Here is a 62,787-nt window from a genome sequence, read left to right on the forward strand (position 1 = left end):
GCTTAAAAAAATGTATGAAAAAGTAAGCACTGCTCAACTTGATAACCGATACGCCTCTTTGTGGCAAAGTCCTGCTTTGTCCCACTAGACAGCTCAATCTTAGATGCTGTTTTAGAAATATTTCATAAAATTAAAGTTTTGTCTGATTAGTCCAAAATCTATTGCCTTTTTTGTCCAGTCTCTTTCCTATTGTTGAATCATGACCACTGACCCTGACAGGGGCTAGTCTACCTTAAATGCAGTTCTTTAGATGTTGTTCTGGCCTTCTGGGTTCTTTTGTGGGATCTGGCTATGTCTTCGATGTGCTTTTGGAGTAATTTTGGGAGCTCCAGCACCGTTCTGTGTTTTCTGTGGATAGCTACTTTCAACATGGTTCAGTGAGAGTGACTTTCTAAACTTTTGCAGTCTGATTGATTACAATAACTTGGTTTCTCATCTGTTCTTGAATTTCTTTATATTCAGGTGTGATGTGCCACCTTTGCTGATCTTTTACCTGCCTGTGCCTTGTCAGATATGTCATATTTAAGTGATTTCTTTCATTATAAAACCCCACAAGTCAAATGTTGGGCCCACAAATGTTTGTAATGTCAGGAGAAAAACAAAGAAAGAACCTAGAAACTATTGTCATAAAATACTGGGATTTTGAAAATGGATATACGGTACAAACCCTGTGTTGTGATTACGGACAGAGGAGGAAAGCCTTTGGAAGTGGGCAGGTGTGTCCCGGAAACATAAGCACTGGCTGTTGCTGATATCTCTGATGCTGGGTATTATGTTATGACTCCTGGCAGGAGCACTCCATGAAGCATTACGCCTCGGTACAAACGGGCCCGAGCCAGGACTGAAATAAGAGACCAGGCAATCTCGCTCGTATTTTCTCACAGGGACTCGCCAGGGATGAGATCTTTGAGGTGTGGCTAAACAGTTTACTGTAAAGTGGCGTCCTCGTCGCTTCTAATGTTTCCTTCTCTGCTTTGTTTGCTCCCAGATGAGAACGTGAAGGCTGGCGTCCACCAAGGCCACCGCTGCACCGTGGGCAGCACACACACATGATCACATGACTCTGGACATGGACGCGGTCCTGTCAGACTTTGTTCGGTCCACGGGGGCAGAACCGGGTCTGGCAAGAGACCTGCTGGAAGGTAAGATTTTCTGTTCGAAGGGGCGTGGAGGTGGGGGCAAATGAGACGGGAATGAGAAGGAAGGAAGATGACAAAATCAAAGGAACCTGAAACAGGAGGCATGTTTGCTGATTTAGAGGCAGGACTGACGGGGCTTACGAGTGCAACTCCCCAAGAGAAGCTTTGTGTCCATTCGCTGGCACTCACTGAGCAGCAGAGGGCTGCAGGCGCATGTGTGGTTCTGATAAAAGAAACAACAGAGAGGTGGATGAATGTCAGCCGGGTTAGGTTCAATATTAAACTTTTACATTTAAATTCACATTGAGAAAAATGTACATACATCCGGGATAATACATCTTCATCTGTGTTCACAAAATGTGTCCCTGTTTTTCCAGCCTCTTGCATCTCTCTCTCTCTGTCTCTCTCTTTCTCTTTCTCTGTCTCTCTCTCTCTCTGTCTCTCTCTCTCTCTGTCTCTCTCTCTCTCTCTCTCTCTCTCTCTCTGTCTCTCTCTGTCTCTCTCTTTCTCTGTCTCTCTCTCTCTCTCTCTCTCTGTCTCTCTCTTTCTCTTTCTCTGTCTCTCTCTCTCTCTCTCTCTCTCTCTCTCTTTCTCTTTCTCTGTCTCTCTCTCTCCTTGCTTTGCCCCAAAACCTGCTCTGGTGCGAAGCCTCAACGGGATATGTGTGACACGAGCAGACATCAAACAAGACAGTGCACTCAGACGACGCGGACTCAAGCCCCGATTGTCTCGCCTTGGTTTATTTTTTGCCCCCTGACATTAGCTTAGCCTTTAGGATGTGCATTGACACAGACCTGCGTTGATAGACCAGCTGCTCTGTTGCACTCCGGTCCCAGCCAGGAGGAAGACGAGGCAGTTGTGCTACATGTGCTGCTCTCTACAGGCTGTTTTGGGTATTGAACTGCCTTTTAATTGGCTCTGACTTTCATTTTTCTTGTCGCATTTTAGAGACTGTTGTACGAGGAATACTTTTTTTGTTTTACCTCAGTTTGCTAACTATTTACAAGTAAAGCACTAAAAGGAGCTCTATTGTTTCAGACCATAATCATATATTTTATAGCTTACCATACGTATTTTATTTTTTCTGTATTGTTTTTTCCAATATTTGTAGTAGTAAAAGAAACAATTAAATGAAATGCATAGCATTATTCTAGCCACATTAATCAATATATGTTAGTATTACATTACGTGATTATCATGTTAGACATTTTTTTTTAAATGTATAGACAACATTTAACTAAGTAGTTTTTAAGTGCTTATTTTCTAGAATGGTGAAGTTTTTTTTTTTTTTTTGTTTGTTTTTCTTTACCAGTTTGCTTTTTCTAGAGAACAAGGAGTCAAACAGATTGCTATTATTTGCTCCGGTTGCCAGTCTGCAATCTGCTTCCTAACAGACTTGCTGCTTGTCAGCTGCAGATTTAATGCTGTTGTTTCCTTTAATTAGAACAATAGGAGGTGCATTGGAGTCTCCCCACCGTTTCCGCTTGTGCTTTTTTGGAAATTCTTTCCAAATATCTGAACTTGTCTTGGTCTGGGAAAATTGTGAAGGTTTTTCTTTCAGCTACCTGACGGCAGTGTGTAGCAACAGACGGGGAAGGAGCACACCTGTGCTTTATACCGGCATTCTGTAAGACAGATTTTAAAATGAATGAAGGAACCGCAGAATTTTGAAGCTGTACATTTTTAAACTCTTGGTATAATCGATCCATGCTTTGCCTCTTGTATCAGAATCTGGACTTATGCATCTGAAGTGTCTCTAATGGATATTGATTATGTATTTTCATGCTTCAGAAGAGTGTGTCTGTGCTAAGTATCAATCAGGATCCTGAAAGAAAGCTTTTCACTTAAGCGTTTAAAGACGATGCATTAAGGTGCCGAATGTTGCTGAGAGGCTGAACTGTCGGCTGTAGGCCTGTTTCTCTGAAGCTCATGCTGCTGAAATCCATTCCGTGAAATGCGTTTTGCATTGACGAATGCAAAAGCAGCTGCTTAAGCGGGACATGCTTTCATATTCATGTTCAGACTCACAGACAGACATCCTGTCTGGAAGGCCGAGATCTTCCTCCTCGGCGTCTCTCCATCACGCCGAGGTCATTAGTAAATCGACTTTCACAAACACACTCAGGTTACAGTGAATGTAGACGTAGGCATTTGTGTGGTTTTCTTTTTGTTATTATTATTTTTTTGGATGATTCCTGTTGGGGGTTTTAACAATGATTAGTTTAACCCAACAATTCCTGTGGCGGTGGTAGAAGTCAGACAGTGGTGTATGAAAAACCGACTTGCTTGTCTTAAACCTTGAGGGAATTTCTGTTAAAGAGACAGAACTCGGAGGAGACAGCCAGGGGTGTCTCTTTGTGCATGTCAGGATATTGCTGTCACCATATTGAAGGTCCTGTCTCCCTCTCCAACTTTATTTTCGTGCCAACACCCAGCCTCTCTATGATTCAGCATGTTTTCCTCTGATAAAAGCACTGCAACATCTTCTCTTGTGGAGAAGCTATAAATCTGTGAAGCTATGTGGACCGATGTGTTTTTTTAAAATTATTATTATGTTAGAGATGCTATGTTCTTCAATTATTTAAAAGTCAAAAGTGGAAAAAAAAGCATACCAAGTTGTTTAAATGTTTCAGTGAAATAGAGTTATCTAATTCATCTCCAACTGTAAGCTGTTTACTGTAAACTTTTAGTGTGTGTGCGGTGTCGTCTTGCACACTATGACATCTGCTTACATGCATGGGACTGTAATGAAATCGAAGCAGAAAACTTAATGGAGGTTTATTTTTTTCCTGAAAAAAATAAACTCTGACTTCCATTTTTTTTTTTCCTTCAGGTAAAAACTGGGACCTCAGTGCTGCTCTGAACGACTACGAGGAGCTCAGGCAGGTCCACACTGCCAACCTGCCGCAGGTCTTCAACGAGGGCCGCTACTACAAACAGCCAGAGACACGTGAAACACCCAGCCATGTCAGCAAGATCGACAGGCCGTGTGCACAGAAGCAGGAGGACAATGCACAAGGTAGTAAAGCCAGTTCAGCATCAGCAGTGGCGGCGTTTTTTTTTTTGTTTGTTTGTTTTTGTTCCCATGAACCTCGTCTTACGTCTTATCTGCACCACCTTGCTTGTGTTCGCCTCTAGAGAAGCGTCTGTCCCGTGGAATCTCCCACGCCAGCTCTGCTATCGTCTCCTTGGCACGGCTGCAGGTGGCGAACGAGTGCACCAGCGAGCAGTTCCCTCTTGAGATGCCCATTTACACATTCCAGCTACCCGATCTCAGCGTCTACAGCGAGGACTTTAGGAGTTTCATAGAGAGGGATCTAATAGAGCAGTCCACCATGATGGCTCTGGAACAGGCGGGTGAGTCCGATGAGGATATAGCACAGAACATTTTGTCATGTTAAAACCACAAACCTCGGTGTATTTTTGCTAGAATTGTATGTGATTGACCAACACAAAGTTGTGCATCATTGTGATGTTGAAAGAAATTCAATTTTACGTTTACAACCCAGTGCCACTGCTTACCTTCAGAAGTGAGCAAACAGGCATCAAAGACCCCAGCAGACAGGTGAAGGAAAAAAGGGGTGAATAAGTTTAAATCAGGGTTTGTTCGCAAAACTTTACCCCAAATGTTCAATCAGTCATTTAAATATTGAAAGACTGTGGCAATTGCAAATCTACACAGCGTTAATCAGAGAAGCTGCTAAGCGGCCCACATTGACCTGCAGCATTATGGGTGGAAGAATCTCTGCGCAGCTGCTTGTAAATGGCTATAAATACATGACAACCTCAAAGAAAGTCTGTTAGATTCTAGAGATGATTTGAAACTAGGGCAGAGGTTCACTTTCTAGCAGTGGTTAGTTCAACACATACTCCTGTGCTACAATGGTCCAGTCAAAGTTCAGGCCTTGATAGAATTGTGTCTCTGTTCCGACATTTAAAAAAATAGATCTCCACAAGACATTGACTGAAATTGAGCTATTTTGCAAAAAAAAAAAAAAAAAGGGATTAATTTTAGTCTTTTTGATTCTTCACTTGTTTAAAGTAAACTGAAGCCAAACAGAGTAGTTGCAATAAAAAATTCCATTAAGTCTGAAATACAGACAGATGCACAAGATGAGACTGACCCAGTGAGACAGAACAGATCAGAGCAGCAGCATCAGGGAGGGAGGATGACAACAGCTAATTCGAAGCCTCCCGCATCCCAGAGGGTTCATATCCCATCTGACACTTTCAACTGAAGGAGAGAAACCTGCTCAAAAGTTTTAATCTTGCAGAGAACCCCTCTCACTCTGATGTTATAATAAACAAGCAGAAAATGTGAATATTTTACCAATAAGGCATAAAGAAAGCATCTTAAAACGGCATGTCAAATCCTTTTTGCTTGCTGAAAAATAATAGGAAATAATTTTTCAGTCAGTAAAATTGTTTTTGTTTTGTTGTTGTTTTTTCTTTTTGCAAATTATGCAAAAGTTACTGTAAAATGCACCGATATGCATCTTTCTGTATTTCCTAGCAGGTAGAATTGCCCATATGCACTGCATGCAGAGCACGCCATGAGGCCAGCATCATAAAACAACAGGAGGTTACAGTAGCTCAGAAATAAAGAACTGCAAGTTGCAGAAATAAAAAAAGGAAAGTCTGCAGTTTAATTGTGACTACAGTGAAGGCTAAATCATTCAGAGGCTCCTCTGTGTTTACTGTTGTTAAATAAATGATAGAGCCAGATCGGCCAGGCTCAGAGCAGTGCGGTCCGCCTGCAGTCAGTCTATGTGTCGTGCTCAGGGCTCTTCTTCATTCTCACTTCTTTCTTTTTTTTTTTTTTTTTTTTTTTAGAAAAGGTAGAGAAGTGGTTTCAAAGTAGCTTCTGGGGGACTGCAGTGGTTGTATGAAAAAAAAAAGTGAATCATATACAGGCTAAAAAGGAACGTAACCAACTGATGCATGTGCAGAGTGCAATGTGTGAAACAACGTTCTATTTTTTTTTTTTTCTCTATTTCACAATTGGACAATTGGTATTAAGATGCATGTACTCAACTAAGTGAAATTTAATAATTTGAAGATTTCCAGAGTTCAGATTCTTTATTCTAAACTACACTCTCTCTCCTAAACCACCTAGAACGTCAGTTTTGCAATCTTCAACCTGTAGGAAGAACATTGTAACATCGATCTGCAATCAAGGATCCTCATATATACATAACAGAACAACTGATTGTGAAGTAGAGTCGTCGTGGTTCCGCAAAGCTCAGTGGCGCTCTGCGTTGAATACCGACACTCATGATACTGCGACCTGCAGTGTGTATTTTTACACTTGTGTAGCTTGTGTGCTGGCTGCAGTGCTTGTCATCAAAGGCGACTTTCTGAGTGTTCTTGTGTTTTCAGGACGTCTGAACTGGTGGTCCACCATGTGCACCAGTTGTAAGAAGCTTCTTCCTCTGGCCACCACAGGGGATGGTAACTGCCTCCTCCATGCTGCCTCTTTGGGTGAGTGACCCCTAAAAACCTAAATGTCTGCTGTGCAATTTGGTGCAAAAATAGTTGGGTTTTTTTAGTTCTTTTTTTTTTTTTTTACTTAGACCTATTCTGCCCTGATCCTTCTGGTTTATACTGATCTCCAGTTAGGTTTCCTTTCTATTATAAAGTGCAAACCTTGGCATTTATGTAAAATGCATTAACCTCTATAGCATGTTAACTGGGTAAATTCCAGCTTTACACATGGAATACTTGTTGTTGTTTGCAAGCGCGACTTTTTAACACATTTCTGCAGCTTCAGTGAGGTGATGGAGGCTCAAAACTTTTAACCTATAATTTCACTTTATTGCTTATATAAAATCACTAAAAATTCATGTGAGATTTTGGTGAGACGTATTATTCACCTTGAAATTAAACAAAAATAGATGTCACAAGTTGTATTAATCTGCTTACATTCCACAGATGTTAATTTTTGCAGTTCAGACTCCTTAAACGTTGAGTGTTATTCTAAAACCATAGGTATGTACTTAAATGAATATTTTTTTTACTAATGCTAACCGATTTTGTATTTGAATGTAAGCATAGTGAGATGCACAGTGGGACACTCAACAAGAGCAACAAGGTCTGAATTTTGCGTTTTGAAACTATAGTACTTGCTGCATCATATGTGTAACTTAAAGTTAACCAAAAGTAAAGAAGCGTTTAACTGGGAAATTACTGAAGCAAAAATGTTGTGAATATTCAACCACAAATTAAATCTCTGCCACCAGAAGGCTGGCCTAGTTCCTGGATTGGAAACATCTAGTGTTGTGTCACAGCTAATGACTCCAAAATCTTGCTGAAGAAGGACAAGTCAAAGCTAAAAGGACAGGAACAAGAGGAAAGAATAGCTCACCTGTACTTTGTGTTCTAGAGACATGGCATGTTCACCCTCCCCAGATTCTTTCCTCCCCAGTGCGAGGGCTCTGAGGGCAGCCGAGGTCTAGAGGCACCGGAGTTATTGTAATCTGTCCTGACAAGCACTGTCTGAGGAGGGCTTTTTTTTTTTTAGTTAAGGAGCTGTGGTCATCTAAGAATGACAACATACGGACAGCCAGTGATCAGTGCATTCTTTTCTCAGTCGGAGTCGGTCCTACCGTTGTGTTTTTGTCTTCCAGGGATGTGGGGCTTTCATGACAGAGACCTGATGCTGAGGAAATCTTTGTACACCATGATGAAAAGTGGAGCAGAGAGAGACGCTCTGAAGAGGAGGTGGAGGTGGCAGCAAACCCAGCAGAACAAGGAGGTTCGCCGAGCGCCCGTCCATGCAAATCAGACACAATGCCACCTCTCCAAATGATACTTTTTAATAAGAGTGGAGCAATAGGTCATTTCCTGAAGACCTCTGGTTAAAGTAATGCTGATTTTTGCTTCCTAACTGAGCCGCACTCAAAATCTGGAAACAGATTGTCTGTGTTTCTAAATGTATATTAGTGCTGTAGCAGTTCAAGTAATGCTGCCAAATCCTCTGCACTTCCTCTGCCTCCTCCTGTTGCCCTGATGTCGGATTAAAGTTTTTTTTTTTTCCAATCTATGAGAAAAAGTGTGTCACCAAAGATAGCCCAAGCAAAGAAGTTGTCCAGATGTTTATGTTCGAAAATTCCAGTCTTCCAGTCTTCCAGTTGGCCCAGTTATGTAAGTCGGATTCCATGAAAGGAGGTGTTCTGGTTTGAGTTTTGGAAGGGACCGCCGTCGCATGGCAGCAGACATTGGCTGGATTCTCACAGCATGTTTAAAAAAACAAACAAAAACAAAACAAAACTGCAGAATCACAATAATTACACAGAAAACACATGTAAAATGCATAACATGATCTTATTTATGTTCAGAAAAATTGAAAACCAATCACTGCTCTGCTGTTAAAAAATACTATTACAGTTAAAATGTTAACTATAACATTTAATTTGTTTTTGACATGTAGAATACAGCAAAATCACCTACTAAAATACAACTGTGGTTTTCAGTTGCTCAATACGTAGATTTTGTTTTTGGTGATCTTTTTATAAGGTAAGCCAGTATAACAAGTTGGTGTTGGGTGGTCAGTTAAATTTTCTCACTAAACGTTTCGGTTCGAAATCAATGAAACTCTCCTCAAATTAAGTTTAATAACTGCACAACAATAAATTATGGTTAGTATTTCAATTTGTTTTGATATTCTGTTCTAAAGTGTGAAATTGCACAAATACCATTTATGTTTTACTCAAGGTAGCTAGAATGTTTTTTTATCTTTTAAAGTAGTATTGAGTGTTTTCTTTATTTATTTGAATTGATGAAAATGTGGCATTCCATCGTATTTTGGATTTTATATTTATTACCAATTCAATACTTGATGTGGTTTTTGATGCCTTTAAATATAATTTAGAGAACCTGGAGAACTATTGATGAGTACCATTTTACTTCTTGAGGGTAAATCGTAAACAAATGGGAGACGGCTCAACACGGTGCTGTATTTCTTCACTTTTTTTTTCATTTTGAAAAATGCACTTAATCTAAAAGAAGCACGCAGTGACTTTGAATTAACAGTTAATTTATGGCAAACTGTAATTTAAATTTCATTGCCGTGTTTTTTTTTTTTTGTGTGTGCAGTCAGGGCTGGTTTACACAGAAGAAGAATGGGAAAGAGAGTGGAACGAGCTGCTGAAGTTGGCCTCCAGTGAGCCTCGCACTCATCTCAGCAAAAACGGGAACACCAGCGGAGGGTAAGTTAACCAACGCACATGAATGTACAAATCTGAAAATAAAAATTTTCAAAAAAAGGCAGATGCAAATTGAACTCGTCTTCCTCTGCAAAATCACAACGTGAAACGGTGCCACCTACTGGCTCCTTTGTAAGTTTTCTTTTCTGCTCAAAGAGCTCAACCCACCCCCTCCCAACCCTGCCCGTCTTGGGTTTGAGTTACTTTTAGCTGCAGCAGGTTGCACAAATAAACGTAAGAGTGGCTTTTTCTCAAGCTACAGAGGCGGATTGGAAACTCGCTCTGGTTTCCTCCTCCCACGCAGAGAAGCCTTGCGGTTTTTCACCGTGTTTCCATATTCACTGAAATAAACACACATACGCTGTCGCACTACTTCAGCTCTTCGAGGTAGGCTGCCGATCCGGTGGAACAAGAGAAGACGTGTGACCAACAGAAAGTTTCAGCCGAGATTAAAATGTCATTCAAGTGCATCCAAAAAAAAAAAAAAATACATTTAACATTTAGGGGAAATTTGATTAGAATAAAAAAAAAAAAACACATCTTCTATAGCAGAAACAGCGGTTGGTTTAGATTACGATAAGTGACATTTTTCACTAAAGACTTTTATGCTACAACAAAAATATTTTTTTCACTGCATGATTACTGAAGCAGACAAAAGACTCCATTGCTGAAAATGTTCCTTTCAGGGGAGCAATTTACTTATTTATTGTGAATGTTTGAACCTCTCATTAAGCTTGACTGTAAGAGAGTAATAAGGTTAGGGATGTTTGATGGTCGTAGTGTGAGATGAGCCTGTGAATGGGCTGAGTGGGATTCACATATTAAGAGGCTCTTTATTAGAGCGAATTTGGCTGTGTGGCTGACAGCTTAATTGTTGCTCATCCCCCGTTTCCCTGGTGGTTGCACACTCAAGAGTGCTGCCTGTGCTTTTTATCCATCTCTCCATCAGCATCCCTTTCTTCCCCCCACCTTCTCCTATTTTATTTAGTTAGCATGACTAGGAAATTATGGATTTTTTGGACCTGTTTGAGCACTGCTTTGAGAAAACGAGGGGCCATGTTCTTTCTGAAAAAATCTGGAAAAGCTTGGAAAAATATTTGTATTTCCAACATGGGCAGGATCTCTTCTGACTCGTGTAGATCAGTGTGCTGTCATGTTTCGTGTTTTTTTGTTACCCCAGCGTGGATAACTCTGAGGATCCGGTCTACGAGAGTTTGGAGGAGTTCCATGTGTTTGTGCTGGCCCATGTGTTACGCAGGCCGATTGTAGTGGTGGCCGACACGATGCTCAGAGACTCCGGAGGAGAAGGTGGGGGAAACTGTGTAATCATTCAGTCAGTCGTACGTGGCTCAGGGCAAACTGCAAAGGAGTGACCCGGCCATGTTCGAACCTCCTTCGCAGCGTTTGCTCCCATCCCGTTTGGAGGGCTCTATCTGCCTCTGGAAGTGCCTCCGAGCCGCTGTCACTGCTCCCCCCTGGTCCTGGCCTACGATCAGGCTCACTTCTCAGCGCTGGTGTCCATGGAGCAGAGAGACCAGCAGCGAGAACAAGGTAAGCACGCGTCCTCCACCACAAAAAGCTTCTCATAGCAGTGTGGCGGAATTTGCTTTTAACTCTAGCAGGATTGGAGGGTAAAGGGAAGGTTCTGTCTGTCCTGTCTGAAGTGAATAATGTATGAGACGGCAGCCTAATTACCTGAGATCCATTATTAAAAGAGGCCAGTTGGCAGCATCAAGCGGGGGAGGGTCATCGCTGAGGAAACCGGCCAGCTTCGACTCCTGAATGCTGACAAAATTATTCAAGCTTGCAAAAGCTGCCTGCGCTTTTTTGTCTTGACTTGACGTTCCAGCTGCGGGTTGTCACAGTAGGTGTGTCTGTTTATGCGTTTTCCTCGGTCACAGTGGGGAGGAGGTTGCGATGCGGAGCTCTGCAGAACATGTTGATTGTGTTAAGCTGTGGCAGGCGAAGTAGACATTTTAATTCCCGTCTCACTTTGTGGAAACACTCTTGTTTTTTGCCCATTGGGATCCCTGTGTTCCCGCTCACAGCTTAGCCTCGAGGTCATGGACTTCCTGTAAGTGTCAACAACAATGGATCTCCCTGACAACCGGCCTCGCCAGTCATGGCACCCGGTCGTTGTTTCGTGTGGGCTGCTGACGTCTCAGTCTGAGTTTCACTCCAACACAGTATGAGACGTCACCTCGACAACAGACACACTTATGCAAATGGATTCCTTCTTCCTCCTCTGACTGTTCCTGAACTAGTCACTCCTACAAAGCCCCAGAAGAACCTCACCACTCCAGACTAATCAGCACTTTAGTGGGTGTTTTACAGCCAAACGTTGAGGTTCTCTGCTCATCCACCAGATGGTGCATGTGTCCAGACAAAATGGCAGAGCATAATCACAACACCCGTGCGTGGTTGTACTTTTTTCATCCTGGTACACGGTGTCCTCATTCGATAAGATCAGAAAGTCTGCACTCTCTCCAGGATGTTATGAAAACATTTGAACTCTTGACATGGTGCATTTGTATGCCATGTGGCAACTCATGTTACGCAGCAGTGATGGCAGTGATGCAAATCTGCACTGCTTTAAATGAAAGTCTCATGAAAATGCAGGGTGTAGGGTATAACTATAAGATTAAAAAACGTGGCCTTTTGCATTTCCCTGTTTCATCTGAATCAAAAGAAGCAAATTATGGCTCTCTTGTCTGAGCTAATGCCAGACAGACCAGAAGATACTTCACTGTCTGTCCTCAGCAAATCACCTCTCAGCATTAAAGTCCCGGCTGGCTCAGGCCTAAACAGTCAGTCCACTGTGTGGACGTTTCAGGTGGACGGTTGCTGTTAGTTTCCCCTGACTCAGCAAAGAGCATCTAAGAGGGGCTGCTGGTCTGGTGTGTGTTCAGGTGTCGGAGGACTGGAGGTTTCTTCAGGAAGAAAACAGTCTTTGAACCTCATTCTGCTGTACAAAAGTATTCATACCCTTAAACCCTTCCACATTTGTCATGTTAGAGCCACAAACATTAATGCATGTTAATTTGTGATTTTATGTACCAGGCAAACTCGAATTGGAACATTTGCTGAAAGCTATTTCAAGTAAGTTCTAAGGTCCGAACACTGTTTATGCCATCTATGGAATGGGAAGAATATGGTACAATGCTACCAGGACAAAAGGGGTTTGCCTAAAAAAAAGACGTCAGGAACAATTATAACCCAAAAAGCCATTTTTACCCTCTATTTCTAGAGTAATTGCATGTCATGCCATTAAATTCTGCATCACCTCTTGAAAGATTTAAGCTCTCTTAACATCTACTATGTCGCATATGCTTAGTTGTAACTTTACACTGAACATCACTTTGATGTTCACTGTCCCTGCAGTGAAGCATGGTGGAAGGATCATCATGCTGTGGGAAAGAAAAACCTGTTAGAGGCTGCAAAAGATATGATACTGGCTTTGAGGGTCACAAAACTGATGTTCATAGATGTGCTTCATCCATTCTGACTCGACTTAAACTGTTTTGCAGTAAGGAATGAGCATACCCCAAAAACACTTATGGCTGTAACTAGGGTTGCATCGATAAATCTGCCCTGGTTTCCTTGATTCTAGAAGGTCTGCGATCTGCCAACACTTGCATGAGAAACCATTTAATCCACCGATCTTATCTACCTCGGCAAACGTCTGAAAGTCAGCAATTGCCCCCTTTTGCTCTGCTGTGAGAGAAGACTGACAGACAAACCCGCCCACCAGGTCACATCTGCACGTGCGCGGTTAGCAATAGCAACCTGTCGTTGGGTTAGCAATTTTGTCACTTTATTTAGTAACCTCAAACAAAAGAATCTGTATCGGACAAAATTAGAACCAACAGGTCAGGCTTTTTGAAGACAGGTGATCGACCAGAAAACTGCAATCGGTGTACACCTGGTTATAACTGCAGTAAAGGACAAAGTAGTAAAGTTGGAAAAACAAAACCTTGAAAACTACCTATCATGATACTTCAGAATTTTCCAGTACTTGTGTTGGTCCTGTCAAATAAAATCTCAATGAAATGCATATAACTTTTTGTGTGCAATACGGTAAAAGTAAAAAAAAAAAAAAAAAGTTCAAGGGGTGTAAATACTTTTGCAAGGTGTAGTCCAGGAGTTTGACAAGTTATGCTCCTCCTTCTTTTTATGTGTAAGGAATCTGAAGCTACATAAATGATGAAAAAAAACAAAAAAAACACACACACACACACGAGGGGTGACTGAGGCCGAGTGTTGCTGCTCTAAGATTTCTGTTTGTTTTCAGTTTTTCATGAACTGGTGAAGTGGTTTTCCACTCCAAGTGTACCTGGATGTGTGTTTCCTGCCCAACCCGCCGATGCTCTCACCTGCTGTGTGATAATGAGTTAAACCCTCAGTAGATGCTAGCAAAGGTCTTTCATCTGCCTGTTTGTGCTCACGCGGTCCAGCAGCGTGTGAGGGGAACTAACCCTCTGGAAAACTCTTGAGCCTATTTCAAGCTCCTTTCCGTAAATCAAAAACACTCCCAAGTTTTGTTTGGCGTCCTGTTGATAAACTTCTTGCACCCATCTGGTTACATAAACTGGCCAGAGGACCACCTACATGAGAGCGTGGTGTAACCATTAACTTCTGGTCAGTGGGGGTTAGATCTTGATCTTTCAATGGATTCACTGTTTTACTCAACTTTTCCATCTCTGCAGTGACACTAACACACAGCTCTTTATTGAAATTAGAAAGTGCTTCACAGAATAATTCACACTCCTTGAACTTTGGGGATTTTATGTGATAGACCAACAACAAGCAGTCCATAAATGCAAAAACAAAAACAACTCACCATTCCAGGACAACCGTTTATCCATCTGCTGGCTCTCCGTAGCACAGCAGAGAGCAATCAGGATGGTGTGAGCAGGTCGTACACAAGGGTGTTTGACAGAGCTAAGACCCTCCTCTTGGGTCTGGTTGGTTCTTTCTGACAGGGCAGTCTGTTTGTTCAGATGACAACAGCACCACAGGGAATCAGCAAAAGGCCAAAATTTTTTTCACAGATTATCTGTCTTATGCTGTCCTGATATAATGATAATGTGAAAAATGAGTTTTATTAATAGAATTTACTTAAATATAATATTTATCAACATGATTTAGACTTTCAATTTGCAAAGCTTTTCAGTTGGGTTCTTCTTTCTATTGCTCTGTCACATAATAAAAAGTTCAATTATCAATCATTTTGCAAGTCACTGATTAGATGTGCTGTCCTTGACTCTGGCATGGTGGTGGACATCTCAGTTTTGTTTATGTGCACCGCTGCTGTTTACTCCAGTGATTCAGAGCCTGGAAATCTGCAGCTGTGCAGAGCACTAACTCAGGAATTTGAATGTGTTACTTTTCCAGTTTGCACAAATTGTTCTTGAATCTCACTGCAGCTGAAAGACTGACTAAATGTTGCAAGTCAAATCATGTAAAAGAAAGGTGCTGTTGTCCTCTAAAGCCGAGTTAAATAAGGGAGGGGATGTTAGTCTGCTCTCACGACCCAATGCATTATATCTTTAAGATTCTTTAACAAATCAGAAAAGAATAAGCTTATCTCCAGCACAGTGTCCCGAATGTAAGCAGGGAGAAGTTAATCTCCAGCAGTTATTTCCTTACGGGTCACACCCATGTTTGCTCGTCCTCCGCTTCTCTGTATCGTTCTTGAATCAAGCTTGCAAAGCGAGCAGCGAGCTATGACGTCGACTGCACAGCTTGTATTCCAAAGAAGGCTATGATGTCATCCTCGCACGGACTGTGGGAATCGGTTACTGGAGGACAACAAAACACGGCTCCCGACAGGGGATAGTAAATATATTACAGCACACTCGAGTCCCCCGGAGTTCAGTTGGCAGAGCTGAAATTGGACCGGGCTCAAGCTGGAAGAGCCGTGCGTGCACGCACTCACACACAAGGGAGGCCAGCTGCATCGTGGGAGCGGGGACACCACCTCACAGACCTCCGCTTGGCTGCTGCATGACCCGAGTGGGAACCAAGGAGGGAGCAAGTTTTATCGTCTTCTTCTTAGCTTAGCTTTGTTTGTGTTTTTAACTTGTCTTGAGACAGAACTGTCTGGGCAAAACTGCTCTTGGAAAGACCCTACTTAATGGAATCCCTTTTTCCTCTTTGTCAACAATGCTGGCATGCCAGCATCCTATTACCGTTAGTCATTCATTGTTTGTGTTGGGGATTTACTGTAAAGTGTATTGCGTGCTAAGGTAACAGCTGATTTGACGCAAAGACAAACACCATTAGTCATCCATTCACCTATTGTTGCCCTAGTCAGGGTTTGACCTGACTTCATCTCTCATTTTAGCTCTTGGTCCAGCGTGTTGAATTTTTCCTGGAGTTGCAGAGCCCTGATCTATCGCATGAAACCCCAATAAAATACATCGAAGCTCATGGTTTCAACGTGAAGTGCGAAAAAGTCAAGAAAAATAGAACAAATACTTGTTTACAAAGCCCTAAGAGATTGCATGATGCAATAGCACATTGACTCTGCATTCATGCAGAGGAGAAGAAGTGCACTAAGAGCAGAGGCTGGCCCTGAATCATCCATTTGGACTCTGTACAGGTAGTTGTTTCTGCTCCTCACAGTCTCCATGAAGCCTACAGAGCACAGCAGCCTGCTGGCAGTGGAAGAATTGATGAGGCCAGGAGGAGACTGCGCCTTCCATCTGGGTCTGACAGGGAAGGCTGGAATGGCCTCAGCCTGAACAGCCTGCCTCTCTTTACAGTCATGCAGACAACAGCCCCCACACTAGGTAGCCTGATGAGAGCAGCTATGTGGGCCAGCAAGGCCCAGCTACTCCATCTTACACTGTTGTTTTAAAAGACTCCCACACATTCAGAGGAAAGAGACATGTAGCCTACTGTAAACTCCTGCCCTGTGCATGTGCATTTCCCACAAGAGGAAGCCCGACCTGGTGCCTGTTTTGGTGCTGAAATCTGTTTTACTGCTTGTAAGTAGTTTATCATGTTGGGTAAAGATAAACACTGTTTTCTTTTGTCGTTTATTATGCCTGTGATAAAAATGACATTTCTTCACTGTTTGAACTTTGACACCGCTTCTGCTGTACTTCTGCTGTAGCACTGAGCTTCAGATCTAAGGAGGAGATTAAAAACACGATTACAGCAAAAAAACAAACAAAAAAAAAACACAAAACTGAACAAACGCCATGAAACACATTAAAACAGAGAATGCTCCTCGATTTAAAAATGAATAAAACTCCGCACAAACTGAAATACAAGAAGCTAATTTTTAAACACAGGTGCAAAACAGAGCCCAACATTTCAGAAAACTGCAAATGTAACACGGTAAACATAATCAAAATCTTGCTGTGTTTTTAGCTCAATTGCAAAATAACAACTACTTTTTATATTATGCATTCATCTTAAACATTTTTAGTTTTTTGTTGTTTTTTTGTCACAAATACGTATTAAAAATAAAAGGCAAGAACAAGAAAGTGTGTAACTAGAGAACACAAAATAATGAAAGTTAACAAATATGGTAATAACTCAGGCAGATTTACAGAGTTTCTGTGAAATCTGGAGAACTCAAAGGGGAAAAAAATACAATTTTATCTATGCAGTGTTATTTAGTTATTTGTTCTTTCTTTCTCTTTGGAAAAAGAAAACAGACTAAAGAAAATGTCTTAACTTTCCATCCAATCTTCCATACTGAATACTTACTTTAAATTTTTAATGAACCTTTGCATTTATATTTTAAAATGTTCTTGAAAATGACAGAGAACCCCAAAAATGACCATGGAAAAATACAGAATTTGAGATGAAGATGTGGTGAAAAGAGGATTTGGATAACTGAGTTCAGGTTCCTCTTACATTTCTCTTAGCAAACTCGCCCTGAGCTCCAATCAGTTGAAACTGTCCAAATGCTTCGGCGCCACATTCGCATGTGAGAACCAGCGTCACTTAGACTTGCTACTGCCGATTAAGGTGGACCAAAGTAATGCGACTGCATTTTCCCCTCTTTCAGCTGTCATCCCTCTGACCGACTCTGAGCACAAGCTGCTGGCACTCCATTTTGCTGTGGATCCTGGTGTGGACTGGGAGTGGGGAAGGGACGACAATGACAACACCAAGCTAGCCAGGTAAGCCTGAAACATCACCAGGTGATATGTATCAGCAAAGCACACATCCATCGACCTCCTTGCATGTTATGTGTTGGGATTTAACTGTGACTATTGGCTCTGGCTTTGGGTCACTTCAAAAAGAAAAAAAGATCGAAAGATTTCAGGCAGGCGTCGCATTTGTCCAGAAGTGGCCTCTGGAAATCTGCAACACCTTCACTGAGTTTTGAAAGGTTTATTTAAGGGGTTTTATTTTATATTCTTTAAGATTTTATTGTGCCAAAAAAACTGACACTATGACACACAGAAAAAATGCTTTGTCCATCTCTGAGTGCATCCTTCATGGATTTCCTTTAGAGGACTGCAGATATCATTCATACAGCTTAACTTATGTAATCCTTCTGCATGCTTCCAATAGATACGTTACTGATATCTTTGTCAGATGTAATTGTGTTTTCTTCTTTTAAAAAGTGTATTTATATTGTTCTGCAGTCTGATCTTGTCCCTGGAGGCCAAACTCAACCTGCTGCACAACTACATGAATGTAACATGGATCCGAATTCCCTCTGAAACAAGGGTAATTTTTTTTTCTCAGCTGTCACATGTGTGTCGTATTTGTCATGGCTAATTTACCTTTATAGAGACTCCCTTGTTCCAGATGTTTCTGAAACCTCTTGGTTCCCGTCAGTCAGTTCTATTTTGTGTCAGAATGCGATGATCTCTCACATTTGTGGTTATGAGTCCTGGAAAACCAGAAAATTGTTTGTTTCCCAACAGTTTTTTTTTTTTTTGACAATTTCTGCTTTAGATCTTTCTAGTTCTTGCTTAGATTACCTTGCGAAGAGATCAGTACCGCTTGGATTATTTTGCTTGTGCTATGTTAGGCTTTTGAGTGAAAATCCTTCATGAATACATGGTTTTTAACAGTGTGGCATGCATACAACTTCATACAACTTCAGTCTCTTTTACTCTGATCCCCTAAATAAAACCCAGTACCAACATTTTCGTTCAAAAGTCACCTTGTCCACCTTTGTGTAATCTCGATATAAATCCAGATGATCAGTGAAAGCCCCACTGTGTTAAGACAATAGAAAACAAAAAGCATCATGAACACCAAGGGACAGAGCAGACAGGGCCGAGATAAGGTTATGGAGACATTTAAAGCATGGTAAGGCTATAAAATAATACGCAAAGCTTTGAAAAGAAAGTGTACATCTCAACTTCAAATCTACCAATATATATCCACCTAAAATGTCAGAAAAGCTGCCCTAAAGAGGCCAGTGGTAACTCTGAGGGAGCTACAGAGATTCATGACTTGGGTGTGCAGTAATCTATCAACAGGACAGTTATTGGTTGTACACGTTACAAATCTGGATTTTGGCACAAAGAATGTCACTGTTGAGAGAAAGTCATAAAAAGTCTCACTTAAAAATTTTCCACGCAGGAGACACAGCAAACAGCTCTAGTGGGGTGAAACCAAAGCTTAACTTTATGGCTACAAAAACACCACGTATAACAGAAAACAAACACTGCACATCTACATGAACACACCATTCCACCACTGGTGAACAATGACGGTGGCAGCGTTACATTGAGGGCATGCTTTTCTTCAGAAGGGATACAAAGCTGGAAAAGCATTGATGAGAAGAAGATTGTGTGGAGCTAAACACAGTGTAATCCTAGCAGAAAACCTGGTAGACTAAATACATAGGCACTACAAACTTTTTTCTTTTTTTCTGGGGAAACGTTTTGTTTTTAATCCTGTTTTTTTTTTTTTTTTTTTTTTTTTCATTTTACAATAGTACACTACTTTTGTGAGCCTGTCACCTACAATTCCAAATAAATACATAATGATAAATAAATCAGAAAAAGTTTTAAGAGGAAGGTGTGATCAAATTTAAAGTGTATTTATTTTTTTGTGTGTTTGGCTTTTTTGCAGGCTCCCCTGGCTCAGCCAGAGTCTCCTACAGCCTCTGCAGGTGAGGATGTCCAGTCTCTTGCTGAGTCCATGGACTCTGACCGCGAGTCTGTCGGCAGCAACTCAAACATTAACACCGGGAAGCCCAGCAAAGAAAAGGACAAAGACAAGCAGCGCAAGGACAAGAGTCGAACTGACTCTGTAGCTAACAGATTAGGAAGCTTTAGCAAAACGCTCGGTATCAAGCTGAAGAAGAACATGGGAGGTCTGGGAGGACTTGTGCACGGCAAAATGAACAAGTCGAACTCTGGCTCAGGTCGTAATGGGGAAAATGGAGGGGAAAAGGCAAAGAAGAAGGAGTCAAAGGCAACCAAAGGGAGCAAGGAAGATTCAGGCCATTCAACCAGCTCCACTTCCTCCGAGAAAGCCACAAGTCCCTCCCCTACAGATGGAGACAGACCGTCAAGTTCTTCCCCGACTGAGAGACAGGACAGCACGGGGCGAGGCTCGGGGGACAAGTCCTTGGAAAACTGGAAATACAGCACAGATGTCAAGCTTAGCCTCAACATCCTGCGGGCTGCCATGCAGGGGGAGCGCAAGTTCATATTTGCAGGACTGCTGCTGACCAGCCATAGACACCAGTTCCACGAGGAGATGATCAGCTACTATCTGACAAACGCCCAGGAGCGCTTCAGCCAGGAGCAGGAGCAAAAGAGGAAGGAGGCAGAGAAGAAGCCTCCTGCCACTACTGAAGTGTCCTCGAAGAAGCCGGAGCACGAGAGCGTCTTCCAGAGGGAGAGGTCTGACAGCTCTCCTCCGGAGAGCTGCTCTCCCGTCCTGCCTCACCACACCTACAGCAACCCGCAACCGTTGCTCAGTCTCAAGACGCAGGGCAGAAACAGTCCCATTCCTGCAGCCAATCTCTCTACCGTCCAAGTCCCTCCTCTCACCCCTCCGCCGAGCTCGCATCACATCTCCCACCCAGCCCCCGTCTCAGCCCCTGCGCCTTACTCCTCTCCCAGCATCGGTGCTAAGAGACCCGGACCCATCCCTGTGTCTGCCCACTACAGCCATACGCCGCCCATCCAGAGGCACAGCGTCATTCACTTACAAGATGTCAACATGCAATCCTCCATCTTCCAAGATGACCCCTACAAGCCAGTGGTGGGCACCCTCAAGACATGCGCCACCTACCCCCAGCAGAACCGCACGCTCTCCTCCCAGAGCTACAGCCCCGCGCGCCTGTCAGGGGTCCGCACAGTCAACACCATGGACACACTGTCCTACAACATGCCCGGCGAACACAAGTCCCACACGTACACCAACGGATTCAATGCGGGAGACATTCAGGACTGCCTCGAGTTCGCCGACGAGGACAGCGTGCCTCACACCTGGCTCGGTCCAGACAAGACCAAAGGGCGGAACTCCGGGAGCCCTTTGTACTGCTTTCAGCAGCGCCGCTGCAAAAGGGAGAACTGCTCCTTCTACGGGAGGCCGGAGACGGACAACTACTGCTCCTACTGCTACAGGGAGGAGTTGAAGCGCAGGGAGAGGGAGAGCAAGGTCCAGAGGCCTGTATAGCCATCACCGCTACTTTCAGCATCAACGCAGCCGCAGGACACCTGAGGGAACAACACCATCCGCTCTCCGCATTTGAAAAAAACACAACAAAAAACATAATATCGAGCATTTCCTGGGTTTGTTGAGTAATGCTCGTGCGTTCCTGTCCCCAGTCCCTTGTTACCTCACGACGAGGGAAGCAGAACTTGAAACAGTGAGCAGCTTTGGCCAGATTTTAGTTTCTTTTTTTTTTTTCTTTTTCTTAGTTCTTTTTACTTCTGTCCCATCAAATTTAGCCTTTTACTTGTTTTAGAGTAAAAGTTTACCTCTGTGATGTAAATTTATGTGCAAGAAAGCTCTTTATTTTTCAAAGTGCAAAAAGATTTGCATCTCATCAGGAAGGGACATTTTAGCTCTTTTAATCAGTTGAATGCAATACCTCTGCCTGGTTCTCCATGGGATATTTGTAGTTGTTTTGCAATCAAAAGAAGTTTAATGGGGGGTTAATATTAGACTTTAAAGCAATAAATTGGTGATTTTTTGCTACACTCTCTCCCGGTTTTGTCTATGCACCAATAAAATGGATACTGTAGGTTAACTGTGTCTTGTGACTCGTAAAGGAACGTCACAGCGTGCTTTTTGTAAACGAATTTGAGATACAGAAATTAAAAACGTGTAAGAGTTTTAGACTGTAATGTTGGATTAGAATGAAGTGTTGAACTCTCATTTGTTTTGTGTACCTTTTGTTTCGGGTTTTTTTTTGTTTTTTTTTGTTTTGTTTTTTTTGCCATGTTGAAGGGGTTTGCCGTGTCAGAATTGGACTCGAAATATTGTGTGATATCACGTTTTACATTCTTGCACGTATCCTAAAATCCACAAGCACTGCCACGCTGGCTTCTTAACAAAAAAAAAACAACTAATTACAATCAAAATTCTCAACATTTTTCTGTGCCAAACACTTCACAACTGCTTCTCAAATATGCAGTGATTGTGGTGTGTCTCTCTGAGTTGCCTGTCGACCAATCTGCTCCGTAAATGTGTGTAGATGAGACAAACTCTTGAGTCATGACTGCAGGTTGATGTGTGTGTGTGTGTTTTTTTTTGTTGTTGTTTTTTTTGTTCTTCTTGTTTTTTTTGTCTGAAGTGTTATTACGTGTCTCTAGCTCCCCCACACCCCTCCCCTCCTTCCCACGCCCACACAACACGACGTGCAATCATGCTTAACAGCACTACGGTATGTGGTGACCTGCAGGAAAACGGAAAACAAGTCACCGGGTCAGCGTGAGGTTATTGTTCTTCCTCATCCAGAGGCCGGTTCAAAATAAGCACCTGCTGCTACGAGCACCTCAAGCCTTTGTGATCTTCAGTGCTTTAACCAATCAGTGGGATTTTTAAGAGATTTAAAAAAAAGAAAACCCGGGGCCTCTTTAAGTGCTTTCTGCTCATTTGACATGACTACTGTAAAGATGCAGTGTTTGTGTTGCTGTTTGTCCTGGTGACGCTTGGATAATGTGCCATGCTGTCCTTAACAAAGTGTGTCCTGGCCAAGGATGTCCACTGCTCCCTGGGTTTGCTTCTGTCTCTCTCCTGTACACACTGCAGTGTTGCTCCCCTCTGTTTCTCTGTGACCAGTTCATGGACTCCCACCATGTTAGGACTGTAAGATATGATTTTGTATTCCTTTGAGAGTTTTACACTACTTTAAATTATTAATTTGCACATTAGGTACAAATGTAAATATGAAAAAAAAAATAGTCTATTGTTACAAACCTGCCGTGTCCGTGTATTATTTATTTTTGAAACGGGTTGGAACTGGTTTGATGGGCGTCCCGATACGTTGATGATGCTCTCCTGTTGATTCTTATCCAAACTCAGCTTTATCAGTCTTTGAAGTTAACCAACGTCAAACAGGCAGACTGCCATAATCTCACAGTGTCTTGCAAAAGCACTGATATTTCTAAAATGTTTTCACATTTTGTCCTGTTGCCACCACAAACTTTGATGTGTTTTATGAAGATTTTATATGATAAATTCACACAGCATAGTGCAAATTAAACCATCTGATGAAATGCTTTATACATTTGTATAATGTATAAAGCAAATGTTTATACAAATGTTTTGGGCAGCTTTGCACCTCTAGACTTTTGGCATATTCTCCTTTAGAACATGGCTCAATTTCAAGCAGGCTGAAATCGATCAGTTAACATCAGTTTTCACTTCTCAGATAGGCCATTAAGGATAACAACCAAAATCTGCTTTGGGTTGTTATCTTTTGAGGTGAGCCTTGCCACTCTCAATCCATCTGGTTTTGGGATGATGTCCCCATCACCGGGTTTCACCAGGGGGATGGTATGTTTAAACTGATCTGCAATGTTTGTTTTCTACCATATATGGGCACATAGATTTTAGAGTAAAAATTGAAGAAGTACTGCTCTCCATTGACCACTGCTGCATACCCTGCGTAGCTTGTGTCTAACTTTTAGTAAATATGTAATCCCACCTGTAATTTCTGCAGCTCATCAAGATTCACCATATGCTATGACTGATGCTCTTCATACCTGGCCTGTCTGTTTAAAGCATAAATTGACGTTTGATGTTGCAACATGGCAAAATGTGGAAAATTTCATGGATTGTCAGTAGTGTTGTAAGTCATCTTATTAGAGAAACTGGCAGTTTTGGTAAAGGTCGATTTTTCTCAAAATGGATACCCTTGAGCACACTGGGCAATTAACCAAACTGGTTTAAAAAAAAAAAGGCCACTGCTGGGCTGTTCGATTTGACAAAATATAGAGACCATATCTAGAACCATGTTAAATCACATCACAGGACAAAGGCATATTAAAACATGGAGGGTACAAACACCTAATGTAAGCCGTTTAACACTTTGAGTACCAAAGTTTCTTTTGGTACTCAAAAGAAACTCCTCATAAACTTGTACTCTGCAACATGTTCAGCCTGGCTATTTTAATTGCCGTTTACTTTTAAACACTGCTACCGCTAACTATGGCTGTGCTAGCATCTCTGCTTTCGATCTGTTGAGTTTCTGTATCTCTTTGCCACTAAAAGGAGGGGCTGCAGCTATCCATCAACCTGTGTTTTACGCATTTAGTGATAGCTACGTTTAAAAAAAAAAAACTGTTAAAATGATTCAAGTTTTAAAACTTTAGAAAAGCATAAAACAAAGGACACTTGGATCTTAATATTGTGGTTAGATATATTTAATTTTATTCACAATAAGACTTTAAAGCTCCAGTTTGGAAAGAACATCCTCAATCATTTCTTAGCACAGGAGTTTTGCTTGGAAGAAAAAAAAAAAGATCTGTTTTTCCTTCTTTTTAAATGACCTGAGCCAGAGTCAGAGGGAGCAGGGGGGGAGATAACTCCTACCAAAATTGCTTTTGGGTTACTGAGATGAGGATCTTCAGTGAGCTGCCAAGTAGGACAGCCTTCCAGGCTCAGAGCTGTAACTGTGCCTTCTTACTCCAGAGACACTTTGTTGCCAGAAGAATCGACATCCTGCTGATAAACTGGTGCTAGCAAAAAGAAAAAGCAGAAAAAGTCTGCAAACACTTTGGTGAGAGGTGTCTTTTAGTTTCTCAGATCATTAAATAAAAGTGAGGTTTTTCTGCATGTGAGCATGTTGGGACAAAATGGCTTTAAACACCCCACAAACTGACTCATGGGATATTCTGAGAGATTTATTTATCATCACAGCAGTGTGGGGCTGAAGTTAATTACGGCTTCATTAAATCTTTTAATGCAGGAAGGGCTGCCGTTTACATGAAACAGTTCTGCGAGACATGTTTCATGCTGTAGCTCTTTCGGAAAGATGAGTCGTGATATAAATCAGTAAATCATTTGCAATCTATGTTTGTGCAGCAGTGTTGAAAACAAAACATAAATTGCTGAAACTAAGAAATGCTTTGAAAACAGCTCTAACCAATTTGAACTGATCCTGGAATTTGAACACACCAAATGACCACAAATGGTCAAAATCGTGTGACTGATGGGTGTATTCGCCTAAAATCTGTGAGTAACTTGCAAAACACCAACACATAATTTGAGCGTAGAAATTGTTTTGTGGAGGAATTTGGTGTATAAATTCACAATTATATCCAAAAAAAACATCAAAAGGGAACATTTTATGTCGGACTCCATTTGCTTTCCTTCCAATTGAAGAATTAAATGCCAACATGCAGGTGGAAAAAAAAAAAAAAAACTAAGTTAACAGAGAAGTCAAAGTACATTAAGGCTCCCAAGTGGAATATAAAATTTGATTACAGTGTGGCTTCTCATTATGAAAATGTTTCAAGGTTGTTTCAAACCCGCAACATTTTCCTTATTTCTGCAAGCTGAAGAGCAATTTCAAATGCAGAACCAACTTCTCATGTTCGTTCAGCGCCTTCTTAATTAAAAACTGAAAGTAAGTTTCAAGCCTCCTGCTCACCCTGTGCCAAATTCTCCAGAATCATCTCCCTCCACAATAAATAATTGCTCCCTTCTTTGCAATTGTTGACTAATACACCAATCAGTTGCACAGCACACCAAAGAACCGCACGTTTGTTCTTAGTGTGCATTCTCCTGTGCACCACAAACACACCCAGCAAATATGGAGTCATTTGAGGATTTCTAGAGTTGGGTGGTTTAGGTGCAGGGCATTTTTCAAACAACTGAAACCTTTGTCTGACTGATTCGAGGCAGGTGAGGTCTTAATTTCTATATGCATAAAACTGATTTATGAAGTACCTCTAAAATATTTTGCCACCCCTGGAAAACGGGACGTTAAAATTAAAACATCTCACAGTAATATGTAAGAAAAGCACTTTAGATTTGAGTTAGACAGTGGAGAGGAGGGGGATCCATGTCAAGAAATAATTGGTTTCTGTAAAATTACCTTGGCCATTCTTACTTTGCTAACAGTATTTACAACTTAAGTTGTTTTTCCAGCACTATACATAAATGTGTGCAAATTAAGTACCTGAAGTAAAAAGATCCTCTTTCTTTGGAAATCAAATTATATCTGCATTAAAACAAAGAAGACCCTTTAAACTTCGTATCGGCGAGGATACGATTTAAAAAGTCAGTAACAGTAACAGTAACAATAACGTACACTGCACAAAGCTCTGTGAAAGGGCTTTGAATTTAGAAGGATGTAATCTGGAGAACGAAATACTACCATTAGAAAATATATTTACAAGGGTAATATCATGAAATGGATCTGGATAAGGTAACATATTTGCATGCATAGTATATTGTTGGTGTTTAGAATGTGATCAGGTGAATGAACTTTAAGATTATGTAAAGTCACAACACATAAACTACAAAATGCAAAAGACTCAGTGCTGCTGCTGGTTTTACAGACAAAAAAAAAAAAAACCCATACATTTTTCATGTAAATATCTAACAAATGTGGGCAGGTTAAACATTTGTCACTCATTACCTTTCAAAGTAACCAAACTTCAAAACTATTCCTTTTATATCTTGATGACTTCATGTGCTGTGTCGGCATTTTATGTCCGTTGCTCGTCCCACAGAGCTACCTCAGGGCCTCCACATTCTCAGTAGTGTTCCCTCAGTGAGGCAGCTTCTATATTAAGCCCTGAATTAGACTGAGCGCATTGTTCTCCTTCTCAGATTTTCTGTCTTTTGAATTTGCATGAGGAGCCTTCCTTTTAAATTTCAAAAGAACAACAGCTTGCTTTGCTTGTTTGGCAGAAGCCTAATTTAAGGCAGACATATTGTAAAATGGACTCAATCTATTTCTAACTGGCGCTAAAACACTGTATAAATACTGTATTTGTTGAGTCTTTTTCCTCCCTCCTGCGATTAGGATTCCTTTGAAGCCTTTACCTGAGCACATAGCTCATAAATTTGGATTCTTATGGTAATCAGGCATCTCATTAATACCAATTAAATTCAAGTGTGGGATCAATAAACTCCTCCTTTAATGATACAAATTATATATTTGGGTTTCATCTGCACACTTCTCCTAACAGTTCCCTCTCAGCAAACTGGAGCCTGCTCTCCCTGACTGCATTTACAGGTCTGTTTTCAACAGGGCTTCTGCGTTTGATGCCTCGGCTGCTGTGAGTGCTATGCCAAGCCCCTTCCCACCCACCTCCCATAGCTAAGCCTTATTCTCAGCCAGTGCCAGCCTCCAATATGTGCACTCATCCCATCCGCGCTGTGAGATCTTAGCACCAGCTCGGCTGTACACTACGCTGGAGAGTGGGTGGCATCACATGGCCCGCCGTCCTACCTTCTGGGAGTTGGCTTGGAAGACTGTGCAAACACAGAGGCCCCAGTGTGATTAAGACCACCACTCCTGCGGGTTCTGACCAGCTCCATTCCCCCCCTTCTTGTGGAGTAATTCCACCGATTCTCAAATCAGAGTTGCCCACACACCTCAGTGGAGCATAGACCCTTTCCAGCCGGCGGAGCCTCCCACGCCTCAGATGATTTGAGGACAACTAGTACCACCCAAACGCTCTCTCATTTGTGTTGTGCTTTTTTGCTCCCACTGTCCTCTATTTCAGAAAAGAAGAATATTTTAAGTTTCTGAGCCTAAGTTTCTGCTGGGTGCAGAATCTCACGCGGGAACTGCGCTGACAATCCAAAGAAAAACTGTGACTATAGAGATAAATCAATCAGAGTGAAACCGCCCCCTCCACCCCCACATCCTGTCTGCAGGGTGATACTAGCAGAGATGAGTTCCCGCTGCTCGTGTAAATGTCTGTACTTTGCCCTGCGTCTGCAGCAGTGCACCTCGGTTAAGAGAAGAAGCCTGGCTTCTCATGACATTAAAATCCATCAGATTTAGACAGAACATCTGCAAAGCCGTGCATCTTTTGTGTAGTGCTGTTATGCAAGTGTTAATTATCAGCTGAGTGTTTTGTGGCAGGACTCCAATACATTCCACTGTTGTCTGACCAGAACTTAAAGAAAGATGCAGGACTGAAACATTTTTGATGTGATCAGTTTAATTTTGCTAGATGCTAAGTCTCTGCCAACATCAAAACAAAGATAATCTACTTAGCTTTCCTCAGAAAAGTCATAATTTTTTGCACTGTTTTTGCATTACAGTTACATGTGTTATAGTGATATTTTTTTATTTATTTTTTGCCTAAAACAAAGTTCCAAATGACTGCAATGTGGAAGAAACTGGAGAATCTGAAAAGTGTGGCCTGAACTAGCATTTTCTCCCTCTGTGTCACTAGAACCGCCATTCCAGCTGCAAGTGTTCTGTGTGTACATCTCTGCCAGCTGTGCTGTTCTAATGAGAGATGCTTTTCCTGGTTCACAATCTCATTTAAGCTCCATTCACCTTCCCATCAACTCCAACGTCTTCTTTGTCCCACGGGATGATGCTGCCGCTACCATGTTTCATGGTGTGGATGGAATTGTCAGCAGTGCAGTATAAGTTTTGTGCCATGCATTATATTTTTGTGGAAAACTATTAAAATGTGGCAAATAGCTGAGGACACCCTTTGTGGCTTTCTTTAAAAATATTTATATCTTACCACTCTTCCATAAAAAAAGCATATTTTGTGAAACACACAGATTTCTCACCTGAAATGTACATCTCTGATGCGCCCTCAGACTTGGGAACTGGTTGTTTCTTTGATTTATAATCCCGGTAACTCTTCGTAGGTTTTTATGTTCTGCCGTAATCGTTTTCAAATCATATCTTGAGTAGTCCTCTGGGAGATATTCAAAGCTTTAAAACTAAACTCGCTTTAAGAAATTCTCCAGTACATCAGGCCTGACTTAGCTTCTGTGTACCTTGGTCATTCTGGTGCCATTTGTTCTCTTTTGCTCCCTAATAAAACTATGAGATCTTCACAGAGCAGCTACATTTATATTGAGATGAAAATGAAAATGGGAGGCATGAGGGGGACACAAATTATGGTACTGGATTTTATTCAGGGGTAAAAGAGGATTGCTTTGTTTTGTTTTTAAAAGGAAATTTGAGAACTGTTTATTTTACTTTCACTTTATAACCATGTTTTGTGTTGTCTCTGTCTGTCATGTCGGAATAAGCCAAAAAAATGTGAGAGGAGTCAGGAATCTGTATGTGCGTTCTTGTAAGCATTTTCTCTAAAATGCCGTCAAAAATAGGCTTTTGGAAAATGCCGCCTGTCGTGGCCAGCTGTTGTACTGTGGTGGTGCCAGGGGTGACAGCTTGTCTGTGTCTGCAGCTCCAACCTGCCTGGAATCAAGAGGAGTGCAGAATGAGGAGGAGAACACCGGGCTCTTTATTGGAAAAAATATACCGCCTGCAGGCGATGTATTTCTTTCAGTCTAAAACCACATATGATTCACTTTTAGCCACACCTGTTAACTTTATTGGTGTCAGAAGCCAAACTCACATGAAAACAGGAAGGAGCCGCATTTGGCGATTTTGCTTTAAAAGCTTTTCTAGATGAATTGAGGTACTCTGTTGGCTTGTATCAGGTTGACTCTAGTGTGTGTTCTGCACAAATGAAAGCTGAAGCACGTCTGTAAATGATCTATTAAGCCGCAGCAGCAACTTCCACCGAACCATACACAGATTATCTTTCAGTTTGACCTGAAGTTGCAACAAGGAAGGAAGGAGTCCCCAGCAGTTGTTGCTCCACCCTCTTATGATACCCCAGCAGTTACTGTAAATATTTGCATGCGTGAAATGCGGGAACAAAGTGAACTTCCTGTTGCAAGAATAATAAAGACTTGTGAGAAGTGTAACCGGGGAGTACTGCTCTACAACTGTTCAGTGACTTGTGCTTCTGTTCCCAAGAACATATTTACAGTAATAAAGAAAGACCAGACTTCATGGCGCAGGAAGGGGACTGGCAAAAATAGACCTTCAAACACTACTAAAGGTGCAAAAATAAATCTTTACGACACCCTCTTGACTTGGTCAGTCTAACAGAGCTTTTGCTAGTGATTGCATATTGAGATTTTTAGAGGATTAAACATGTAAAATCTGTGATGCAGGAAAATCATTTGCATTGTTACGACCCCTGCAGAAGAAAGTATTTACTTGTGTGCTGTAACACTGATTAATGTAATATGGAAGAGTTTCTCTGTGGTTTCTCACCGTCAAGCTGACGCCTCTTGTGTCATTCTTCATTTTGTTTCCACCTTGCAACACTTATAAACACCTTGTATGCACGTGACAAACCACTGATTTCACTTACGTTCAAATCCAAATGTCTAACCTGTGAAATTTGGATTTTTAACTTCATTTGGACTAAATGCATTAAAGAATAAGGACTTTTATGCACAGTGTTGCACCTTCTCGTCAGACCTCTCTTATGTAGCCTCGAAAAGTATTCTTCTGGCTAAATGAGACCTACATTGTTGCAAACTTTACACTGGATTTCTTGAGGCTTTCTTTCAACAATGACTTTCTTCTTAGTTTCATGTAGTGCAGGATTAATAGTTATCCTGCTGACTTGGTAGTTCAAGTTGCAGTTGTCCCATACTCTCCGTTTTTAGATGATGGATTGAACTGTAGGACGTCAACAGCTTGGAATGATGTTTTATAACATAACAGGTTTAAATTTCATCCCAGACCTATCTGCTGTGTCTCTTGGTCTTCATGATGTTGTTTGTTCTCTAATGTTCTCAAACAAAATTGAGGATAATTATAGTACATCACAACAGGATAATGACATTCGCGGTATAGTTGTCAGTGATTTGGAAAACTTTAGAAAAGGCTGCATAGCAGTTTTTCAGAGGCTGCTCACAGTGATGCTCCTGACAATATATTTCATAGAAATGACTTCTACATTGGGACTGTACATGGTTTGCATGTATGTCTGTTCCAACACACTTTATTAAAATGCTGAATGATTTCCTAAGCATCCCATCAAATTCTACTTAATATTGTAGAGAATTAACCAGCCTATACTTGCTTCAGTTTTGGGGTCATTTCTCTCTGATTCAATCCTTATAAATTAAAATGTATTTTAAGATATCTCCTTTTAAGTAAGAGTTGTTTTTATATCTGGATCTCAGAAGTGTTTTTTTTTTGTGTGGCTTCCTGATGTTGCTTAAAAAATGCAAAACTGGTTGTTGTTTACATTACCTCTGGAAACAGGTGACCTGCTTCCCTTTTTAGCTGTGTTTTAGCTGCTAGGTTACGTTAGGTACCTTGGGTAAAGTCTATTACACAAAGTCCTAATTTCTTTTATGGTCAATATCAAATGGAATAAAAAAAAATACCAGTTTTTACTGACAAATTTAATTTAAAACATATTGTAGCTTGTATTGATACCAGACTCACTGGAACATCATACAGGTTTCATGTTTTTTCACCTTAGCTGTGTTTGTGTTTGCATATTGTAGATCTGCTTCTTTGTTATAAAGATTTGTCCGGATAGCAGTACTCAAAAAAGGCGAAAAGGTATTGATGAGGTTTAATTAAACTCTAAATGACGCTTGGTTACTCACTAACCTTTTGGAAGCATGACAAGGCTAATAATTGTGGCTTATTTTATGAATTTATTTCCAAATGTAAACTCACTATTTCATGCATACAAGTTATGACAACATACATTATTCAACAATCTGTTATTTCTCATATTTGCATAGGACATGGTCACAATATATTGTCTAACATGTAAAAAATAATGCCATAAAAAGATACAACAGAGCAGCTAAGACCAGCACATTACATGTGTGTTGAATTCATTGAACTGAACAGCTGTAATACTTGAATGTAGTGATTTTGGTTTGCTGAAGAAGAAGAAAAAAAAATCACAATAAAAATAGAATAACAGAGTCACCTGAAGGTTTTAAGTGAGGTCATTGAGAGGAATGTACTGGCCATAGCTGAGCTGAGAGTTATTTACAGAACAGATTATAACGGTGCTATAAGAGGGGGAAGCAGCACCATGGAGTCACTACAACAGGCAACTGATGGTGAGGGTGCAGAGGAAAAAACACACAGAGGTATCAGGAGAGCAACATTACACTGAGGAGGTACACTGAAGACAAACAGGTACAGGAAACAGAACCGAAAGGGCTGGTGAGAGGCTCTCTGTTTGTCAAAGAGGTCATTGACACCACTGTATGCTGCATAACCTGAAACGAGCTAATCCTTAAAGGACAAATGTTATTCAACAGACTTTTCTCTGCAGTGAGGAACAGATGCTGCACAGCGTCTCTTCAAGCAGACAAGTTCAACCTAAAAGTACCAACAGTTTGGATCTGTTTGTTTATTTATTTTTTTTTTTGTTTTGCCTTTTTTGCCTTGTTCATTTTAGACTCAATCTGAGTATGTTGGCTTGGGTGGCTGAATGACTTTAGCTCATTCAAATTACTTTGTAGAGAAAAAAAAAAAGAAGAAAAGTTGCCTACTTGAGATGTAGTAAAAGGTCCATGTCAAGCATGACATCCATCTATCAACTAGTACAACACATTGAATTTGAACTCCATCGGTACAAACAGAGCTGGATTCAAAACTACTCCAACATTCATTCTTTTCCCTTCAGAGCCTTTGGTAACAAAGATCAACAACCCTTCTATAACTCCATATGGCTGCCTCTTAAAAAATACAAATAAAAGAAAAACCCCGACTGTGAAAGGCAAAAACTTTAGGTCTTTGTCGCGTGGGAAGACATGCTCTGTAACTTTTATGTTTTGTAGGTAATTTTGTAGGTGATTCGTTCAAATTGGCTTAGTACAAACATAGTCTAATGCATGTGTGGCATTAGAAAACGTACCTTGTATACTGTCAGGACACACTTCTATTCAGAAACCCACAAAAATAATAATAATAATAATAATATATCAGGTCAAGGGAAGCAGCACTTTCAGAGCAAATGTAATCTTAAATCCTTTGGAATGGACAAGCGACTATCATCAAAGTTGTTAAGATGTTAAAAACAGCTGCGGTAAGCAATATACACTGCTTCAGCATCGAACAGAAACAACAACAACAAAAAGGAGCAAAATGAATGAAAATAACAAGACAGTTACACAAAGCAAAATGCTCACATAAAGCATAAAGACCAGAAACATTTAACTTAGAGCAGAACTGCTTGATCAAATCCTGTACATAACATTTGACAGGTCAAACTCTATATAAAACTATACAAGATTATTATTATTATTATTTTTTTATAACGTCTGATAGAAGCTAGATTATTTACGCTCAACATTTGTATCCTCTTTAAGAAGTTACAGCTATAGTTTTGGCACACGATTGCGCGGATCATGCTTGTACTTCTGCTGACGATGTTTGATCAGTAACACACTGATGTCTTTAATTAAATATATATTGTGAACTTTAAATTGTTAGCTTGCTGCTTGAATTTGTACATGTATTGTCAGTATTTTAGAATCCTTGCATGTAGAATTATGTGATCTTCAGCAGACATATGGATCTGCTGATACTCAAACAGCTTCTTAGCATGAAGCAATAAAAATATACAAATATTTGTCTGGGAAAGATGTTTGTTTTTTTTCCCCTTGTACTTTGAGTTACATGCAGGACCTGGCAATATGGAACGGTTATGTAAAATGCAGCCCAGTGTTTCTGTTTGTTTTCTACAGAAAAAAAAAACTCTCTTTGTCTACTTCTTCATTCAAGTAGGAATAAATGAAACCAACATTTTTTTTTTTTGCTACTCGTTAAGCAAACATAAGCTACAGGATGGATGTTCTGAAAAGATATGAAGGTAAATGAAAATTCAAATATCTCAAGAGGTATAATTCTGCAAAAAAAACCAAAAAAAAAACATAACCTCACACAACAACAACAACAACAATAATAATAATAATAATAATAATAATAATAATAACAATAATAATAATAATAATACAAATAATGACTACATTGCTAACTCACAATTCTGTGGTCTCTAATAATATGGAAAACATTTCAAATAATCTAAAGCAATAAAAAGAAATCAATCACTGAATCTGAAACTGACATAGACAGAGGTAAAAAAAAAACAACCATCCACCCCAAAGTTTCTTTAGTTTTTTTTTTTTTTTTTTTTTTTTTTTTCATTTCATGAATTAAAGGAACTTTTTGGAATTGCAGATAACAGGATTTACCCGCATCCCTGACATCAACAGAGTACTCAGGGGGAAAAAAACCCTGTTAATAGCGCACAAAATTTAAATTTACACATAAACAAGCTCAAACCTCGAGCTGCGATGAACTCTAAAACAGTTACTGAAATAAACTGACAAAAAAAATCTGAAATTAATAAGAAAAAAAAAAAACAATTCGGGCGATTATATGCCTTTTTCTCTCAAAGGCTCGGACAGCAAAAAGCAAAGAACAGTAAAATCGGACATGTACAAAATTGTGTTCAATGGCCTTGCGTGTTGGAATTATTCAAGTACATTAGTTACAGTGAGAGTAAAGGTTTTTTTGAGACGCTCTGTCTGTGGATGCCTACTTGTCACTTTTGCAGTCTGGCTGAAGGTACAGGCTTTTCTGTTCAAATGGTTGTATAAGTTAAAACAGCTTCAGAGTGGATCGATAGCAGGACTGTGTGATGTTATCAAGACATGCAATAGGCGAAAAGGGCTGCACTGAGGTGGTCCTGTGTTACCAGCATAATCACACACTGACCAGCAGTGAACACTGGGCACCGAGGACCACCGATGGGGCAGCCACAGGCAGCCTGACGTATGCGTGCGGCGACTGGTTTTACGACAAAATCCACAAACTGTCCCATATCTGCTTGGCAGATGTTGACCCTGAGGAAAATGTGCAGATTACAGTTTAAAAACTGATTAATGCGTCATTTTTTTTCTCCGTTTTCTTGTCTTTTTCTTTTGCACGTGAGCGCTTTAAACCAGGTTGGAAAGATTAGAACCAAGACAGGAATATACAAAAGGTAAGCTGATCAACAGCAGTTGTTGCTTCAAGAAAAAAAAAATGGTGAACTCTCACACCTCTGTCTTTGAGAGCTGCAGATCAGTGGCATTCAAAGTGTCATCTTGCAGCCCGCAAACTATTATAACATCACACAAAGGATTGTGTTTTGAGATAAATCCATTGCTTTCCAAGCTAAATAAGGGAGAATGAGAGGGGGATTCATTTTGACTTTAAAGAGAAGATGGCTGCAGTTGAGGAAAAAGGACAAGGCCTGACATTCATGAACTTACACCTGCCAGACCGACTCAAAGGGGAAAAAAAAGAAAATACTCCTCGCTTTCAGAGCAAAGTTAACATGCATGTAGCGTCGAACGCAAGATACCGCTTGAGTTAGCTCTGATGGCAGTAAGTCTGAAGGAGTCTGAACTGCATGGATGTGGATCCAACTGCAGCAGTGAAGCACAAAGTGCGGGCATAACATATAGACCGGCAGGGGTCCAGCAGTTTTGATAGTGGTGCTTGTTTCCACTTTCGCCTGACTTAATGAGGCATGTCTGTCGGCTTTCTCACAGGGACATTTGAGCTTCAAATGCTGGGTTGACATCAGTCTGGTGAGCACTGCAATTTGCTGATATGTTGATTTTGGTTCCGATGTTTTTGCAACTCTTCGAAAGTCCCCCAAATCCCCCCAACTTGCAAAAGAGACAGGAAGTTTGAAAGCAGCTGTTTGGAAGCTCAAGTTTATCAACGCAAGCCCAGAGCGACGGTTTCCTCTGCATTGTGAAATCTGATTCTCCGGCTCGTATGAGAAGGAATTCTGTTTGTGCTTTGGATGGAGTCAGGCACTTCCCACCCACGCTGCTAGTGCTGTCTACAAACAGCTCTTGTTCTTACACATTTCCTCTTATCCTGCAGTTCAGATCAAGCTACCAATTACAGCTATTTTTCTGCTGCCTGTTTCTACAGTTGGAGGGAGGAGGAAATGGGGGGTGTCTGCTTCTGTGTGTCTCCTCCTTTGTGCTGTTCGGCTTGTGATAAAACCTCTCCTCTTTTATCAGGACCTGCCCTCTCTTGCCTGTTTGTTGCTGATATCTGCTTTGTTCCCCTCAGCTCAGATCAGCCAATTGCGCCAGCCAACGTCTGACCTCCTAATTAGGCAATACTAATGTAATTCAGCTGTCTCGCTGAAAGAACAGGTAGAGCCAGATGAGAAAGGCCTCGCAGGGCGAACGGCATGCTAGCACTACCTCCAGCGGGGTGGGAAAGTCTTCTTTTGGGTGCAGCCGTTTCCTCCTGGGAACTTGAGCCAGGAGGAAGTGACTGAGTGTGTGATTACCTGCAATATTCCCTACAGCACTGAATAAAAAGCGCTTCTTTGGTACATTCTCCCATGTGCTTGATGAGATGGAAATATCTTGCTGCTACTGAAGCTGTTTGGTCTCCATTTTAAGTGAAATATGTGCTGATCAGATAGTAATCAGGGTTTTTGCAAAGTTTTCAAAAGTCCTACTTTGAGCTATCTCGAGTTTATATGTCTTAAATCTTTCCTGATTATTATTATTTTTTTCAGATTCAATCCTAAAGTACATTTAGCTATGGCTTACCTCATTCATTCATTGCTTCTTAGATTAACCTGTGTGCGTTAAGTTGGTGATTTGTAGCTCTGGCTAAGGAATGTTGTGGTTTTCATGCTGTGATAAAACTACAAACGCCATAAAGCACCATTTGGCCTTAAAATCGAATGTTTAGATAATCAAAATCTAAGAATTCTTGTTGCTATCCACAACTAGCTCCTTCGTCATAGGAAAGTATTTACCCAAAGAGGTTTGGTGTGAAAACAAGGATTTTAGTTTGGTTAAAACCCGTCATCAGTAATTGTTCTGAAGCTTACAATATGCTACAGGAAAGTCCACAGACCTCCTAAATTTGACCTTTCATCTCCAGTGACTATTCGTTCTCCTGCCCATTTGAGCTCATGTGTCTAGATTTTATGGTTTTGTCAACATTAATCTCTAGTTTAGCCCCTCTTTCTCTCTTTGACTTTTGCCCCCTATCTGTTAAGTAGAGTATTAATTATGTTGATATTTTGCACAGAAGTCTTTTAGATTCAACTTTTTATTTAATTAAGAGATTAAAAAAAATCTCCCTTAAGAAGTTTTGACAGATTACACTGTAGATCATGAGACTGAGTTATTTGTTGACTTTAAAAGAGTTTGATGTACCTCATTAACTCCAAAAATGCCTTGAAGGGTTGAGTAGCCTTAATGTAAAGGAAGTCAACACACATCCAAGAGCTGGAAAACACCAATTAAAGTTGGCAATGCTGTGTTTACGTTTCTTAAGCTAATAATTAAGCTAATTACAAGCTTTTAAGTAAATGTGTTTTTAAGTTATTCCTCATAAATCATGCAGGTCTTTAATGTAAATCAAAATAGTCTTCAAAAGCATTTCATTGAACTTACTGAAACTTGCAGGAACTCTGTTACTTTTAGGCATCAACAGCTGCTTTTAAACCTCGTTCCCAGTGTGTAAAGGTTCAGTAGGGTTTCTTTTATTTCTTTTTTTTAAACCTATGTACATTTATAAAAAAATATTAACCCAATATAATCCCAATCCGCCTGAACATGTAGATTCACACACTTTGCACTGCTAGAACGTTTTAATGCAGTGCACATCTTATACCCAGTGTAACGTCAAAAGGTATTAGCACTGACGTATTTGTTTTCCACGGCAGGCTCAATGATTGTTTTCTCGGAAATTAAGAGTTACATTTGACCTTCACCTTAGACGTAGGACAGAACACGAACTGAAGCTTCGCAAAAAAAATGACCGCATGACTTTATGTCTGGTTTCTTCAAATGTGAAAGCCAACAAACAAAGCATAGAGTGCAAATTGTGTTGAGTGTAAGGCTGAAGTATAGTATGTACTGTATGTTTCTTTTCACCATGTTCATTCTTTCAAGCTAACAAGGCCATCCCTGAGCAGGGCGCAAAATTCAACTCCCCGTTGAATTTTCGAATAAAGTGATGAGTATATTGTGCAGTCAATGTGAGTACTCTTGAGTACTGTGGTATTACAGAAAGAGCAACTGTCTTCGATCCTGAGGTGTGTGTGTGAACCCCTTCTCCTAACCCATTCAATAAAAAAAAAAAAAATCTGTTAAAATCAAAACATTTTGAGAAGACATATGACGGTGTCTGTTTTGTTTTCCTTCTTCTAAACTGTGAATATACAATAAACAACTAGCCATAGTCAGAAGCTTAAAAAATACAGACATGTGGTACAGAATGGAGATATCGCCATCTGGGAAAGGCATTATCTTCTTTTAGGATCACACAAGTAATTGCACTACAATAAGCACTTATGTACAGTATGGTACACCACAGCTAGCGCAGGAATAGCAAAGGAGGGGGTGGCGGGTTGCTGACAACTGTGCAACAGAAGTGTTATGATGAAATTGCAGGCCTCACGTCGGTGGGCTTGAAAAGTGCGACCAGGTTTCAGTTTAAGGCGAGCTGGCTGGACTGAGGGTGGGGCTGATGGTGGGACTGGATGCATCCGAGCGGCTGTAGTCGCTGAGAGAGCTGGGGCGCGTGGCGCTGCCACCGTGGGGCTTCTTCAACATGCCGGGCTGGAAATCTGAGTGGCGCCTGGCGTGCTTCATCAGGTGGTCGCTGCGCATGAAGCGCTTGTCGCAAAGTGGACAGCCAAACTTCTTCTCTCCCGTGTGGGTGCGGTAGTGGCGGGCCAGCTCATCAGAACGGGCAAACTTCTTACTGCAGTCGGGCCAGGTGCATGGGAAGGGCCGTTCACCTGCAGAACACAGACAGGAGAAATATGGAGGAACAGTTAGATCCTTCTAGTTGTCTCATCATGACTGAAATTTCTTTTGTCAAGAGAGACGAGGAGAAGAAGGCAGCAGAAGAATGCTGCATGTCTAATGAGATGAGTCTGACGAACAAGTTGTTCATCAGTAATCTCTGCAGGTTTTCATGTATTCTATCAGGATTAGTGAACATGTCTGATATAGGGTCCTTAGAGACAGAGGTTGACCCCTCATGGCCACAGAGGAGAGATAAGACATGATAATGTCCATTTAATGGGGTGATTACCTCCAAAGTGGGATGGGTTCCATTGATTGCAATGTTACAAGAAGATTAAGTACATTATGTAAGGTTTGTGTGAGACCACACTGTTTTTAAACTCAAAACGCCTGTGTAACGTCTAATAACATTAAAGTACAATAGAAACGTCCACTGTGGCTTTTGCTTCCAAACTGAGAAATTTCAAGTTCCCATGCTAAGTACACACATACACGTACAGACACATGCACAGAGCCACGTCTGGGTCATTTCTTTTGCCGAAATATTGGTTTGGTGCTGTTGCAACATACGTTTGGTGGTGTCAATCAATCGCTGAATAAAAAATTGTGATCCATTTTGTTCGATTACAGGAGAAAGCAGTAGGATTCTTGTGATTCTTTAGAGACTTCCATTTTGAACTATTCAGCGACTCATTCAGACTTCCTGATCTCTTTCACAGGAGGAAACAAGAAATGGTAAAATCGTGGAAATATTTGGTCGGCTTAAAATATAACCTTTCAAAAATGTTGGTATACATTAATGCTGGTAACTGATTAATTCTGCGTAGCCAGTAACAGATTGTTTGCTTTTTAAAAAGTCATATGTTTTACCGTGGAACTAATGTAAACCTAAAAATCAGTTAAATTAACCCAAACATCACTTCATTTGTAATACAACTTGTGGGTTATTCTGTCCATGGTGTTTTTAGTGTGAAAATGAAATCAAACCCCTTTAGTATTTAACATAAAGTATTCACTGTAGTTATGTTGTTTGTGTATGCTCCCTATTATAAAACTAGAAGTGAGTGTTTTTAATACTGTGGTGAGATACGAATGACTGGTCTGGAGGTTTAAAGAACACAGTCAAAACATGATTTGACGTCTGAAAAGGTAAAATATTTTTTTGGAGAATGGCGTGCAGGAATGTAAACTGCATGTGATTAGCGGTAAATGGGCCACAACAGGCCTCTGCTTTCATTTGATGTTTGATTACATTGCTATACCAGGCTTGCTTGGCAGCACTAATAGTTTGAGTGTATGTGAGGGAGCCATATGGAACCTGATAATAACACTGGTTATCTTAATCTGACAAACACCTCATCACCAGGAGTGATGACTCATTCACTGTGAATAAACAAACAACGTTATTCCTACAGTCTAATAACTCTGTAAGAAGGATATTAAAAATCATAAGAGTTATCTGAAAACATGATGAAACTAATAAGCTGTAACTGCGTTAGTAGTGATAAATTACCAACAAACTGGCGTGACACTGAACTAGCAGACACAGTTTAATTATACAGCTCCAGATGCTAATCACACTCACAATGACTACCCAACCCATTTTCAAACATGCAGCGATTTGTGCTTTTGGAACATGGAAATTCACACATTCTCCCTTATATCATGCAATTAAAGTGGGGATTTAAGCAAATCTACTAAAAACCGCTGAATGCTACCTCATGCATTATGTTTTAATGTCATTCTACTCTGTAAACGGTGCGCATGAAAACAACCCACAAAGTTTGCCTGATAGATCATGCTGTTGAGAACATATTCATTGAGTTTCTGAATAATAAAATAACACGTCCAGTGAGCACAGGACTTAATCTTTAAACATTTAGGGTTTCGCCTGTGAATAAGAATTATCAATCATTATACAAACCTATGCCAGTGGTTTGAGGCATGAATGAGAAAATATAATGGGATGCATAAATGTTTATAGATGGCACAAAAAGAAAAAAAAAAAAAAATGGCCGCCAAAGGCTTTCTTTGTTCTTCAATCCCCATGTGGGCCACAATGGAAACAAGCACTGTTCACTGTCAAACATTCATATGCTAGCATATGCCAGAGAGTCTCAAAAACATGAACTCGGTTCACTATGAGCCTCCTCGCCCCCCGCCCCCGTTTTTTGCATGCTTACAAAACATGCAGACAGACAGAGCAAGTCTAGACAGTATGGCTTGTGTTCCTGCCTCTGACGCCTTACCTCAGCTCCAGACAAACACAGCCGGCCCTGCCTACTGCAGTTCCTGCAGGTTCACGCATCACCTCATGTATTTAAACTCACTAACCGATGAATATAAATTTGCATATGGACATAATGTGTGTGTTTTTTTTTTTTCTTTTCTTTTTTATGAGAACTAGTAAAAACACATTGATTTTCCAACTTGAAACTACAGTAGGAATACATATAGTATTCCTACTGGTTAAAAAGGAGTTTAAATTACTAGACACTCATCTGACTGAGGTGTGTCATGTTGGACTGATTTAATATCATATCATCAGCAGAAGGGAGCTTGGGCTAACCGTCTTGCCACTGCAAAATGAGTTACTGCCCTAAAAGTAGAGCCAAGTTTTGCAGGCTGCTTAAGGGTCAATAACCAGAGTAACAGATCCAACCAACATTAATATTTGAACAGATGAAAAGCTGAGCTACCCCGTCTGGTTGTCCTGATACAGTAACGTATCGTGGAAGCATCAGATATCTAACTTCAGTAAATGAGAAGAAACCCTAAAGCATCCTGAATAAACTTTAAAAAGCTTTTGGCTTTAAAGACTATAGTTTTTAAACAAGAAAAACAGGCATAGTCCCAAACAACTCTTTGCTATGTGGTGGGTCTTATATACTAAAATACTGCAGACTTCAAGGTTTTACGTGGCCTCCAAATGGGGCCACATAAATTCATTATAAAAAAAAAATCTGGTGAGAGGACAAGTGTTGAAAAAATTTTAAAAAAGTGCCAAAACCTGGGTGCATACTTGATCACACAGATACCTGAAGGCATCGATGAAGAGGAATTTTATCTTTCTGCATCACTGTGGGTCCACGGATACCATCACATCAGACCGAATTAATAAAATGAAGATTTTAGTTTTGGATTTGCTGAGGCAAAGTCCAGATCTGAATTCAACTCAGCTGTGGATTAGAGCTGTTTTAACAATCTCATAGTTTTGGAGAGTTACTACAGGGCAAATATTGATAAATCAGTGGGATGCTAATCGACTCCCAGCATAAAAGACTGTTAAAATTTAATGAAAAGATGTTCCACCTAAAAAGTATTCTGAGAGTGACCTTTTTTATTTTTTTTGCAACCGGTTTTTTGGGGTGTTTTTAACTTAAATTTTACATTTAAAAAAATAATTAATTTCGAAAAGATTTATCATGGACTCACTTGTTACATTACAAAAAAAAAAAAAAAACCCTACTCGTACATGTTTAGATGCTTTGAATGAAAATGATAACACTGCGTGCGCCGTTGGGATGTCACTGTCCAGGCTATTTTTGTAGACTGCAGCGATTACTCAGCATCTCTGCTGAAAAAAGAATGTGACCAGAGCTTGCCTTTCTTCCCATCCAGTTAGAGTCCTCCCACAGCGGGGCAGCGTGGCGACTGTGATGTCAGGCCCCACCGATTGGTTATCCTGTCCCTGGCAGTTTGCCACATGCATGGTTTGCCTTTCGCAGAACCTGTCAGTTGCAGAGGGCGAGGGCAAAAGGCGGGGCTGGTGGAGGGAGACAGGAGGGAAGCTTCTCTCAAACGAACACAGTGACCCAGTTACCCATAAAGTGAGTTACATCATGCACGCAAAAAAACCACCTCTGCTAAGCACCAGTGTCCCCCACTAACCCCCCCACTCAAAGGTGGTGCGATTATGTCACAGGTGCTGCAGTTATATAACTGTTCTCACTGAGTCCAGTGGGTCAGTAAATAAGCAGCTCATCCCTCCCTCCTCAACTCATTCATATCTCAGTGGTTTCTGCAGAAAACGCTTGAGAGAAATGGAATCTATCCCTGAGGTGTAAAGGACTCTATCTGCAAAGGCGAGATCAAATCTCTCTTTTGACGCAGGCAGACGCAGGCACCGGTGCAGGAACTCGATCACCTGCTCCAACAAGGGCTACCAGCATTTCAGCTAAATGTAGATAAAATTCCTGTTGCATCCTCAGGCATAGGCACACAGCGTGCACCTGAAAAACTCTGTGTGACTCCCTGCCTGAAGTGAGCAAGAGTAAATTCCTTGGTTGGGGTGATTGGGAAAATTACAGTTTCTGAACATAATTCAAAGATCCCCTTAAAGTTAACTTTCTGTTTCCTGCTCAGTTACAACCTGGATACATATTTTACAGAACTTAACACATAAAATGTGCTCTTTTTCGATACTTTGACATAGTGGAGTTTTGGTAAAAGCTTTTGAGCAGCTAATATCTTCCCCGCAGCTGAAAACGCTCCTGAGATCTTTATTTAGCATAAACCCGGATTAGTTGGTCCCTGACACAAACAACTACTCTGAGCAAGACCAAAGATGCCAGAACAGTTAACGTGATTGGCACTTTAAACTGTTATTGTGTTTGCTTCAAGCTTTTTAACAAAGTAAGTTATTGTGAAAATTGAACAGGTGTTTTTTTTATTATTATTATTTTTATGGAAATAGTCATTGTCTTCTCTTTAATGGCCTCTCAGTATGAACTGCACATAAACCTGGATTCCTACTAACTAATGCCAGAGGTGGGTCTTCATGAGTCACACTTAAGTTGCAAAAAAAAAAAAAAAAGGCTTATGCTTGACCTTAAATCCGTAGGTCTGGGATTTAAGTCCCATGAACAATCGTTCTCTCAAGTTATCAGGAATCAAAGTAAGCCAGTAGTTGTTAACAATTTGAGGTAATGACTAATATTGTCCCTTTCGGAAAAGACAATGACTGGTTCTAATTGTAATTGTTAGCGTCATGATAAGGACCACAAAAATGCCTCAAAAACTGAAATGTGCATCAAATAACTTCAGGCCAGGTTATTGCAAAATAAGCACAGCTTAAATCTGACATTTTATTCTAATACAGTTAAATTAGGGCAGCAGTCCAAAGACATCTCTGATTCTTTATAATAAAAGTACATCCTGTTAATTCAGAAATTCAATATTAACTAGTATTAGATTTTTAGTAAGATAAATATTGTAACCTTCTAGGCTTCTAAAATAAATGCTTAAATTTTAAAACTTTTTGCATGTACAATATTGAGAAAATATTTCATATGTGTAGTTTTTATGTGCTAAGTTTGGCTTAAGGTTAATGACTTGAATTAACACCTTCTGTGCTGTAAGTAGACGAAATGACACATCTGCAATGTGAAAATGGAAATTTCAGTCATTAAGGATTTAACTTGAGTTTGAACAAAAATAACTTGAAGGACGCCATGACAGTAATCTACTTTAGGCAGCATATTCACTGCTTCTAACCTTTTTGACCAAGCTCAGGTGAAAAACCCTGAAGCATTTCTTTAAAAATGCAAAGAATTTTAGAAGCAAACGTCTCAAGAAGGGAACAAATTATTCTAGCCAGAATGCAGCCCGAACCTTACAGGAGTTGGATTTACTCCACATTTGTGTCAGTTTAGTGGAACAGCCAGCTTGGCAACATGAAATGAGAGGGACACTTACTCCAGTGGTAGAGCTGAGCACAACCCAATAATTTCGTCTCATGTTTACAACTCTATAACCTGCAACCAGCTCGGAGCCAGCAGACAGACCAGTCGCTTGGCTTTGAAGAACACCAAAATGATCACCGAGTCCCTCATTGCCACAAACTGCTGGAGCAGACGGGGTTAACCCACCGCACCCGCCCTCTTTCTCTTTACACGCATCATCACGTGCCAAGACGATATAAACACTAACATGTGTGGGCAAGACAAAAAAATATATATACATTAAGGCTTCTGCAACTCCTCCTTTCATTGTTCACAAAGCAGCATACACATGCTCTGGATGTGCAAAAATAACAACACAGGCATGCAAAAGTTTTGCGGTTTGCAGAAAGACACAGCTTGAGTCGAAACACATCTGTGATCAGAGCGACTGTTTATCCGTCTGCTTGGCTATGAGAGAATAACTTGGTGGGAGAGAAGACAAATTAGCAGGGGGAAAAAAAATCACTAAGTAGTAACACGTTTTTTTTTGGCACCTTAATTAAGAGTAAATTGCAAACAAGCTCTGCTGGAACACCTACGGTGACGTCAGGTGTTTCAGAAACATTTATGTTCCCTGTATTATCATCTTTTGCCTTTATTGATAGGGACCCAGCTAGCTTGCTTCTGTTCGTTAGCTGGTAGCTGTCACATTGAGAACAATAGCAGCAGCCTTCCTCCCAGCAGGAGTGGCTCTCTTGTAATGCATTTCAGTCGGACGGGCCGCTCGCACTAACCGTAACTCTCTCCCACCGGCCAGCTTGCAGGCCTATTGATATTCACATACAGCCATGGAGGTGAGTTAAGTGGGACTCTCTGATTCCTGCTCACACTTTGGCACACATTACTTCATCCATCCAACTATTTAGGGAAAGGGCAGTCTGCATTGACCATCTCTTTACATTTTCCAACACTCAATCACTGTGTCAGACCTGAGGACGCGGTGTTAGATGTGCTGCAGGCAGCGTTAGGCTGCAAAGCCCAGCTAACCGACAGCAGACAAATAGCCGTTGTCATTAAAGGGTGTTTACAGTGACTCCACAGTGATGTCCAATCATTATCTACAATTGTCAAGCAGGATGATGCCAGTTCACATGACATTTTTGACACCGTCGCTCCCATAATATCAACATTCTCCATGGGCACTGAAAAAAGGCCAGATCCTGTTATGCTGTGATTGGAGGAGATACAGGCTGGAGAAATTGCCAGTTGCCTTAATAAAGGCTAATGGCGGACGAGAGAGAAAAGTTTTGAAGTTTTTCTGATAAAAACAATGAGCCACTCTCTTCCTTAACTCGGAACAAATAACTGCTCATTTAATCATACACTATTGTTCACACTGTCCACACATTGCACATACAGTGAAGACGCTACTTCAAATTCAGTTTTTAATTACCAGAAATTTAAATACATGTCATTAGGATATGCTGAGATGGAGAGGCACAAAGTACTGCATAATTGTGATGTAGAAGAAGAGAGACACATGATTAAAATGTTGTTTTTCAGTCCATACATTGTGTACAACTGCTTGTACTTGTGATATAAGCGGTATATCTCCTAAAGCAGGGCATATACTAAACTACATTTTGAGTAATTGCATTCAGCTCCCACTCAAACTGTATGACTACATTATAGGGTTCAATAATTCATAGCTCACAAATTGTTCTCACATTGTACGACCTGACTGCTCACACTGTACGTGTGTGTGCAACAAGTCAGTCTCTTGAATTCAGAACTGCAATAAAGAAGGAGGTGGAAGAATCCCAGAAGTAAAGGAAAACACACCCGAGAATGAGATAATGTCCAACAAAAACAAACATCTTTGGCACAATGCTTGCCGTTCCGTGTGGAAAAAAAGTGTAACAAGTGTTTAAAAACTGCTCCTTTTTCACTCCTTCTTCTGTGTCGACTCATGTGCAACATGAGAGGTTAATATAAATTTGACTTGAGGCACTGCTTTAATTGTGCCATATTTTCACGAGGGGTCAACAGAATTTCAAACCGGTTTGATTTTTGTGTCACCCTAAGATTGTTGATTAAGGGTGAGTGTTGAGATGTTAATCGTTTGTTGTCGTTGTCCCCATGTGCTACACAACGGCTCGACACACGATTAAACCGAAAAAATCATCACACGATTAGAAAATTGACCCGAAATGGCACAAAAATTGTACAGTGGATGCCCAGCTTTAGGAGAATTAAAAATATAAAATGTGTACCGTACAACTGCTTTCAGCCCCCCCATACTTTGCTAACTCCAGTCTCATCAGCAGACTTTAGAAGCCACTTAATTAGAAAAACAGAGTCCACCTCTGTGTAATTTAAACTCTCAGTTTGTTGGGGAACATTAGAAAACAAACCACACCACAAAGACCAAGGAACACAACAAACAGGACAGAGACAAAGTTGAAGAGAACTTTATAGCGGTTAGGTTATAAAACAATATCCTAAGCTTTCAGCTTTTCTAGAGGACTTTTTGTCCCATCATCCAAGAATGGAAATATTATGGTTTGTGTTTGCAGTTGTAATGTGCCAAAATTGAAAAGATCCAGAGGTGCTAATGGTTTCACAAGATACTGTAGAGGAGCGAACTCAGATGCAAAGACTTGAGTTAAACTACTCCCACTGAAAGTGCCTGAAGTTGATCTCTTATTTAACCTGCTATTAATAACACATAGTGAACACAGTTAGTGTAATTTTCTGACCGAAGGGGGTTCTGCTCCTAAGGTTGTGCACCCACAAACCTTAATCAAATTGACTGTAGATGCAGCTGAATAAATGACCTACATTAATAGATGGCACTGACAGTGAATACCCTAGTATATAACCCCACCCCCATCCCGCCGCACTCTACTGTACATTCTGTCTTTGTGCTGCAGATCCCTTCATCGCATGCGACATGTAGCAGTTTTCATACTGTGGTTGTGGAGAGAAAAACTCACAGTCTTCCACAGGTCTGTATCCCTCTATTTCCAATCAACCCCACACCACAAGACGTGGCCAGATCTTGATCTCTCAACACAAACCGCTTCAGCACCAGGAAAGCAATGGGAGAGGCGGGTGGAGGACAGAGCAGCTTTTATAGAGTTACTCCACAGCTAACTAAAGAATACATGAACCCTGGGGGCCACTGAAAACACCACAGCCAGGGCAGGGGCTGACAGAGGCCATTCAGCACTATGATTGTCAGCGCCGCATGCCCGTTCACAGTCAAATTGAGAATGTATTGCTTCTTTATCAAGAATCTGATCTGCTGCCGGCACATGTAGGATAACATATGGTTAGCATATGCACCAAGAAACGCCTTCGAGATATATTCAGTGGGACAGTAACCCTGCACCAGAGGATTACCAGGCAAGATGGTGGCTCCACTCTGGCTTTATTATCATCATGAGGATCAAGTAGATTGAACTAATACCTTGTTTCTGTGGACACATAAAGTACTGCTCCACTTGGGCCAACCAGTTATAATGTCACACGCTGTTGCTTCACAGCAGAACAGCAAAGATATACACTGCAACAAAGGAACATTTGTACTTGTATAGCAAAAATTTTCCAATGTGAAATTGTAATTTAGACTAAAGTAATGAAAGCTAACATGCAGACAAGGCATGATAATTGTTGTGGCGCAAACTTCTCTCAGCAATGCCGGCCAATAACATTTTTCTTAAATCAATACATTTAAGCACATTTTTACAAAAACAGATTTTACTGAAACATGTGTTTCTGATTCAATATTATACAAAGTCAGATGTGAAATTAAAGCTTGTTCCTCTTTGAACATGTCTTTTTAATGTATGATACATGTACTGGACAGTGAGATCAGGCTGGCTCAGGGGTCTCCATCTTTCCTATTTGCAATATTGACTTTTCTATAACTCAATAAAATTTGACTTCAAGTACAAAAAGCTTAGGATGTTTGCTCATGATCATGTTAGAAAATAGTGAAAAAGACCATATATGGAATATTTTAAAAAATGTTAACAGGGCCAAGTAACCAAATAGAAGAAGGGCTAGACCAGAAATGTACATGACTCCCATATGGATTCTTCTTTTCTTAAAGGGTGAAAATAGGAAATGACAGGTTTCTTGTATGGGTCTGAGGTTGTTGCCGGGTCTCAAATGTGTATCAAGAAATTCAGTCACCTGACACAACTCTGCCCCATTTATTATCCAGTCCTGCACTGTATTAACATTTAACTGGTGGTTAAAATAGGGCCAATAACTAACCTATGGAAAATACCATCTGGGGGTCATTATCAGCCCGTTCTCTACTCATGTGAGTCTCATACATAAATGTCTACAGACTCATAGTCATGACTACAAAATATGACATAAATACTAACCTACTCTCAAAACCCTCCAAAAGGAGTTGGAAAGAGTATTGGATACAGCTCCATATGTGGCCTTAAAATGGATTTTGCTCATGCTGATTGGGTACAAAGTAGACCTGAACTCACCAAGGGTTTCTTGCATGAGACCCACTTCAATTTACAAAATACAATCTGCATTGTCAAAAACCATTATGGCACACTAAATAGGTCTTAGCCGGTTTTCAAATAGATATCTAGGAAAGGCAGTTCAAATTGCAAAATATGCCTTTGCCAAATACAAGCCCAAACTTTTCTCCACAGTTTTCTTGCATCAGACTTAAAGGTAATTAAAATACATAACCCACAAACAAAAGCATTTGGGATATTCTTTGGCCAATTTTCCACATACTGGAACCCCAGATTTAAATTTGGCTGAAATATTCTTTTGGCTGCCGCAAAATATTGAATAATTAAAAAAAAACAAAAAACATTTGAAATTATGAAACGTATCTTGGCTTTTATAGGTTATGCTTCTTGTCCAGAGCAAGCCATTTTCTACTTGAATAGGCCCTATATAAAAATGCTAGCTATGTCATTAATGTAGCAGCAGCAAAATCTGACATCATTATCTAAATATCTGAATGTGATTCAGAGGTTTCATAATATGTTGTACGACAGCATTATTTGGTGGAAGTCCTGCTGCTGGTCAGTTAGGCAGACTGAACTCTTCAGCCCCTCAGTATTTTATTTTATTTTTTTACCCATTAGCGTGCCAGGAATGGATTCAGGAAAACCCAATCCCCACCCTGATACCTCATCACTGCCACCAACCACACAGGAACACTGAGCACTCTGTGTTACAGTTCAGCCAAATATAAAACCACTGGCAGGGATGAAGCATATATAATGAGGGACTCCTGCTGCTCTTTCCATGTGGAATTTGGGATAATTTCCCATGTAAAAATGTCATTAACCAGAGTTATTTGACTAAAAATAGGTAGCACATTTGAAGAACCAGGCTGTAGCTGTGCTGCCAGGTGGTACCACTTATTGTTTAGGACAGTAAAGGATTTTACAGCCATCTAGCAGAATTAGTGGTACCAAAGCAAAACACAAAAGAGGTTCAGAAAAAAGCATTAACCCAACTGTAAAATATGTCATTAGGCTCTTTGTCGTTAAGAAATATTGGGCCCAGGCCCTTCTGTGTGACCAGCAGGTTTCACATGTGTATTGTACCCTGAAAAGACAGGCTTTTGTAAGATCTGGCTGTGGGGGGGCCTGGTTGGAAGAAGAGCGAGGGGCCATCAGTTTTCTGGAGATGGCAGTGTGCATGACATGATTACAGGATGTTAAGGAGACTTCACTTAAAATCATAGCACACCACTGGGTGGGTCTAATACAAGAGAAAATTTAAATTAATCTTGGAAAAAAAAATATAGACCACTACTCATTCCATTTGTAAATCAGTCTGAAGTCACCACATTTTTTTCTGCTTTTTTCACGTTTCACTGGACGCTTGCCGTGAAAAAAGAAATGGCTCCACCTCCAACATAAGGATACCAAACAAAGCCGTCTGGTAACCTTAGACCCCTAAACTGCTCTGGATTCCTAAGCATCAAACTCAATGTTGTATAATGAGTGATTTAAATTCAGTGTGTACTCCTGTGTGCGCTACACCCAGGATGTCCCCGTTGAACCCAGCGTGAACAAAAGGAAACGTAAAATGAAACCTATTTATCTCCAATGAGGGGGTCCCCTCAAACGGTAACTGTTTATGCATTCAAACTTGGAGTTCCAAGATTTCAAATCACAGACCAGAGAAGAAATGTGTACTTACATCTTAAGAAAGGGAAGAATTAGAATATTTAATGCAAAGGAAGTAAGGTGCAAAACCAAATTAGCAGCATAAAATAAAAGCTTCAGTTTTGAGGAACTGGCCCTTTACAAACCCCTTAACAGCTTGCAACATACTTAAACAAACTAAAAGTGATAATTACATGTTTATTCAGGAATTTTCAAATAAAATTATAAAATTTAAATGTTCTAGGCCACAGTTTTTTATTGGTCATGAGCATTTTGTAAAAGAGAGGAAAAAACACACAAACAAAAACAAACAAAAAAAAACAGACTGCTCCTTTTAAAGGCCTCTACAAAAAAAAAAACCTGGCAAACCTGAGTGTCAGAAGCCAGAGGGAACATCTTGTCCCTGGCTCTTTGTTTGTTGTCTACAGTGTTTCTCCTTCAATTAGAAAGCAGCACTTGGCTGAACCTGACTAGGCTGGGATCCGTTCTCTCGTGATTCTGCTAGTATGGGCTGAAAGGAAGCAGGCTGCCTGAGTCTGACTCCATGAAAACATGCTAAGATTGGCTGAGGCAGCCCTGCTAAACTCAGATGACCCACATTTTGGACCTGCCCAGTAAAACGGGAAGAGAGGGTCATTATTATCAGAATTTATAGGACACTGCCCAGTGGCGCAAGCCAGACGACGGAGCATATCCAAACAGAGAGGCAGGAGAAAGGAAACGCTTATTAGGCACGGAGACGAGGGCAGGGCGAGCACGGAGCAATAAAAACCGCACAAAACTCACATGATCTGGGCTGATGGAGGGGGGAACTGACTGCTCGAAGCAAGGCTGGAGCTTTCTCTGCGACAAGGCAGCAAAATTAGGAGTTTCTGGAACTTACCAATTAAATCAAAACAAACCATCCTTATTAAAACAAATTATAGGACACAAGCCGAGCAATAAGACAAAAGAAAAGGCTTGGAAGGCCAAACGAATAATGAGCTGTGGTAACGCTGCACTAAAACAAAACAAAACAGTAATTACAATAGACACAATCTTCTTTGTTGTAATTATAAGCCACATTTCTCTCCCTTAGCGTTTTCCTAACAAATGGCGATTTAACAGCCGGCAGTCGGCTCTGCTGGAGCAACAGTAAAAGTTGACTCCAATCAATAGTAAATGACTCTGTACGAGCCACAGAGAAAATCCTCAAGCATTTGGCCTCCCAGTGTGTTTAAGGCTGGTCTGTTCTTTTTCTTTTCACCGGATAGTATATCTTCGTGCAGTTGTTACGAATGCTGATAAATCTACCAATAAAGTGACACGAGTTTGAGACGAAGGAAAGACAAAGGCTGAATCCCATTTCTCCCCAATACAGATTTTTTTTAGGGGTGTGGCGTTCCAAAGCTTTCTGTAGAGCAGGAGGAGGGCTTTCTACCCTCTAAAAATGGACTCCGGTTAGCATATTTTTGACGGCACAATGACCATTGTATTACATGTGGTTTCATTGTTAATAATTATTGCTAATCTGCATAGGGTTTTACATTTTTTAAAGGCAAAAGATAGATAGATAGATAGATAGATAGATAGATAGATAGATAGATAGATAGATAGATAGATAGATAGATAGATAGATATTTGTCAGCATAGCATACCTTTCAACTTTGGAGACTATTGTACTAAAATCAGCTGTTTTGTAACAACTATATATAAAATGGTTAGTACATTGGATTACTGAATTTTTATAGATTTAATTGAATAAAGTACATATTTTTAATAAAATGCTTGTTTCTCTTTTTTTTATTAATCATATTATTTATTAGCAGCAGCAATACTGACATTTCAGTCGTTGTGACACAAAAAGAACAGAAGAATTCAGTTTTGTCTAACAATTGTAAATATTTGCATATGTAAATACTTATATTTCTCACTCACTTATGCAAAAAACAAGAGTCAGATTTTTCTTAGGGCTTGATTTTTTTAATATAATTTTTCGCAGGTGCCTGTGTCCAAAGTCTTGCCCATGTACCTTGGGACATTTACTGCCCACTTTAGAAACTATTTAAAACCATTGTCCAAGTTCTTCTATCAGTCTCCTTTACACTAATGTGATTATATGTTTTATAAACACAAATAATACCAGCAGGAGGTTAGCCAATTTGTTTTCTGTTGCAATCTGTTTCATTTTATAGTCTAAACAAGGATGACAACCACAATCCAATGAAAGTGGAGTGTAATACAAATGTCTTCTAACAAACATCTGAAATAAATTATATGTGAGATTTGCACATTTTTATAATTACTTATCTCCATCGTTTATGAATACACTAAACTATGAGGAAGAATACAATAAGTTTTGACAAAGGGGCAATTTGACTCAAAGCCTGCTTTTTCTTCTTCCTGAATAAATATTTAAAATGTATGGTATGCGAGTGGCTATTTAGACTGCTTGCTTTATTCAGTCTGGCAGAAATCAGTAGGCACTGATGATGAATCAGCTCCTTGAAGGAGTGTCCCATTTCCCATAAGCACTACATGTGCTAAACGCTGTGGGAAAGGGGGGAATGGCTAGAATTGGGACTCAGACTAAGGTTTGTAGCAAAACACAAAACTGTTGTTTTGTTACTATGGATAAAAACAAAATGCCTTGAAGATGAGGGTGCCCTACATATGTTGGATCTCTTGGAGCTGCTTTTTCATGCTTGCACGTTTCTGCAGCAAGTGACTCAAATGTGGGTCACGCTCACGCAAGGTGCTTCATCCTGTGATCCATAGAGCTCAGTTTTCTTCTCAGCCCTGTCAAGATGATGCATGTGCGTGCGTGTGCAGAAGAGGAGCGAAAAGATGAGGTGTGAGCTGCAGCGCTCCCATCAAGAGGAAACGGCAGTGAGACTCCTCAGTCGAGGCTCAGCTAGCTGAGTCTGTTGCTGGCCAGATCAGCTGGCAAGTCTGTCTAGCGGGGGTGTGGCACATCATAACAAAGGGCTGTGGGCAGACAGGCGACTGACTGCACAGCTCTTATCAACCCCCCAATTTCAGTCGATCTGTATCTCCCCTCCCTTCTTCAGTGTCCTATCCTGTGGAATGCAAAGCGCTAAAAACTGGAGGTATGGGCATTTTTTGGGCTGTGTGTGTGTGTGTGTGTGTGTAAGGGAAGGTCACATGCGACACACGCTGTTGATTCGCAGCGCATTTATTGGACTTTTTGGACTGATTCTGCAAACTTCCTGCATGCCCATGCACACTTGACTGATTCTGCGCATCTATGGCTACATGTTTTGCTTTTTTTTTTTTTTTTCAGAAACTCATGCTGCTTTGAAGCAAACCATTTCTTTTTACTTTTTTTCTAAAGGAGCAATCGTCTTCAGGAAACGTAGCTTAATGTAGTTCTACGTGTGCACCGCAGTTTCAGTTTGAACATACTGTCCAATGCGGTGGTGGATGTGCGTGCGTGTGTTCAGTGGGGAGGAGGAAGAGTGGAGGTGAGGGGGGAGGACAAAGCTTAAAGACTTGAGTGGGAGTGGCACTGTTTTCAAGCCTCCCTTCCCAGAAATTAAAAGGACATTATAAAGTTTATATAACTCAGAGCAATGCATGTATCATTATGAAGCTATGCAACGCGAGCGCGTTAGTTTTATTTATTCCAGGTTGATTCCCGAATTTCACCAATAATAAAGCAGTTTTAATGTATACCTTATTTAGATCAGACAGTATTTTCAGTTTTCTTTTACTCCCGTGTGAAACGGGAACACAATAAAGCAGCATTCAGCACCTGCATCCGATCGAACTGACCTGTGTGTGTCCTTAGATGAGCTTTGAGGTGGGAGGATTTGCCATAAACTTTTTCACAGCCAGAATAGTTGCATTTGTGCTTTTTCTGAGGTGGCTCCTGCTCTGTCCGACCTCTCGATCTCTTGCCTCTTTGTCTGAGCGCAGGATCGGAGGTGGCGGTAGGTGTGGCAGAGTTTCCATCCTCTCTCAGGTTCGGCGTGCTCTCCTCCTTTATCTTTGCCTGCTCGGCAACGCCGTTGGGTGTCTGCTGGTTAAAATCCGCCAGGATCCTCGCCACCACGAAAATCGAGGAGTTCTCCTTCACCAGGGGCTCCTTTATTTCTTCCCCTGTCCTGGAAGAGGTTGGGATCTCCGGTTTAATCTCCCTGTTGCCCTTAGGAGGGTGAACAACTGCACGACTGGACATTGAAACAAGGCACTCTGCTGCAAAGTGATCCATTCTGTCTTTGAAACAGCCTCCTCTGCTTCTTAATGACATTCGGGGGGGGGGGAAAATGAAATAAATCCGCGTGTAGGAGGTTGTTAAAAAAAAAAATTAAAAAAAAGTACTTGTACCGTGCTTCCCTTTGTGTAGTGGCGGTGAGGTGGAGGTCGTTCTCATCAGAGAGAACTGACTTTATGATCTTACCCGGCTTTCCAAAATCATCAACATCCTGTGCGAGAAACGCCTCGCACCAAACAAAAAAAAAGAAAAAAAAAAACGCAGAGAAGATCTCTCTCTCTCTCACACACAGAGAAAGAGAGGGAGGGAGAGAGACAGAGAGAGAGAGAAGAGAGAGAGATAGAAAAGGAGGGAGAAAACAGAAACCAGAGTCTTTGTTTAGTGCAGCGACACCGGTAGCAGGAACTCTTGAAACTTGGATGCGTTAACTCCCATTGCGGCTTCAGACTGTCTCCGGCACAGTGAGCGCGTCTCCCGAGCGCCAGCTCCAGCTCGCTGTATCCATGCTGGGGGCGTGTCGGGCAGGGCAGCGCTCGGCAGCATCGTCAGAGGAGTGGCTCATTCATTGGGTACAGCTTGTCCCCAAGTGCTCCGTGCAACACGAGTTACTAGAAAGTTTCAGCTGCGCTGTTTCTATGCGTCCAAGAGGATGCAGCCCTCTACCTGCCGCTAGGAATTGTCAAGACAGCCACACTGATGCAGCAGAAACCCGTGACTAGGTGTCTCTTATTTGGTGCATTTTTGATCAGCTGGCCAGAGGAATATCACCAGGGACGTTTCAAGATCATTCAGTGTCACGTGACGTCTTTGTGCGACCCGGGTCACAGAGGTCACCTCTTAAAAAAGAAGAACCAAAGCACAGACTTTAACTGATAAACATGCACCGTACACTCGTGTGAGTCAGGTTTGCTGTGTTTTCAAAAGTATTCATAAGTCTTGAAGTTTTTTTTTTTTTAGCATTTTGTCATGTTTCTACCTCCAACCTCAAAGTACGTTAATGGGATTGAACATGATGCAAACAATTCAAAGGCTGGGAAGTGGAAGAAAAATTATACCTGGTTTTCATTAATAATGACAATGATAGTAATGATCTTTTTCCTAAGCACCCTGCAAAACACACAAGGACCTTAATACACCTCTGCATCAATTACATATTGAGTAATTAACAGGAGTCTACAGAACCTGTGTATATGAGCAGATCATTCAGTCATTTGATTATGGTGTGCTGGACGTCCAAACGTTGGAAGACACCAAGCCTCAAAGACCACAACTCTGTGGTTAAGGCTCTGCTTATTTGGTTGGAGCTTGACCAATCAGATTCATAGTTTATTTGTCTGGAAAATGTGGAATTTGATTCAAATAGAAAAAAAAAGAAGAAAGCGGAAAAGTTTCCAATCTCTAAAGGATGAACATCTCAAAATGTAATATATAGTTCCAGTAAGTTCTTGTTTTACTCAAATTTTGTGAGTCAAATTTTGTTATCAGAATGTCAATGTGGTAAAAATAGCAGTAAATGCTGTACTTTATCTGAATGTTTAGGTTCGAAAGTGCAAATAAAATGTATATAAACTCTGTGGGTGTGGTTGTGTCTTTACAGTTGCAAAACATGTAATTAAATATTAAAAGAGGGCAGGGCCCCCCGCCCCCCACTGTGCCTCTTCACCATGCTAATCTGCAATCTGCCCAAAGAGGGCAAACAAAATTCTAGCTCAAGTAAGGACGGATGGACAGATAGACAGATAGACATTTTTGGCATGACCAACTGCACCACTGGTACATTCAACATGAGTGCCATTCAAAATGGTTGCTTTCAACATGCAACATTTTTTTTATTATTATTTTGCAAAGAAGAAAGCTTTCCATAGTTTCTATGGGCACAGAATCTGCCATGAAGACGTGGTTAAATACGAGTCATGAAGACATAAAATAATTTAAAATAATGGAATTTGAGAAAGAATATTCTTCATTTCTGCATTTCTAATGTTGAATGATGCTTCTAAGAGGCAAAATAGAAACACTTATTGGGTTTGTTTACGAGATGTAGTAGGACATACGATGGCTGGTCTATTCCTATGAATTCACTTACTTTCCTGATAAAGTGGCTTTCAGACCGAATGTGGCATTCTCTGAATTTCCCTTGCGTGTTTTGCAGGGAAACATGTGTTGCTAAACTGAAAATACCCCTGATAGTGCCACGCTCTATTAAACCGCAACAGAGAACAGTTTTTTTTTTAAAAAATGGACGTTTCATAAGTAGATGATGGCCATATTTTATCTGCAAATGCATTTTCACTGTGCTAAAACCATCAATAAAAACAAACATTTTGTTGTGAGATGTGAAATAGCTAGATACTGTGTCTCCATTGGCTGCACAAGTATCCGCCAACCACACAGCCGGCCGCACACCACGGTTAAATTTTAGCAAATTCCAGCTTTGGAAAGAGTGCGATGCAAGCTCCACTAAGCTGCTCACACCTACACAGCAAAGTGGGAGCTGTGCGCCACTTGAGCTTTTTTTCGCGCAACGCAAAACCTTTGTTGCACAGAGCATGAGGTACAAATGAATGGATTTGAGAGCACAGCAGAGTTAGTGAAATATTCAGCCTGAAAGCCCCTTAATGCCTGACGGAGATTGATAAACAGAACTTTGTCAGGTCACTTCTATTTTCCTGCATGAGTTAAGTAACATACTGTACAAAATGGAGATTGTGCAGCAACCTTCAAGAGATCTGTTGGTGGTTGCTTGGCTTTAGTGGTGGTGGAATGGTGAAAAGCCTCCAACTTTGCCACTAAAAATGGCAACTTCTGTTTCCCTCTGTAACCTGGAACTTCAAATACAAACAGAGCATTATTAAATGGCATCTTTCAATTAAATGTAAAAATTCAATGAAAAAGTATGTTCGTTACTCCTCTTTTTTTTTGATTAATAACAACCCACCACATGACAAAATTCCTTAAGAACTGCTGTTCTAAAATGGTCGCCGTCATAGTGATTCATGAAAAACAGCAATTACTGAGGTTGTTATGAAAAGTCTTGCAATCGCAGCTCTATCAAAGTTAATAAGTGACAGATGAATTACACAAGCTTTTATGTCACATCATTCTTTACATTTGCTGATGTCAATAACAATAAAGAGAGATTTTACATGTGGCCTTCCAGTCACCAGGACAAAAAAACGCCATCAACAGACTTTTAAATGTGAATGAAAACATCTGTATGTGATCATCGATGAGAGCCTTTCTTTTACCACAAAAAATATTACATAACCACCTGTTGTAAATGTTTTGGACTTACTGTCAAGATGTGTTGAGTTGATGAAGAATTTGTAATTTGTCGTTTTATCTACTTTATGTTGAACATTCTTTGCAGACAGCAGGCTAGAGAGTTGGCAATGAATTTGTCCTTATCATTAAGTGATACATGAAGAGAAAAATAATGAATGAAAACATTAACACAGAAGGGCATTGTATCATCAAGAGAAATCAATCCTGATTTTACTATTTGTGAAACGTTGCCAAATTTAGCCCAGTTGTTTTCCAACCTGAGATGGAAATTTTAATTCCTGCTTTTGTTTTGTCTTGGCTGGATTATTGCAGTGCGCTTTTCAGCTGTTAAATTAAGACCGGCTGTAGTCGGTACAAAATGCGGCTGCTTTGCTTCAGACTAGATCTTAAAAACTTTGTCACATGACTCAATTACTAATGCAACTTCATTGGCTCCTGGTTAATTATTGAGTGCACTTCGAGGTTAATTGTTTTGACCTGGATAGCTTTACATCGTCAGACACCGGTCTACATCTCTGGACTACTACATCATTACACCTCCATGAGGGCCCTCAGGTCCTGTCATCAAAGCCTTCTGATAGTCGTCTATACAAGATTGAAAACCAAAGGAGAGAAAGCCATTCTCTTCTGTGTCTGCAAGACTTTGAAATGCCCTTCCTCTGACTCTAAAATCAGTGGATTCAGTGGTTTCCTTTGAAGGCATGATAAAACATTATAATTTTATGGGTTGTTTTTTTTTATATATTATTTAATATTGTCCTGTGTGTCTTTATTGTCATATGAAACTATATCCTTTGTTAAAAACTTTTGTGATTTTTATATTGAATGGTGCTGAATAAATGAAGTTTTACTTCCAAAAGTTTTACAAGCATCATGTCACCTTTTTGGAACAGTTTTGCACACAGTAAGGGTTCTGAGACTTGCAATAGTGCAGCAGTAACATTTACCGCTGCCAAATTATTGGTTTTATTCTGCAGAGATTCCCCAGAGAGACAATAATTCTCCACCACAGGATCTCAAATGAGTTTAATTATGTTCTCGACAGAATAGACATGTAAGTGTATGGGGTGTAGTCAGAAGTTTAAAGACTCTCATCATGGGAATTAAGGTCATATTAATTTGGAGCTTTTCTGATGATTTAACTGTTGTGCTCCTTTTACAGGGTCAGATGATCATGCAATAAAAAAATGTTGGGGTTTTAAAAATACAATTTCTTTGGTTAAGTTTAAATTTACCAGCGATTTTCTTAATAAATGGCCAGAATATACAATTCAAATATAAACATACATCCAGACAAATCCTTTAATAAGTGACCTCAAATTGACCTCTAATGGGCTATCATGATTGAATGCAGATGGTAGTTCTGCTAGTGTTAAACTATAATTTATTTTTATTAGATAGCATACATTAGATTAAGCACTACTCAGAAAAAGCATCTCTGTAACAATTTAAGAAGGATAATTATAGATTTCCACAAATTGGAAAAGTCATTTGGAGCCTAAACCACTGCAGATTCCAAGAGCTCTAGTTCAACTAAGTACAAGTAAATCATTATGTTATGGTTGGTTATGATGTTCAGGCACAACACAGTCACAACCAAGGTCACTCCCCGTTCCTGAACTGGGAAGTGCCATAAGTACAATTTAATTCTTCACTGAAGCCCAGGAGCTCAGATGATGCAAGAAGAAATCATCGTCCAAAATGGACAATTCTAAAATATGTTGCTGCCCACATTAACAATCCAAATTTCTCCTGGGGCAACATCAAGTAATTTGGCTGTTAGGAGTAAACTTCAGGAGGTAAGGTATTCAATACCAAACAGTATTCCAAATGTCCAGTTTGTTGGGGGGCTGGGGGCCTGTGTCACTATCAGCAGTACTGGTGCATTGCACAGAAAAATGTAAAAAAAATAAATAAAAACTAAAAATGAGAAAGCCAACAGTCTTCAAGATCTTTTAACTTTAACCCAAATTCACATCTAGATAATTAGAACTGGGAGTGGATATTTCAACAGGACAATGAAAATGGATCATTAATTGAACAAAGCAAACTAAAATTAGCCATCTGGAATCGTCTTCCCAAATCAATCAATCAATCAATCAATCAATCAATCAATCAATCAATCAATCAATCAATCAATCAATCAATCAATCAATCAATCAAGCAATCAATCAATCAAACAACTACACTTGAGTTTATTCACACAATTAGACAATGTCATTATTAATTCACTAGCACATCCGCTCATATTATTTACAGCAGACGAGTGAAAAAGGAGCAGGAAGAAAAAAATTGTCCCAGGAAGCCAAACATTTTTAATGAACTCAACAAATTCTGCCAGAAACAGTGACCAAAAAGGGCAGATATAGGCAAGGAGCTTCCTGGTGGCTGCACACGCAAGTGGTCAAAGTACAACTTGTTGATCAGCAGTTCACCAAATATTAAGGGGTTCCATGTGAGCAGCATGAATCTATTGACCCCTCTTTAGTCTTGAGAACTGCCTTTATTCTTTGTGAAATAGATTTAACATGATGTTGGAAACATTCTTCAGAGATTTTCTCATTGACATCACACAGCTGCTGCAGATTGTTTTGGTGACACATCTAAGAGACAAATCTCTTGTTTCAGCACATCCCCAAGGTGCTCATAGTTTAAAATCTGTGACCATGAAGGCCGATGGGATACAATGAATTCAGGTTTAATATGCCAGATTATTTGAAATTATTTGATGCTTTGTGACATGGTGCATTATCCTGCTGGACGTAAACGTCAGAATATTGGCAACACTGTGGTCAAACAGGGATGGACATTACCAGTAACAATAGTCAGACCCTTACTTAGTGCTAAGGGGCCCAAAGTGTGCCAAGAATTCCCCACAACATTAAACCAACATGACCAACCTTATCTGTTGATGCAAGGCAGGAAGGATCTGAGCCATGGTTTCAGGTTTCAAATATAATATTGAACAGACAAACCTAATAAAGTGCCCATGTGTTAATGAATCCAAAATAACTTTGTGGAGTCTCGGTATTTTATCATACCTTAGTGTGCAATGTCCTTCTAAATGCATGTGTTGTGCATTTTTGGAGAAGCATTGCTGCGATTCAGCAAACCAGCAATTTGATTCAAACCCCTGCTCTGAGCAGCTCATTGGTCTGAGCCAAATGAAATCCAGCCAGGAGCCACAAACACAGTCTTCCTTAGTTTATCCTCCAGCAAGAGACAAGTGACACCATTATTGAAGAAAAGAGGAAAGCTACAAAGCACTGCAACACGATGGCTTTCTAGTTACTAGGCTATTACGTAGGTGATGAAGCTATTGATTTTGATAAGATTGATTAAGTTGTTAGGTAAAACAAATTTAGCTTTTAATACACTTTATGTTTTAAGTAACACAGTAAAGTCATTCAATTAAAAAAAAATGTCATAACTCACTCAACAGTACTGATTAAAGTGACACACACACACACACACACTTGTTTTTCCATGCTTAAGTTGGTCCTTAATAAACTTTTGCTTACTTTCTCTCATTTCATGGCAAAATCTGCTAATATTTTCTCTATTTCATGTTTAAAAGTCAGTGAAGCCAAGCGCGGTACAAAAAAGGTTTTTAAGAGGAATCAACTCATGCTTTACCAAAAAAAAAAAGCCTATTTTCCTGCAGCTGCTGAAATCCTTGTGTGAGGATGAATGCACATTTTCTGTATTGTGCACAAAAGCTCACATAGTGAAGTTCCCAGTGTTCAGTGTGAGCAAGGCAATGTGGCATTCAGAAGGCCATCTGGCTGTATTATTTTACATATTCTTTCACCACAAAAAAAAAAAAAAAAAGTGACGTTCTTGTGTTTCATCTGGTGCTCTAGCAATCTTTTCTAATGAGAGCACAGCAAGAGGGTATAGTTCCTCTTTCACAGAATTATTTCCCAGAGCTGTGCAGAAACTGTGAGTGTTTATCAACTACCAATGGGTGTCAAGTGCAAGAAAGCCAAGCGAGACAGAGAAGAGAGAACATTGTACAACTGATTCTCAGTGAAGTCAAAAAGCAGCGGTAAAAAGTGATCTTTAAACTCAGATTCAAAGCGGAGTTTATCTATCGGCGGAGCTGGAGCATTGTGATGATTCGAGAGCTTTTGTATGTTCCCAAATCCTCACACCAACCCCCGGTGTGCAGTGTCCAAACAACACACTGTCTGGCACTGACATAATGTTCTCAGGCAAGAACAGCGATTTGATTGGCCTCTTCACTTCTGTTTGCAGTGGAAAAGATCCTCTGTGTGAGCACAGGGCAGTCTGACCACTGTAACAATCAGGCTGCTTGGACTGTTGAGTCAAAGCTCTGGTGGCAGAACAAAAAGAAGATCCCCTCCTCCAACAGAGGAAATTGCTATAAAAGCCACAAACACAAATGAGTTTAAATGAGGTTTTCTTCTCTTGGCAGAAGGTTGTGGTGATCAGTGGAAAATACTGAGCTCTGTGAGGCTGATAAAGTTTGAGTAAAGAAAGACGCCGTTGCCAAACTTTAAAGCGGTACTATGCAGTTGTTGTTTGTGAGTGCAAAACTCCTTGCAGTGTGCAAGGAAGTGAAACTCAGACAGAAAATTTGCTTTAAAAAAGCAAAGCTTTTAGAAAAACTATGGAACATGATTCAGTTCAAATTCACGTCTTTACATTGCACATTCCTGAGAGCTGTAACGCAAAATTAGCCACACACTTTAGTAGATTTATACAACATTAATGACATCTTTATTAGTATACTTTAAAAAATGTTCTGCTTAGTGTCATTTGTTGTAAGCAATATATCTATCTATCTATCTATCTATCTATCTATCTAGATAGATAGATAGATAGATAGATAGATAGATA

General features: G+C 40.4%; 2 protein-coding genes and 1 long non-coding RNA gene across 5 annotated transcripts in view; 1 reads left to right on the top strand and 2 right to left on the bottom strand.

Annotated features, from left to right (window-relative positions):
- Positions 1 to 22,355, top strand: part of otud7a (OTU deubiquitinase 7A) — a 43,491-nt gene extending 21,136 nt beyond the window's left edge. Inside the window, exons 3-13 of the mRNA XM_007556773.2 lie at positions 989 to 1,142; positions 3,973 to 4,158; positions 4,278 to 4,496; positions 6,519 to 6,620; positions 7,766 to 7,893; positions 9,234 to 9,346; positions 10,524 to 10,651; positions 10,745 to 10,894; positions 17,370 to 17,484; positions 17,956 to 18,040; positions 19,403 to 22,355. Of these exons, the coding sequence (XP_007556835.1) occupies positions 1,058 to 1,142; positions 3,973 to 4,158; positions 4,278 to 4,496; positions 6,519 to 6,620; positions 7,766 to 7,893; positions 9,234 to 9,346; positions 10,524 to 10,651; positions 10,745 to 10,894; positions 17,370 to 17,484; positions 17,956 to 18,040; positions 19,403 to 20,962 (2,871 nt within the window). The 5' untranslated portion in view covers positions 989 to 1,057 and the 3' untranslated portion in view covers positions 20,963 to 22,355. The remainder of the gene's footprint in view (positions 1 to 988; positions 1,143 to 3,972; positions 4,159 to 4,277; positions 4,497 to 6,518; positions 6,621 to 7,765; positions 7,894 to 9,233; positions 9,347 to 10,523; positions 10,652 to 10,744; positions 10,895 to 17,369; positions 17,485 to 17,955; positions 18,041 to 19,402) is intronic.
- Positions 1,155 to 7,834, bottom strand: LOC107836753 (uncharacterized). Of its 3 annotated transcripts, none has more exons than XR_001662704.1 (3): positions 7,745 to 7,834; positions 7,504 to 7,634; positions 1,155 to 1,362 (listed from the first exon to the last, which is right to left on the bottom strand). It is a non-coding gene; the product is annotated as an uncharacterized LOC107836753 (long non-coding RNA). The 3 variants fall into 3 exon arrangements; XR_001662703.1 differs by lacking the exon at positions 1,155 to 1,362 and adding an exon at positions 6,552 to 6,639; XR_001662705.1 differs by lacking the exon at positions 1,155 to 1,362 and adding an exon at positions 6,559 to 6,650.
- Positions 22,356 to 32,140: 9,785 nt separating the features above from the next.
- On the bottom strand, positions 32,141 to 58,691 carry klf13 (Kruppel like factor 13). Its single transcript, XM_007556775.2, has 2 exons — positions 54,198 to 58,691; positions 32,141 to 38,580 (listed from the first exon to the last, which is right to left on the bottom strand). Exons 1-2 carry the CDS (start codon positions 54,673 to 54,675, stop codon positions 38,273 to 38,275), a joined length of 786 nt encoding a protein of 261 aa, XP_007556837.1. The 5' UTR covers positions 54,676 to 58,691; the 3' UTR covers positions 32,141 to 38,272.
- Positions 58,692 to 62,787: the final 4,096 nt, after the last annotated feature.

This window comes from Poecilia formosa, unplaced genomic scaffold (assembly GCF_000485575.1).
Source record: "Poecilia formosa unplaced genomic scaffold, Poecilia_formosa-5.1.2 Scaffold81, whole genome shotgun sequence".
Taxonomy (NCBI): Eukaryota; Metazoa; Chordata; class Actinopteri; order Cyprinodontiformes; family Poeciliidae; genus Poecilia; species Poecilia formosa.

Excerpts from the sequence above, each read along its gene's own strand:
- klf13 (XM_007556775.2), bottom strand. The coding sequence starts at position 54,675 with ATGTCATTAAGAAGCAGAGGAGGCTGTTTCAAAGACAGAATGGATCAC. Across the intron at positions 38,581-54,197 it reads TCATCTAAGGACACACACAG|GTGAACGGCCCTTCCCATGC; the intron begins GTCAGTTCGATC and ends TGTGTTCTGCAG.